The 71,541-nt window shown below is 45.7% G+C and overlaps 2 protein-coding genes across 2 annotated transcripts; one reads left to right on the forward strand and one right to left on the reverse strand.

The window, feature by feature from the left end:
* Positions 1–8,138: 8,138 nt before the first annotated feature.
* Positions 8,139–18,101, reverse strand: LOC140644634 (butyrophilin subfamily 3 member A2-like). Its single transcript, XM_072847655.1, is given in 7 exon segments — positions 8,139–8,692; positions 9,187–9,213; positions 13,941–14,039; positions 14,981–15,094; positions 15,097–15,264; positions 15,988–16,347; positions 18,029–18,101. Coding segments are annotated over 7 exon segments (1,395 nt in total).
* Positions 18,102–25,073: 6,972 nt separating this feature from the next.
* LOC140644635 (butyrophilin subfamily 2 member A1-like) lies at positions 25,074–35,784 on the forward strand. Its single transcript, XM_072847656.1, has 10 exons — positions 25,074–25,146; positions 27,124–27,474; positions 28,701–28,985; positions 30,310–30,408; positions 30,808–30,834; positions 32,000–32,026; positions 33,080–33,106; positions 34,503–34,523; positions 34,710–34,736; positions 35,231–35,784. Exons 1-10 carry the CDS (start codon positions 25,074–25,076, stop codon positions 35,782–35,784), a joined length of 1,491 nt encoding a protein of 496 aa, XP_072703757.1.
* Positions 35,785–71,541: the final 35,757 nt, after the last annotated feature.

Genomic DNA, 71,541 nt, shown 5'->3' on the forward strand with positions numbered 1-71,541 from the left:
CAAGGCAAGCTCTCCTACCTTGCAAAATGCTATTGCTTCCTCTGAATCTTGCTGAGAGCACGACGTTTCACTTCTCTGCTACAGTAAAAGAGAAGCAAGTATGAAGCAGTTGCAGACTTTGCTGAAATCACCGAGTTGTAAGCAGGAAAGAAGGGAAGGAGTATCACGGGCAAAACTCACCCAGACTGCTGTTCCTCCACCTCAGGAAGGCAGAGTCATGGAGGAATGGAAGGAGGAGAAAGGGCTGGCAGTCACAGGGTGAGGGAGCACTGCAGACAGGAGACACGTCCTTGGAGCACAGGTGAAAGCAAGCTCTTTGCTCCCGTAGTCATAATGGTTGATTTTTGAACCCATCTGTTTTTCAATTGGTCCTGAGGCAAGGTAGGTGCAAAGGTGAAAGGACGGTCACTAAAGTGAAGATAGGCAGTGAAGGGAAGGAGAGGGGTTTTTTTGCAGTGAAGCCATGTTTTGCTGGCTGGAATTGCTTTTGGACAGCCATGCAGGTTTCTGGGAAGGAAAGAGGAGTGGTGTAGCTCAGTGTGCTGAGCTGTTTCCTCTTGCAGGATGGTATCACAGGGAATTAGAAGGAGTGGCAGCTACCTCCATTTTTCACCTCCTCTCCTTCACCACCATCGTTAAGCCATGGCTCATTAAAAAAAAAAATATTAAAAAAAGGAAGTGTTGCCATTCAAAGATTAGTTCAACATGTTATATAGCATCAGTGCCCAGCCTTTGGGGAAGTGGGATGTACCTTTCTACCCGGGCTCAAGCATTAGGAAGGAAAGGCAGGTTTAAATCCTAGCTACTGCTTCTGCCTTATGCAATAGCACACGAGTTAAGCCTGGCTGAGGAGCAAGACTGGCTTCAGGATACTGCTGATCGCATGGTATGAACATGCTTCCTCAAAGCACTGTCCTCTCCCTGTTAGATTCTGCACATTACTGCAGTCCATAGCTTTTTTGCACAATAGAATATTGCTCTCTTTTTCAAGGCAATGTCTCTCAAACACTATTTTAAAATCCCTCCCAAAACTTCAGTCCCCCATCTCAGCAAGTTTTCTGCTTCCCCAGCTTTAACTTTATGTCACTTCATGGGACTGAGCCTTTACGTTGGTCATGTCAGGGAGCAGCAAAGGCAGGCTGATGCATAAAGGTAAGTTGGCCAAGAGCTGAAGGTGATGGCAAAGCAGGCATGTGGTTGTGTGCTCGGCAACAAAATCTCAGCCACAGTGGAGGAGGTCCAGTGATGATAACTAGAGTCAGCCAACAGTTACCACTAGGCAGATCTGTAGGGATGAAGCAGGTGGATTGTCAAGCACCAGGGTGAGGGTCAGTGTCTGGATCAGTGGGGTAGATGACCAGGCATGGGCAGGGCTGTAACGTAGCTCAGGTAGGGACTAAGGACAAGAGCCTGAGCTTGAGTAGAACTCCTGAGAGAAGTGGGGGAGTCTCTGCTAAGGCTTCTCAAGCAGCTGTCTCAAGCACCTTCAAGTCACTTCAGTCCATGGAATCTACAGTCAAGAGATTGTACATGGAGGTTTCTGAACATGGGCATCACAGTTTCTGGGCATGCTCGTGCCCATTCCATGCCTGACAGCATCAGCATCTACTCTGTCACTTCCAGGAGTAACATCCAGGGCAGCTCCAGTCCTCTGTGATGTGGCTACCCCACCTTCCCAGGTGCCCTTGCATAACAGGTATGAGGGTCTGCAAGTGGAACTGAACAATAACGAGGACGATGGTTCATCTAGCTTGGAGGTGTCGCCGAGGTTAAGTAGGCCTGTGCCCTGCATCAAAACTGCTTCTATAAAGAAAAAAGATGGGTCATTGTCATAGGAGACTCCCTTCTGAAGGGAACAGAAGGCCCAATATGCAGACCAGACCCACTTCTTAGGGAAGTCTGCTGCCTTCCTGGGACCCGGGTAGAAGATGTGAAGAGAAGACTTCCTACCCTGGTAAGGCCCTCAGACTATTATCCATTATTGATTTTTCAGGTAGGCAGCGATGAAATTGCTATTACCCTCTACTGCTCTTCCACGTGGGGGCGATGAAGCTGCAACACAAAGTCCTAGGGCAATCAAAAGAGACTTCAGGGCCTTGGGACGGCTAGTAAGGGACTCTGGAGCACAGGTTATTTTCTCCTCTCTCCTTCCAGTTGTGGGCAGTGACACTCGAAGGAACAGAGGTACCCAGTTTATTAACTCATGGCTCCATGGCTGGTGTCATCGCCACGGATTTGGTTTTTTTGATAACGGGATGGCCTACACAGCACCAGGTTTACTGGCGTCTGATGGGATTCATCTTTCTCAAAGGGGAAAGAGAATCTTTGCTCAGGAGCTTGCAGGGCTCATCGACAGAGCCTTAAACTAGACTTGAAGCGGGAGGGGAGTAATATCAGGCTTGCCCGAGAAAAGCTGAGGGACGACGTGCCACGGTTAGAGGGAGCGGGTGCTAGAGAGGGCACTCAGCCTGTGTCTCTGAGATGTGCAGGGTACACTGGGGCACAGCTGAAGTCGAACAGAGTTGAGCTAGGGGATAATGAGGCAATAGGAGCCAGGAGGGAAATGCCAGTGAAACCCCTCAAAGCACACAAGGGGTGTTCCTCTGTGAAGGAGACACGGACGACAGCCCAGCTGAAGTGCCTCTACACCAATGCACGCAGCATGGGCAACAAACAGGAGGAGCTGGAAGCCATTGTACACCAGGAAAACTATGATATGGTTGCCATCACAGAAACATGGTGGGATGACTTGCACAACTGGAGTGTGGCGTTGGATGGCTATAAACTCTTCAGGAGGGATAGGCAAGGCAGGAGAGGTGGTTGGGCAGCCCTGTATGTTAGGGAGTGTTTGGATAGTTTAGAGCTTGATGATGGTGACGATAGGGTGGTGTATCTATGGGTAAGAATCAGGGGGAAGGCCAACAAGGCAGATATGGTGGTGGGAGTCTGTTACAGACCACCCAACCAGGATGAGGAGACAGAAGAACTATTCTATAAGCAGCTGGGAGAAGCCTCATGATCGCTAGCCCTTTTTCTTGTGAGGGACTTCAACCTGCCGGATGTCTGCTGGAATTACAATACAGCAGAGAGGAAACAGTCTAGGAGGTTCCTGGAGTGTGTGGCAGATAACTTCCTGACACAGCTGGTGAGGGAGCCAACTCGGGAAGGTGCCCCACGGGACCTCTTGTTCACAAACAGGGAAGGACTTGTGAGCCATGTGATGGCTGGAGGCCGTCTGGGACAGAGTGATCACGAAACGATAGAGTTTTTGATACTTGGAGAAGCAACGAGGGGGGTCAGCAAAACTGCCGCCTTAGACTTCCGGAGGGCAGACTTTGGCCTGTTTAGGAGACTGGTCGACAGAGTCCCCTGGGAGGCAGCCCTGAAGGGCAAAGGAGTCCAGGAAGGCTGGACATTCTTTAAGGAGGAAGTCCTAAAGGCACAAGAGCAGGCTGTCCCTAGGTGCTGAAAGACGAGCCGGCGGGGAAAAAGACCATCCTGGCTGAATAGAGAGCTTTGGCTAGAACTCAGGAAAAAGAGGAGAGTCTACGACCTCTGGAAGAAGGGGCAGGCAAGTCAAGAGGACTACAAAGGTATAGCGAGGTTGTGCAGGGAGAAAATTAGAAGGGCCAAGCTGAGCTAGAGCTCAATTTGGTTACTGCCATAAAAGACAACAAGAAATATTTCTTCAAATACATTAGAAGCAAAAGGAGAGCTAAGGAGAATCTCCAGCCCCTAGTAGACGGGGGAGGGAACACAGTGACAAAGGATGAGGAAAAGGCTGAGTTACTTAACGCCTTCTTTGCCTCCATCTTTTTAATAGTAAGACCAGTTGTTCTCTGGGTACCCAGCCCCCTGAGCTGGAAGACAGGGACGGGGTGCAGAATGAAGCCCCCACAATCCAAGGAGAAATGGTTAGCAACCTCCTACACCACTTAGACACACACAAGTCTATGGGGGTGGATGGGATCCACGCAAGGGTACTGAGGGAGCTGGCAGAAGTGCTCACCAAGCCACTTTCAATCCTTTATCAGCAGTCCTGGCTAACCAGGGAGGTCCCAGTTAACTGGAGGTTAACAAACGTGACACCCATCTACAAGAAGGGCCAGAAGGAGGATTTGGGGAACTACAGGCCTGTCAGCCTGACCTCGGTGCTGAGGAAGGTTATGGAGCAGATCATCTTGAGTGCCATCACACGACATGTACAGGACACCCAGGTGATCAGGCCCAGTCAGCATGGGTTTATGAAAGCAGGTCCTGCTTGACTAACTTGATCTCCTTCTATGACAAGGTGACCTGCTTAGTGGATGAGGGAAAGGCTGTGGATGTTGTCTATCTAGACTTCGGTAAAGCCTTTGACACAGTTTCCCACAGCATTCTCCTGGAGAAACTGGCTGCTCATGGCTTGGACGGGTGTACGCTTCTCTGGGTAAAACACTGGCTGGATGGCCAGGCCCAAAGAGTGGTGGTGAATGGAGTTTACTCCAGTTGGCGGCCGGTCACAAGTGGTGTTCCCCAGGGCTCTGTGTTGGGGCCAGTCCTGTTTAATATCTTTATCAATGATCTGGATGAAGGGATCGAGTGCACCCTCAGTCAGTTTGCAAATGACACCAAGTTGTGCGGGAGTGTTAATCTGCTGGAGGGGAGGAAGGCTCTACAGAGGGACCTGGAACAGGCTGGATCGATGGGCTGGGGCCAACTGTATGAGGTTCAACAAGGCTAAGTGCAAGGTCCTGCACTTGGGCCACATCAACGCCATGCAACACTACAGGCTTGGGGAAGAGTGGCTGGAAAGCTGCCTGGCAGAAAAGGACCTGGGAGGGTTGGTTGACAGCCGCCTGCATATGAGCCAGCAGTGTGCCCAGGTGGCCAAGAAAGCCAATGGCATCCTGGCTTGTATCAAAAATAGTGTGGCCAGCAGGACTAGGGAAGTGATTGTGCCCCTGTACTCGGCACTGGTGAGGCCGCACCTCGAATGCTGTGTTCAGTTTTGGTCTCCTCACTATAAGAGAGACATTGAGGTGCTGGAGCGTGTCCAGAGAAGGGCAACGAAGCTGATGAAGGGTCTAGAGCAGAAGTCTTATGAGGAGCGGCTGAGGGAACTGGGGTTGTTTAGCCTGGAGAAGCGGAGGCTGAGGGGAGACCTTATTGCTCTCTACAATTACCTGAAAGGAGGGTGTAGTGAGGTGGGGGTCGGTGTCTTCTCCCAAGTAACAAATGATAGGACAAGAGGAAATGGCCTCAAGTTGCACCAGGGGAGGTTTAGACTGGATATTAGGAAATTTTACTTCACGGAAAGGGTTGTCAAGCATTGGAACAGGCTGCCCAGGGAAGTGGCTGAGTCGCCATCCCTGGAGGTATTTAGAAGACGTTTGGATGAGGTGCTTAGGGACATGGTGTAGTGGTGGTCTTGGTAGTGTTAGGTTTACGGTTGGACTCGATGATCTTAAAGGTCTTTTCCAACCTATACAATTCTGTGATTCTGTGATTCTATGACAGTAAGCTCAGGGAGAGCGTTGATTCGCTTGAGGGTGGTGTACTTGGCAGTGCTAGATCAGCGGTTGGACTTGATGATCTTAAAGGTCTTTCCCAACCTAAATAATTCTATGATTCTCTGATTCAAGGAGGAGACCCCAAGCTGCCCCTCAGATTGGTCACATTGCACTCCACTCATTGTTTTTTGTGAGCCTGAGCTAAAGGTTGCTCCAGTTCCAGAGAGCTAAACTGAAATTTATGGTTTTCAGAAAGCTAACCAAGAATAACGGCAGAGGATAGGAAGTGGCACAGCTCTAGCCTGCCTGCAAGTAAATCCCATATGTGCTATGATTTGTAAGCAGGAGTACTGCAGCCTACACTGTGCTGCTGACATAACAGACAGACGCAACCATCCGCCACGTTCTCTGCTGTGTTTTCTGGGTTATCAGTTGGCTTCCAGCTGAGAATTGATTCCCAGCCTGCAAATACTGTCCCTGTTGGTCAAGTTCACTAACTCCACATAGGCCGTGAGGATATTTTTAGGAGTGCTGGCCCAAAGTTAGTCACTGGTTCTTGTCAGTCTTCTGCTATGCTCTTTTCTGTTTTGGGAAATTATCTGTATTGTCAGGGCAGCTTGAGCATCCATGGGAAGCAAACCAGATACTTTTCACATTCGGTACTTCTGCCAGAGGACTATGATACATTCCCCGTCCCATCCTTCTGAAGACAGCTGCTTTTCATAGCTCCTGATGGACCAGCTTGACCTTAGAGGTGCTATAGGAACCTCATATGGACTTGGCCAACTGCAGAAAGCTGTTTGGGTGCGGTTGTTTTGGGTGTAGGTTTTGGTAGTGGGTGTTGGGGGCTGCAGGGGTGGGAAGAGGTCCAGGGCTGCCCTGTGCCAGACACAGTTCCAGCCAGCTCCACAATGGACCCACTGCACACCAAAGCTGAGCCAGTCAGAGGAGTTTGTGGCATCTCGATGAAAATGTATTTGTGAAAGGGCAGAAAATGCCAGAAAGAGGAGGGAACAAAAGACTGAGAAAGAACCGAAGGTCAGAGGAGGAGGAGGTGCTCCATGAGCAGGCACCCCCTGAAAGGATTTCAGCCAGTGGCTAAGCCCACACTGGAGCAGGTACACCTCTGAAGGGAGTGCAGCTCATGGAGGACCCACACTGGAGCATAGGAAAAGAGTGAGAAGGAAGGCGTGGCAAAGAGAAAGCACTATGTCCTGACCCCAACCCCCTGCACGGCTTGTTGCCTCACTGGAGAAACGGAGTGTAACCTTTGATGATAGAAAGGTGGGGGGAGAGGTGTCTGGAGTGGAGTTGAGCCTGGGTGTGAAGTTGAGCCTGGGAAAGAGAGAAAGGTGATTGAGATGTTTGTCTTTTTCATTTCCCGATACCCAAACCAGTAACTGAATATTTCTGCCAATTGGCAGTAAATTAAGTTAAATTCCCCAAGTCTAATTTCTTTTGCCCATGACAGCAATTGGTAAGTGATTTCTTGGTCTTTATTTTGACCCATGAGTCTTCTCCCTCCAGTTCCTCATGTTTCCTCCCCCTGTCCCAATGGAGGAGGAGGAGGGAGCGAGCATCTGTGCTGGCACCTGGCTGGCAGTTGGGGTCAACCCACCACAGTGATGCAGAGAAATGAGGTATGCTCAGTATCCTGCCAAATTTTAGCACATTCTTGGAAAACACAGCCCCTCTTTTAACTCTTTCCTACCATAAATTTTCCAACAAGCTTAAAGTTTAAAAGAAAACTTTTCAAAACGACACTCTTTTCCTTCAAAATACATTTATTTCATTTCTTGATACAAGAATGGTAGAATTTGGCTTGTCTAACTTTAAGGATGGCATTCAACCTAACATAAATACAGAACATGGAGTACAAGTCATGTTCCTAGAGAAGGAGGAAAGACAGGCTATATAGCATCGCATAATGACAATTCTATCTTCAAGCAACTGAAACCACCGCTGTACTGATAAGACTTTCATGACCTGTAATGGGAACTCAGACTCCTGCCTAGGGTTTTCTGAATCTGATCCCAAGCTTCTTTCAACTAGCTGATTCTTTTTTCCTTTCTCAATTTTTTTTCCCCCGTTTCAGCCTCAGGTTTCTTCTTCTTTAATTTTGCATTACTGTTGTCTGACATTTAACTTTTCCCTTCTTCTTTCCACTGAACTGTCTTTCCCTCATCCGTTAGATCTCACAGTTCTACTTAAAGAAGCTTTAATGGGACAGGGATTAAGACTGGGCAGATAAGAGGTGTGAAGTTTTCTCTTTGTCCTGGGCCTACTTATAATAGTGCATTTTTTTTGCTGATGGTTTATACACATCTTGGAATTCACACACAGCCTTGATAATATTCTGCACCAGAAAGCAATCATTAGAGGCTTTCTCTGTTCCCTTAGTTGAGAACAAATAATATTGAAAAGTTGTTTTGCTTCAAAGGGCATTTTTTTCCTATTTTGAGACACTGTAATTTTCTCTCATTTTTTTCTCCCCTTTTTTCAGGTTTTCCTGTTTTGTTCCCCAGTCCTACTCTCTTTATTTGATAATTACCGATGTCCTAAGCCGTTCTAGTCTCTCCCTCTCTCAGCCCTGACCTCTTGGCAGAGAACTTTGATTCTACAACCCATTTGCTTCAAAATTTCCTTTTACAGTGCCTCCAAAGGGACAGGGATTAAGACCGGGTGGATAAGAGGTGTGCGTGTCCCTTCCCTTTTGGATAGAAATGGGCAAAACATTTCTGCAGGTTCCTTTCCAAGCCTTAGAGGCATTCTCACCATGAGAGCCATCTGCTCTGCTTCATAAAAGTTCACTTGCCCTTCCTCCAAGTCCAGAAGCACACCAACCACGGAATTACGCATCTGCTGCTTCTCAATCCTGCAGTCTCCTTCGCTAGAGAAAATCTCTCCCTGGGACCTGTGCAGAGCCCAGTAGTCCTCCCCAGGAAGTCCTCCCCAGGAGTCCTCCCCTTCCTCCTCCTGTCTCCCTTTCTCCCTCACCACCCCCAGCACCCAGTCCTGCTGCTGGCCCACCTCCACCTCCCAGTAGTGCTTCCCAGCTGCAAACCCTTCCTTTGCCACCAGGATAGGGACTGTGGAGGGAGTGTTTGGGCCAGCAGGTTCAGACGCGTGGCTCTCCACACCTGGAGCCCCTGGCACCTGCAGCTCCAGGACTCGGCAGTCAGGATTCACAGTAATGGGAACTGGAGGGGAAAACGAGAATCATTTGATGAGCAGAGCGGCTCAGGGACCTCTCTCCGCATGGGGCAATGGGTTGAAGCGTTTGAGGGTCTGAGTGGTCCTGGCATGATTCAACAAAGAACTTAAACATTCCCCAGAACAGGGCACGCAATCACTGATGAACCGAGAGGTACCTTGGAGCTGTCACAGCCATGTCCTTTCTCGGGGCACAAGTCCACACGCTTTACAATAAATCTCTCTTTCTCTTTTCCATACGGCCATCTGTCCTCTCCAGAATTGTGTCCACACCCCACCCCAGACTTTGACATCTTTCAGCAACTCCTTTTCTCAGTCTTCCCGACTGCCACATCCCAGCCTCATTTCCTGTTAACCAAGCCAGGCATATTCCTGTGACTCCAGCTCAGCTGGTATATCTCTAACATCATGGCATTGTCATTTCAGGGTAGCTTGGACAGATGGCTGTTGTATTTTCACACCCTTCCTCCTGCTAGCTTACCTGCATGGCTTCTGGCTTCCCAGAAATCTACAGAAAGGAAACAGAGAGTAGCATTTTATGAATCTATTGGGCAGTTAGACACTTGTCAACCTACAGTATTTCTTTCTATTGATGTGCAATTATTGTCATTACTGTGATTCTGCCCCAGTGTTGACTTTACTCAATGCACCAGTACATATAGCAATAAAATAAAACTTCTAAACCACTTACCCAGCTCAGCTTTGAGTCGCTCTGAAAGGGAAAGATGTTGCAGTTATTAACAGTTATTTTGTGAAGGGTTTTTCAAAGTCAGACAACCTCAAACAATAGAAGGTCAAGCAGTGCCATGAGTCTGCATGAGGACTTTTTTTAATCTGTGTGTTTTAAATTTTTGAGACATCGTTGCAAGGTGAGGGACACAAACTGGGCCTCTAGAGAAGGCCTGTATTTGTTTACATTTAATAAGCATTTTAGAGGACATTAAGTCAGCCAGTTGGGCTGTGTGGAGGAAATTAATTTCTTGGCTGTCATGGTAATGGTTCAGGTGGGTGTGATTTGTAAGGAAAAAACACATGATGCAACATAGGTGTCTGTAGCTTTGGTGTAGTTTTTAGGTAAGAAAAACTTCTGGCAAGGAGGATTTTTCATAGTCCAAAGAGGTCTTATAGCAAGCTGTGTGACAAATCTCTTGAAGGAGAAAATCGAACCTCACTGTGAAGAGATATTTGCATTGGCTTCACCCTCATGGATGACATAGTCAGGCTCATCTGAACACTTGCTTTATTTTTTATGGGGTTTATAAAAATGTAAGATTTATACAAGATGTTTTCTTACCAAGGTGATGTCTCTTTTCAGATGTTACTGTAAAAGAATAACTTTAATAAGGGAAATGAAAACTTGAGGAGATAACGATTAAGAGGTGAGATCTGAAGGAAATAATTCTATCGCTGTGCACATACTGAAATGATTTTTCCTTTAAAATTTGCCATGTGAAAACTTGTCAACTTAAATTCTTAAAAGCATATGTTGTGGATAAAGGTGTAAATTAACACAAATATACTGCACTGTATCTATGCTCTAGAGTGATGGCACTCTTTTTTTCCCTTTTCTTACCCTTCTTCCCTTAGTTGTACACCTCCAGTGCTGTCTGAAATGTGCCCTGGGCAGAAAAACCTCATGACATCTCAGCAGAATCTAGATATGCTAGTATAAACAGCTGAATTACAACCCAAATTAACATAGTCAACATAGTTTGGTATGCAGGCTTAGGTGACCAAATGCAGGTGTCTATTTTTGAGTTCTCAAGGTGCAACTAATAATATTGCTGATCAATATTGATGGCACTGATAGTATCCTCCTTATTGTGGCATAAGTTGTCTAATGTTATTTTTATACTGCGTATTCACAGGCACAAGCTGTCTAATATTATTTGAAATGCCCTAAAGTCTCCTGCCTGGTATTCAGGAGGCCTACTCATCCAAAAGGAGTTGATCTCCAGGAGGGTCTTCACTGTATGGGTTCCCTCCAGGTGGGTATCTCAGTTGAGGGATGAAGCAGGAAGAGAGAGGGAAGCATGACATGGAATTTTCCTTAGTACTTATTTTGTATGTAGCTGAACATCTAAGCCAATATTTCTCAGGATACAGAGTCCGAGCCGTACATTTTTGCCTTTGTGATGCTAGTTACAGCTGTTTGAATAATTTGACCAGAAAGTGAAAAAGAACAGGAGCAGCAGTAGGTCAGAGCTTCAAGAAATCTCAGTACAGTTAGCAAGACTCCAGGCAGAGAGATTACACAGAAGCAGAAAAGTATCACAAGCCTCTTGGACGTAGAGCCACACTAAATAACATTTTTTAGCAGTGACTAAAAATGAAATAGAAGTAACAATCATTTGAATAAAGGCAAGCTGCTATGCTTCTTTATGAAGAAGCTTATTTTAATTCTCTCATATATACCTACTTGTAAGTGTTGATTAACGTTGTCTTAATTGTGGAACTATATTTACCTCCTTTGTTTGTTTTCTTCTCTAATTCTAAGTTGATCAACAAACAAAACAAAAAAGGAAGGAAAAAAAACGCATTACTGGCTGGTCAGTTGGTTTAATTTAGAAGTTAAAAATGATGAGATGAGCTTTTAAATTATTTCATTGTCCTCAATTACTAAAGCTCCAACAAGTTATTGGAAAATGGATCATTTTTGAGTTTATAATCAACTTGAAAACAGGTCATAAAAATGTTTGTTAAAGGGAACAGACACATCCAGAAGTGCTTCATGTAAAAATCTACATCTCATTTGCTCTTTTGGGGAAGCAAATAGTATGCACCCTAGAAGTACTAAAAGGAACAGGAAAACTGTATTCTTACCTAGTTCTATCTCCAAACATTCTTTTTCTGAAAGAAATTATATATGATTATTAATGTCTACATTTCAGTATCAGATTTAAAAAGTTTAATTACAATGTTTTCTTGAATACTTTTACTTTCTTTTTCTTCAGTAATATATTAACAAAGGACCACCCATGATCAACTTAATCTATTTGGTGAGGTAAAGAAGGTTGAATTACATGGAGAATTAGGAAGTCAAATAAACAAACAGGTAAATTAGCACACAAATTTGGAGGAGACTTTAACTGGCTAGAGAGATGAGATGACCTTCATCTGATCTCTGTTAGGTATCTACAAGATGAATGTCTCTTATCTCATCTAGTTGCTTTGTTGGTCTCTCTCAGTCAATGTAGGAAGTCCATCCCCACCTCCCAAGTCTTCTTCCCAATAATTGCTTTCTCAAACAGTTTGAATCTGATCTCTCTCTGAATGTTCCTGTTTCTCTTAGCTGACTACAAAGACAAGACTCTCAGGAAGATCCTGAGACTTCTATTATTTTAGAAACTTAAAGAAATTGAATCTCCTGGTAAGTTGAAAGGCCAAAATGAGATAACCAAGCTCCTCTAGACTATGTCTTGTTTACTGTTATTATTTGGCAAGAAATTTATGCTGACAACACACAGAATTTGCAGAAATTGCAGCAAGAATTGTTACTTGTTTCTTCAGGCTAGACTGTCTGCATGAGAGGATCACAGTCAAAGCCATGGGGTGCAATTTAGCAGTAAACATTTCAAGGCTTGTTATTTAATTTTATTTTTCTCTAATAATCTTGGGAATTATTAGCAGGTTAAAACAGAGGAGACAAAAGATCAGAATACATGGATTACTGTGATCCAGCCATGAAAAAAATGGAGCATAAACCTGACATAGAACAATGGCATTTTCAGAGCAATTACAGCATTGATAAGGTTATACCTAAAGATATTAGTGCAATCATACTAGATCACGGTGTATCAGTATGTTCACCATCTTGCAAGCATCAGAGGATTACCTTGAGTGATTTACTCTGCTTCAGGCTACCTATGGAGGGTTCTATACTTTATAATTATAAAAGACAATGTGACCAATTGTCATCGAATCCTTTATGGCCATAAGGACTGCTACTTTTGAGATTTATGTCCAAGAAATCAAAATGCCCTAGAACAGTGCATTTGATTTTATGCTTTCAAGATATCCTCACAGTTTTCAAGGAGCATTTACCTGTTACCATGTTATTCCTCGATCTTACTGAAAAAAACCAAAAAAATTACAATATTAATTATTCACTATCTCAAAACAATAAAAAATAAATTATACCAGTCAAAGGATCTGGAATGATAGTTGAAAGTTGAACCCATCAGTTCTGTAGAAAAACTAAGTCATTTTAACAGAGGGTTATTTGAATACCAGAAGACCTTAGAAATACATGAAGAAAAAAGAGCTACTGGAACAGAAACCATTTACTGAAGAAGCCCCTCTATAACCTCACATCTGGAGAAATGCTAGAGGCAAGGAGAGCTTCCACATCCAAGTATGTAGGCAGATTAAAAAAGTTTGTATTGGGCTCATCAGCTGATGTTCACATTTCAGTATGGGGTTTTTTATTATTATTTTTGTCTTGAGGAACAGTTGAGTGAGCTCTGGAGCAATACAACCCATTGACTGTATTGTTGTATTGGAGTCTATGCAACAGGAGAGTACCCCAGTTTGTCTGTGCTGACAACAAGATCTGCCTATGAGTGAAAGAAGCAAAGCTCCATGCTTAAGCAGCAGTGACCGTACTCAGAGCTAAGCAGTGTCTAAACACCCCCACTTCACCTTGGTCCTCTGAAAAACTGAAATACTTAAATATTGATCATGCCTGCATTATTATCACACCTATAAAACTGCTTCTGAGACTGTTGCTGGCTCAGGAGCATAAACTTTTCTCCTAAAATATGTTCATGTGGGTTTCGCTGGTTCACTACTCACCTGCTTCACGGGATTGTGTAAAACTACCTGGAAAAACAAAGGAACTTTTAAATTTTTTTTTATTTTTTAAACAAGACGTCTATTGAGAATATTGAAATATAATTTCAAAGTTTCTCATTTTAAAATGAGAAATTTTTCAAAAATCCACTATTCTAAAAGCTAAAGTCATAATCTGTGCCTGTAAATATCTGTGATCATACAAAATGGCATCTCATAGTAGTGACCTTCCTGTAAAAGATTCTCTGTGCATTCACACGCATGCAGCCCCCACCCATACTCTACTTTTAATCATACATCTGTTAATTTTTTCTCTATCCATCCCTCTCATTCTCATGTTTCTTTCTGAATCTGATGTTAAAATGTTAATTAGGTTTTCATTAACTGTATTTTGCATTGTAGATGAAAACTTCCATATCACCTGTTGTAGGTGGAAATACTTACTGTTTAGTTTATAACCTATAGCAGCAATAACAGCTATATTAACAAATAAAATTACAAGGAAGGCCGTCATCCAAGGTGAAGTGGAAGGAAAGAAGACATCTGTAAAATATAAATGGTGTTGCTTTCACTGAATGTTTGTGAAACAGCTATGACAGGCTCCAGTGGCCAAAGCATACGCATCTAGTGCCATTTCATTTGCTGTAATGCATCCTTTACAGTCTCCTCCTGCCACCCCTAAAGGTTGCAGGTCTCCCATGAATCCCAAAACATCCATATGTTGCGCCGCCAGCTATTCTGGGCCATCAGAGATAGTATTAGATGCCTGTGTGCAGGCAATCAAACTGTTCTCTTACACTGCATACACCCATACTCGTTCAGACTCAGACTGCCATGGGTAGAGGCATGTTTGGAGAAGCTACCTCTTTATGAGGGAGATGTGCTGAGCAGTCCATCTCTGAGGCCAGTATTTGCACTGTTGAATTACAAGATTAAGTTTTCAGCAAAGCAGAACTGTCTTCAGTGACATTTCAGATGGAAAAAGAAGGATCCTCCTCTTCCCCTTTTGAAATAAAATTGCCTACTTTCCAGACAAGGAATCCAGACCAGAGGGAGGCACATGCTGAAGCTCAGAGTAATCGTGGTGGTGTTAGTGAGAGAAAAAGAGATGGGAGCAGATATTCAGCATTTCCTATCGGCATACGCCAGCTGTGTCCGGTCATTGTCCTGGGTACCCTGCCAGCATTGTGTAGGGCCTTTGTTCTCCACATGGGCACTTCTAAATCCTTCCCTCTCCAAAGTGGCATAGTGCTCTCAAGTGGCAGCTAATGAGAGCTCTGCATTAGTATTTATAGCTAAGATGTATCTTGACTGTAACAAGTAATCTAAGACATAAAGATGGACTCCTTGTCATGTTATCCATCCAAACACTAGTAATTTGTGCTTGGGCTGGGTGTCCAGAATCACTCCAAGGTCAATGGAGAGACAATAGACAGCAGCCTACCAACCGGTCCAGAGAGCAATTGATCCTGGAGGTCACTCACCTGAAATCAGGACTCGGGATTCACACATTGCATTGAGTAAGTTATTGACTACTCTGCAGGAGACTTCCTTGTCAGATCCTGGTTCGAGATTCATGGAACTTACAACATCAAAAGACCTGAAGAAGTCTTTGTGCTTTGGGTGGTCACTTCCTCCTTCCGTGTCTGTCCTTTGCTGTTCAGCCAAACTACCTTGGGCTCTGGAAACCATCCCTGTGACTTGCAGGTGACGCCAATGCCCTGACCCACATGACCATCCAGGAAAACTGAAGACTCATCACCTTTAGCTATAGAACAGCAAACAAACAAGCTCCAACAAACAGGAGACAAGATATTCTCTCACCAAACAGTGCACAGTGGGAAGGTCTTCCCCAGATTTATCTAGAAACACAGTGTGTAAATTCATCAGATTTGAAATTTTAGTTCTCATTAAATTGCTGGTAAATACCTCTTCCTAAAATGCGACATTTGTACGTAACTTCCCTTTTACAGTCCTGACAGAGACAGATCTTTGGACTGATTTTTGTTATCTCCACGAACAACTGGAATTAAAATAAAGTAGCATTGCACTGACTGGAAATTTGTTGGTAAAGCAAAGTTGGATGACACATGAATAGATGAAAAGTGGAATACCAGACAGAAAATGAGATTATGTGTAGGGCAAGAGCATGAGAAATGGTTTGCAGTACCAAATGCAGTTTCAGTCAGGCTTCATTTGCTTCGTCTCTGCAAAGACAGTTTTGTTTTACCCTAGGATTCATCTCTCTCCTACCTTTTAATGTTTTAAAGCTAACATGTTGCCTACACTCCCTCTGTAAGACATGGCAAAAAGACATCTACGACTATTCAGAGTCTGCTGGCAATAGAGGTAGCCTAAGCTATAGCAGAGGCTGGTCTTTCACATGGCTAAGAGCAAGTGACATGAATCCAACCCATTGGTACCCCATAGACCTTTCTGATGTTATACTATGACTGAGGAAGAAATAGCAAATGCCTGCCATTCCACTCACCTGCCACATTCAGGTCAACCACCACTTCATCATACCAGTTCTCAAAAAAGACACTGCAGATGTATTTCCCTTTGTCTGAGAGCATGACATTTTTCAGGTGAAGAGACACGTTTCCCTTATTAAATTCAGACTGAAAAAAATTTGTCCTGCCCTGGTATGTCTCGTACTCATGAACTGGATTGTGTGTGTTTTTTCCATAATAAGTGGTCACATCACTTATTTTTTCGGAGTTTCCAGTAAATACCCACTGAACGGAAAGTCTCTCAGGGATTATCTTATCTTTCAGCTGACAGGGCAGGATGACTCCTTTTCCAATGACTCCAATGACAGGCTTGTCAGGAGGAATAATTTTATACTGGCCTGCAAGAAGATATAGGTGTAAATCTTACCAGTCATAGAATCATAGAAGTTGGAAGAGACCTTTAAATGTCATCTAGTCCAATCCCACTACAGTAAGCAGAGGCATCTTTAATTAGATCAGGTTGCTCAGAGCCCCCTCCAACCTGACCTTGAATCTATGGGGCATCTACCACTGCTCTGGGCAACCTCTTCCAGTGTTTCACCACCCTCATCGTGAAATATTTCTTCCTTATATCTAGTCTGAACTCCCCTCTTTTAGTTTAAAACCATTACCCCTTGTCCTATCACTACAGGCCCTACTAAAAAGTCTGTCCCCATCTTTCTCATAAGCCCCCTTTAAGTATTGAAAGGCTTCAATAAGGTCTCCCCGGAGCCTTCTCTTCTCCAGGCTGAACAACCCCAACTGTCTCAGCCTGTCCTCATAGGAAAGGTGTTCCATCCCTCTGATCATTTTTGTGGTCCTCCTCCGGACCCGCTACAACAGGCCCATGTCTTTCCTGTACTGAGGACTTCAGAGCTGGATGCAGTAGTGTCACAAATGTTCTCATTAGCACTTCCTGTAGGAAACTGGAATACATACAGGTATCTGAATGCAAGGAAAAGGAGCTATTCTACTCTGGTAAAAATCAATAAATCAGAAAATGCTCTGGACTAGGATGCTATCTCAAGAGCAAGTTCCATAATCTCCCACTGTAAAGGCTAGTTTACCAGGCATAGACTGATGGGACAAGAGGATTGGAGAGGAAGATATCCCGTGACAGTAATCAGATCACATCTCCGTAGGTCCATATGAACATATACAAGCACAGTTTTGTAAGTGAAGGCCCCTGCCATCCTCTGCCATCCTTCACCACTACCACTTATCCTTAGAACATAGTGTAACCTCAAGGAGATGCTGCTGAAAATACTGAGCTCAGTCTATAGACTGTTTCAGATGTAGAAATGGCATGTCTATCATGCAGAAAGCCTAGCTCATTTTGTAAGGCTGGAGCTCACAAAGGCAGGATTTTGCCTACCCAATTTCAGATGTCCATAATCTTCTCACTAGAGTGTCTGCATTCAGTGATGAAACACACCACAGTAAGTACATTTCATTTCAAATGCACGCAACTTGTTGCAAAATGGTTGTTAGTGAAAAAGGACAAGCTTAGTGTTGAGGTTTAACAGCAAAAATACTAATGGCCCTTTACAGAGCTTACCTTTCCCATTCAGTTCACTACTCTAAAGTGGGAGATACAAAAAGGAACCTAGGCTTTCTCAGCATGATAAAGTGACAGGGTCAGCCAAGCTGAAAAATGACTCAAAAAATGAGAAAGGAAGCTCCCTGAAAAACAGTCATGGGGGGCTTGTGAATCTATTTATAATCCCATGTTGAAGGTTTAAGTGAGTCTTTAGTATTGCTTAGGCCTTGTGCCATCTGCATGATTGAAGTGTATTAAGATTTCATATAATGCTACTCTTTGGTTCTGACTTCAGAAAATTAGTGGAGGGAATGGTGAGTGTCTGCTATATATATAAAAAACCAGGTATTGCTACAAATACGTTGCAAATAAAATATGCATTGCCAAAAAACCCCCCACAAATCTACTTTTTTTTTTTTTACTTCTAGATCTACCCATTAGCTCTGGAAATCAGATATCTTTTAAAATCAAATTGTTATTAGAACAAAACCTAGATTTACCTGTGACCAAATGAGTTATCTGTAGGAAAATAATGATGTGAAGAGTTGTTGCCTGCTGATATCGGGAACCCATCACCTTGCAGTTTTGTCGGACATCAATAAGCAAATCTTACCAGATTCCTGTAATCTTTTCAAGGACAGAACAGAAAATGGGAAGAAAGAATCAAACTAGAGCCATACATTTCTCTATATATCACTGTACGTGGAGTGACACAAGGACAAATCCTCGAAGTGTTAGGTACCTTGGACTGAAATTAGGAAAATGACAGAATAAGCTTCTTTTAATGGAAGTCAGTCAATTAAGCTGTGATTCTAAGACTTATGCTTGGCCACCAGAGAAAAGAGAGGTATTTTTGACAGTCTTAGAAGGACACTATATTGGATCTTAAGGGCACTTCACAGGCCTGGTCCTCAAGTGTCCATGAGACACTCAGTGTTCAGAAAACTTCTAGCCAGGATAGCAACATTTTTCTAGATGATGTGAGGCTAAATCTAAACCCAATAGGATGCGTCTAACTTCAGGCAAGTGAGACCATGAAGCAGACAGGAGCCTTTAAAAAGCTAATTCATTTCCAAGTCCTGCTAGAAAGCATCTACTGTGCACTGAAACTCCATATGTTGTTTCTCTTACTCATACTTGCTTGATCAAAACTTCTGCTGACGTTGTTAGTTGGAGGAAGAAGCTAGGATTTCTAGAAAGGATCTTAAAAAATGCCAGAAGACAAAAAATAAATTTCTACATCATTCCTGTTTTGAATAAAATGCTTACGCACTTCTAACATTAGCAGATGCACGTACCATTTGAAACCATGGATTCAACTTGGGAAATTGCTGGCCTAAGTAATACACATTGGCTGTCAAATGATTATTCCAGGCCCATACAGTCAGTAAAAGCAGCAATAGGTGGAATTCACCTGCTGTATAGGAGTTAAGTAAGTAAGATTGGATACTTGGAGAGAAATACATAGGTAAGATGAAGCAACCTACCGATTGCTGTAAAGAAAGTCAGAGAGGATACAGTGGCATGCGATTCTAGTGGTATAAATTTAGGTGCACAGAATCTCACCCAATGTTTCAATAGTTTTTTTAGTATAAAATTTAAGTACTTTCCTCCACCCAGAGCTTTTCATGTGAACTCTGAAAAAAATTAGACCAACCTAGACTACTCGTGTCACCAAACTCAACATCGGAAGGGACTGGTTTCCTTAGACCTCAGAAGCATTTCTGTTCATATGCAAGGTCTGCAGAATATGCTTGGTTCTCACTTCCTTGTGAAGGCTAACGTATGTGTACCTTTACTGTTCTAACAAAGGAGAAGCATGAAGCAGCGAATAGTCAAAAAGGAAGCTAGGGATTGTAACTGCAGAACACCAAGCCCATTGTTGCAATCTGCACTCATTCATTGTTATTTCTGTTGAATAACTATTCACCCAAATGCAAAGCTAGCTTTTCCAAGATCTAGAGTGAATGAAGGAAGAATAAGAAGAAAAAAAATCTGCAGCAAAGGTACAGAGCCTTGTCTGTCTTGCTTCTGATTTATTCCTGTTTTACACTCCTCCAAATAAAGCTAAAGGCTCTCAGACATAGGCCAAAAATTATTTTTCAAAAGGGAAAGACAGAAAATAAATGCCACAGATTTGCACCATTCACCAGCTGGAAAATTTAGCAAAGATCTATTGCCTGCACATACATGAATGTAAAAAACTGATTCCTTTATCTTGATTACCTACAGAATAAATTTGTACCTGAGTTATACTTCATTAATTAAGATTATCTGTGTCATGTCATCTATAATAAGTTATATTGGTATATGTCTACCAGACAAACACATAACAAGTCTATATCTGTGACACAAAAAGAGCAAATAAATTTGCTTTCAGAAGTGGAAATACATTTCAGAATCAGCACGTTGCAGTCCTCAAACCAACTCCATCCACCACAACAGTTTCACCAAACTCTCTTTCGAGCAACCTAGCAAATAACAATTAACATTTCAGTGACTAATCTCTTTCATAAAGGTTGCTAGCAGGTAGCATGTGATTCAAAATAAAAATCATAGGTCATATTTAGGTATTATCCACTCTTAAGCAAGCAGACTGTTTTATTAATTACATTAAGGCAGTAAATAAAAAGAAACTTAAATGATCTTTAACAAGTTCATTAGAATGGCACCCACAAATGACAGTAATGTATTCCTACTGATCCAGGCAAGAAAGAAGTCTTTTTAATTCCAAACTGGAATCATTCCCTGGGGGCTGTAAATAGCAAACCAACAGCTCAATGTTAATGCAAACCCCTTCAAAAACCTCATCATTCGCAATTCTGTTTCAGTCAGATTTTAATTCCTTACCTGAATATCAAGATCCAAAGTATCCATTTTAAATTCAGCATGGATTATGAAAGTGAGGAACCTTGAGGTACCTGAACACTCGTACTTTCTTTTTCCATATCTATAGAGGTGATAGACTTCACTAATTTCCTCACTAAAATGTACAAGTATTAAAACCTGAACTTTCACCACGAGCAATTTTTTGCCCTTGGGTGCAATATTCCAGCCAATACCTGCAGATACCACCAACCTATAGTAGGAGATATACAAAGGCTTGGTTTGCCTACACACCTAGATCCAAAGTACAGCAAGACAATTATGTTTCAAATCCTTTTGTACCTGTGCAGTGCAACTCATTTTCTAGTATGGCTTTCCAGCAATTAAATAAAACTGAGAAAACAGCATGAATGGGAAGCAGAGAAACCAAAATGGAGTGTTGCATGAGCCCACTACCCACTAGGATGATTTGAAGTCAGAAGTATGAATATACAAGACAGAGACTGGGTAGAAAACCATAGAAATTTAGAAATTGCACAATTTAGAACTTTAAAGTGCAAGACCTTATGATTCAATTACACCAGCTTTAGGTGTGTCTATTAGGGAGAGAGAGGAAGTTAAGATCTGTAGTAAGCAGGAAAATAACTTGATTTACAAGACTCAGACCCTTCCCAGAGAAAAAGACTAATGAACATCTAAATGGGGCTCAATTCCCCTTCACTTAAAGGTGGGATGGATTCTGCATACAAAAGTGTTGCAGGTATGGAGCCACACCTAGATTTAAAACTCTAGGGTTTTTATCAACTCCAGGCAGGATCGATCATGTTGTAGGGCTGCCTGTCCCTCTTTTGACTGTAGAGGGAGAATAAACACCCAGCTGAGACCCAAAACCTTATCTTCAAACAGCCAAGGTCACAGCAGCTTAATTGCACTTGTGGAATTCAGGACTGTGATCCCTTTAATCAAATATGGTGGTTTATCATATTGTGAGATGAATCATAACTCAAACTCCACTGTCTTTCACAGTCTCAGGAAAATAAGTGTTTTACATGAAGATTATCTCTGAAAATGCAGACACCTCTCTCCACAGATACGGCATTGAGGACCATCCTGATAAATTAATGGAAAGCAAAATCTTGACACATGGAGATGGGCTCCCATTATCAAACTTTTGACCAAAACCTGCAGTTTTCTGATTATTTGTGCTTGTTCCCTCACACACTATATCCTCAGAAATATGCCAAAAATGGTTTTGAAGTTACTTGTACACTATCTCTATGCAACAGAGGGATGGGAACTTAGAAAGAGGTATTGCTTTCACTGGGTGTACTGTAAAAAAGCTGTAAATAGTAACTTTTTTCCCTAAAGAATAGGAAAAGAAAGTACTGTCTTACTGCCTCGTTAACTGAAGGGATTGGTTATTTGCTAATTATGCCTCTAGTGTGCAGTTGCAGTTCTCTTACAAAACCAGATAGTTCATATTTTCAGAAGCACTGCTAGATTAGGCTCGTATTAGATGATACCAAAATAGCACTTTGTTATCTATGTCGGATAGCTTCTGATGAGTGACATTAAAACCTTCTCAGGAAGTTACATGTTAGTTAGGCAGAAAAGACCTGCTGTCAATGCTTCTCCCTGCTAAGTCCAAACGTGAGTTTGCTTTGGTGATGTCTCCTTTTGTTTGCAAATTTTTAGACTTGTTTTCTAATAATTTGTAATGACAACAGGCAGTGCAGTAGAAGTATTAGAGTTCAAAATAAAACAGTTAATTTTCTCAAAAATCTATAATGACTCATTATATTGAAGCATTTACATTACTGCAGTTTCAACTTGTTCTCTGCTATTCAGCTAAACAAATTCTAGCAGGCAGCCCAGACATTCCCACTTTATGTCTTTATGAAGCATATCGCTTTTTTCTGATCAGCAAACAAAGTGACTAAAAGCTTTCTGTTCAACCAGTTTCCTTTCATATATCACATTTCTCATGATGCAAGTCATGTATATCAGGAGAATTTGTCAGACCTAAAATATTCCTGCCTTAATTTCTTCAAAGCTGAATCAAATTCAGCAGAACCAAGAAGTTCTGCCTAAAAGGTCTATGGACTTTGGTCTGGGTCATTAAAAATCTCCCAGGCAGAACATTGCATTCCTGGGCATTGGTGGCACCATCCATTGCTATGGTGATCTCAGACAACCCTTCCTCCACCTGCATCCCTAAGGAAGTTAATTCATGCTTTCTATGTGCCCATTTTCTAGATGGGGTCATCACTGATGAGGTTGGAAGATGGACCTTTGGAATTCTCCTCATCAGTGATGATTCCATCCAGAAAATGTCAAGATTCACATGAGAAAGCATCACATTTTGCATTCTTGATAACATCGTAGGCTCCATCATTCAGCAGGTTCATTTTCATGCAATCTCCTCCGTGCTTTCTCCAGTTTTGTCTCTGGAAAGATCATCATGCAAAACTATTTCATGCTCTTTCAAAAGTCTCCTTTGCTATGTGATTGTAGGATTTAACACAAATGCACCAGTACCAGATGTCCTGGTGTAAAGAGAAAAAAAAATACAACTTTTTCTTTAGTTATCTTGGAGTGTGTTTGAGAGTAGGTCCAACTGAGAGTTGAGCAAAACCCAGCCTTGAGTGATGGGGAAACTCTTTCTCTTTGTATCAAATGTGCCAGTGGAGGTTCCTAGGAGGTGAGGTTATTTTATTTTATTTTATTTTATTATTTTATTTTATTTTATTTTCCCAGACAGCATTTCAGCTAGCTCAAGAACTCCAGCTATGCAGTTACTGCAGGGAAATAGATTATGACTGTAGCCCTACTACATAGATTAATTCCCTTGGAATGGCACAAATACTTGACATCCCCTAGACAAAAAGCAACTGTTTTCACAGACCTTACAGAAATTTCATAGCTCTGAGAAACCCCACAGCTCAGTCAAATTTGGATAAAATTGATCAAATTAGCCTCAACAATTAGAAGTATGGAAGAGATGAGTACAGTTTGCCTTTGTAGTCTTTGTTTCCACAGTCATGCCTTTGTTTCAAGAAATAAAAAAAATCTGGCAAAACATCTAATCAGTAGGTTTTGAATTTCCATGACAAAAAGAAAGAAAAAGAGGACAAAAGACCACCCCCTCCAAAAAAAAAACCCAACCTCAAACCCCCAAAACCGAAAGAAACCCCAAACCAAAGCATACTATTATACTGCCACACATAAAAGCTCTGGGACATCCCTTTTTCAAGACTCTTCAGTACAATCTGGATATAGAAAGAGAGAGAGCAGTCTCCTGAGAGCACTAAATGCTTTTTCACAGGATGGCCAGGAGTCAGAAAAACTGAAGGATAAAAATGAGAGGAAAGTTGACTGAAATTGTTTTCTGACCATCAACAGGACATAAAAAGAACAATATGGAAAAAAATTGCAACACTACCAAGATCCAGATATATTTCCAAACAGGGGGAAACACTTGAGCATGTGATAGAAATACTCTACTGTGTTCATGATGTACTTGTAAGTCTTACTGCAGTGCTGTCTGGCTAAATGCTGGTTGAACAGAGAACGATTTTGCACAGGAGGATGAGGAGGAACATCCCTACTTTGTTCCAGCTAGGCGTATAGAGTGATGAATTGGAAAACAAGAAGCTATTTTGATCTTGCAATATGAATCCTGACAGCTACCTTTTCCCCAGTCCTACTGCCCAATCCCCTCTAGCCCTATTGGATGTGGAAAATGCAATCACAAGCTTCAGTGGTAATAAAGATATGAGGACAAAGGTTCACCACAACCATATCCCATAGAGAAGTCTTAAGGTTCTTACTATTCAGGTAAGAAATTATACTTTTGCTAAATCCATGAAGAAAACCCATTGCATTTACTATGATACTTGAATTAACTGGTGTGGATTTAATTGGTTGCACTGACAGGAATGAACCGGCCTGCTTTAGATGCATGATTGCCATTTTCAGATGGGAATACCTCTCTCTGACAGCACTTGATTTTATCAGTGATTGGAGATGTGAGAAAAAACACAGAAAAGGAGAGGAAATCAGGAGCTGTTATATATATAATTAAGTTGTGTTGTGCCCTTTCAGCTCACTAGTCAGTTTGAGTTATGTATTTTTACTGTGAGTATGCTGTGAGTATGGATTAGTTCAGCAGTGAGTTGAAAACAAAGATCTTGGGAGGAAGTTGGAGAGAGTCACATTTGTTAAATCACAAGTTTCTCTTTAAAATGCTGATGTAAGACAACATTGCTCCTGCTTACCCATGAGGTTGTTTGGGGTTTTTTTACTATAAGAAAGGAAAAGAAAAAAAAAGAGTAGTCTGCTAACATCAAAAGACAAGATGAAATGCTTTAAACTCCTCACTGAAAGGAAAAAATTGCCAATGAATGTAATAAAGGGTTTCTGGAAGACAAAGGTAAATATGGACAGCTGAATAAAGGAGGCAAAGAGTATATTTCTTTTGCATCATTTATGTAGTTAAATTTGTTAAAATGAGGAAAGGTGTCCTGCAATACTCTCTGTCTTTGACAGCATCAAACCCACTATCTGTAAGTTCATTCATATTTTTCCCTATTATTTTATCTCCACAATTACGCTTGTTATTTTGCATTGAACATGTGAAGAGACCGAAGGAGTCACACAGGAATTTCATCTGGAAGCTTTGCTTTTGGTCCTGTGGATGATTAGGAAGCCTGGATATTGATGGGTTCTCCCTTTTGGTGGCTGACAGCTATTCACATACTGACTTTTCAATGCAGATCATGCCTGATTACAGGTAAAGATAGTTCCATTTTGAATATATTTTAATGAAACAGCTTATTTCTGCCTAGGTTCACAGAAATGTAAAAGTCAAAAGTAATGAGTACACATCTTTCTTCTTTTTAACTGAGATGACATAAACCATCAAATTAAAACACCAAATAAGACCCTCGTGCAGTCTGATATGTGTTAAGGTACCTGAGACATCTGTGTGGGCTGGAAGATATGATAGGGCTGCAGGAGACTTATAACCCTCTAGACTGGTGAATGGAGGCCAGCTGGGAAGCTCTAGGGTAAGATCAGCACTAGACAGCTAGGTGTAGCCAGCTGAATTGTGCCCAAGATTTTGGATTTGGCTCGCAGATTTAGCTGCCTACATTTAGCTTCTGAGAAGCAGGTGTATTCATGCAAGCTCAGCATCTAGGATAAGATTCAGTTGCTCATGCATTGGCATCTACTGGTCTTTTAGATACTGTAGGGTCGTCTTCTTGCTTCTTGATGTTCCAAAATAGAACAGACCTATCATGTAGCCTGTGTCACATTTGCCAGTCCTGTGTCTAGAGTACCTCAGGGCATCAAAGATGGATGTTCAAGGAACTGTATCCTACCCAATGAACAGACTCAGCTGCCTACTGTAGAATGAACTGAACCGACTATTGGCTAGATCTCCATTGACTATAGTAGGAATGTAGTCAAGGCAATGATTGAACTGGAAGTGCCAGGTCAGTGGCAAGTGTGTCTCTCAGTTTATTCGAAGATGGAAGTTTTGCTTTTAGTGCTCTTGATGATTAGGAAGCCTGGACATCTGTTTTTAGGTTCCCAGTTCTGGACCTTAATCCCACTCCCTGTGAGTTATTCAGGTGCCGAACCACAGACACCTAGTGCCATTGTAAATGCTTTAGTGTATCTGAGATTTCCTGTTAAATGGAGCTGGCAGATGTGATAGAAGATCAGCATAGACTGGGGCCCTTTGGGCTTGATCAGATGCAATCCCATACAGCATATGAAGTGACATTATATTTAATATTAAATATTTCCTTGATTTTTCATGGTAGATTTTTAACTTGCCATAGAATAAAGTCAAGTTGCTGTGATATGAATTCTTTGCAAATCCATGTTGGTTGCTATTTATTTTGTTACTTCCAAGAGCCTTTCTTCCATTCTGCTATCTTCCTTAGAACCAAAATGAGAATGACTACTATAAAATGTCCTGGTTTTCCCTTTTTCTCCCTTCCAAAGATGTATGTTGTGGGTGGGATTCATCTCACGTACCTTTAGAAATATGAAAGCTGCACATCTAACTTCAGTATAGCAACCCTAGAGTTCACCATTCAAAGAAAAGATCTGGAAGAGAGCGCTATTGGCCCTTTAACAAAAGCTGATCTCTGAAGCTGCCTGTTTCTCCTCATTCTGAACTGAGGACATCTAGCTCAGATGTAGATGACCAAATCATTGTATATGCAATTCAGGTGCCAATACGTAAATGCCTAGTGTCCTTCTAGGCACTGCTGTATTCTGTTCTGTTCTCCAGCTGCTCCTTCACGTGAGTGCAGATCTGCTGCAGGTCGTATGCTACATCTGCCAGCACCATAGGGACGTCTTGCATACCTTACGACATTTCAAATCATACTAGGTACCAGTATTTGGGCAATTGAATCCCACCTTTACATTTTTGTTAGATAGATCCTACATCCTGTATTTGACCTTTTGCAGACTTCTCAGTGCTCACCCATTTTCCACAATTTCTCAATAACCCTTACTTAATGACCACAAACTTGCTTAAGTTAGTTTTCAAAATGCTGAAGGATAAACTCCATGAACCTCACATAATGTGAACATTACTCATCTAAGTAATCTGCCATGTCATTTTTCAGTGTTCTTCTGAATTCCTCCCCTATTGACAGCGATATTGGTTCTCTTGGTTGCCTGATGTAATGTCACAAAAAATGTGATATGGACAAACAGAAACAACTGCCATTTTATCTTTACATAGGTCAATTTATTAGCTCTTCTCCTAATAGTTCCATCATTGGAGTCATTGGAGAAGGGGTCGTTCTGCCCTGCCACGTGGTAGCAGATAACATTCCTGAGGTATTCTCTGTCCAGTGGATATTTCATGAACAGTCTCAAAAAATAACGGTGAGCAGATATGATGGAAAGAATAAAAAGGAGAAACAAGATGAGAGATATCAAGGCAGAACAGAATTCTTCCACAGTGAATTTAGAGCTGGCAACATGTCTCTGCGCTTGAAGAATGTCAGGAGCTCTGACAAAGGATCATACACTTGTGCGGTCTCTTTCAATGACACATACCATGATGTGTTGATTGAACTGCAAGTGGCAGGTCAGTGGCAATTCTCTCTCTTTTTATTCAAAGATGGAACGGAACAGAAACATGTATATCCATCACTGACTGAGGGAATTATAATATAAATTTAATATAATTTGACACATAAAATGTCCGGGGGGGGGGTGGGGGGTGTGTTTAGTTTGAGTTAGTTTTCTTTAAATAAATGGCTATAACTGATATTTGAGGTAAGTTTTAGTTCTGATTTGAGATACCTTTATTTAGGTACCCAAACACATGCAGCTGTATGTGACTTGAGAGTACAATCTCCCTTCATACTCGATGAAAGCCCAGTCAGAAAGTTCAGGGAACCCTGCAATTATTCAGCTGATCAACATAAAGTTAAATTTAGATTTCTGCTGTGCAATCAACCATTACTGAGCTGATTGTCCAGTTTCTCTATGGTCAGCATAATTAATTGGTTCCATCCCAATACATCACTGCTTACCTTGCTGCTTACCCACAGCAGGAGCACAAAGCAGTAGGTAGGCCTTCATTGCTCCTATATCTATTTTAGTACATTAATAGATACCAACTTCATGGGTAGCTTCTGTTAATGTGGTTGGCTTAGAAGTGGACATGTGTTCCTCCATGCTTTCCCTGCTACACAGGAACCAATTTCCACTATGTAGGTATTGTGGCATCTCATATTGCAGCCAGATCCTTCTGAATATGTTTTCTTAGCTTTAGAACTCCAGATGGAACAACGGTTTAACATCTAAGTAACACTGCAAGTTAGTCTTCTGAGATCCTGGGTATAAACAATACATTTTTTTGAACTGTAGACCATGTCAGTAACAGTTTTACTTGAAATGATTAGCCTGAGACGCTCATTCTGTTTTCATGTACAGATTGCACTAATTGTTCATAGGCTTCCTGTAATCCATTAACCATCATAAGTATATAGAATTTTTTTCTTTTTTTACAAAGTTCTGGGAAATTCCACTGGCAACTTCATTCCAGAATAGCCATCCCCACCTAGCTCTGTTTGCTGTAATGTCCATTAAATTGTTCCTTATTCTCAATCTTATAGACTCTGAATTGATGACCATTAAGAAACTTCAGGGCCCCAGTCTCTGTCACAGTTTAAATTCAGAAAAATCTTTCTATATACTTCCATACAAATATAAATATTAAAAAAAAAGTGTTGAATTCAAGATAAACCAGACAATTTCCTGTTCTCAGTACTGGTTGAAATGGAGAATACATATGTTTTTTCTTAGCTAAAGGTGGTGTGCCTTCCATTTTCCTGAGGAGTCACATGAAGCAGGGCATTGGCCTCACCTGCCATGCAACTGGATGGTTTCCTAAACCTGAAGTGATCTGGCTGGATGGCCAAGGACAGGTCCGGAAGGAACTATCGACCACAAAGATGACAATGATGCCTGCAGGCCTATACAGTGTCGTAACTTCCATGAACCTAAAACCGGGCTCTGACATGGAAGTCTCCTGCAGGATAGTCAACAATCTGCTAAATACAACGAGCGGGTCTCGAGTCCTCATCTCAGGTGGGTGAGCTCTGTAGTCACCTGCTTGTAAAATTAAAAAGAGAGACTGTCTAAATGGCATGGGTCCCATTTTTATGTCATGAGCTGGCCTGAAGATGTATTCCCAGAATCAGTGTTGGAAAAAGTTCATGAGAGCTGCAGTCTTTCTCCATCTTTATTTCTAGTTGACTGCACAGCCTTGAACAGTACCTAGTGAATCAGTTTCTCCTTTTAAAGGGACCAGGTAGTATCAAGATTTTCTGTGTTCCCTTCTTCAAATTTAAGGCAGTCAACTTGTTGGAGCTGAATTAAAATGCATTAAAAATACAACTGCATACACATATAAAAATGACATATTTCCTTAGCGATGGTCAAACACTCTAAAGGCTTTCATTATCCAGAAACAGATTATCAGTCCATTTAATAAGATGTGCACTGGTGGGTTTCACAGAGCATAGCTGAAAACAGTACTTACAGTCACAAGAGTTAAAGTGATAATTTCAACATCTCACAAATGTTTTTAGTCTATGTTTTTATCTTCCCTCTTTTTAATATGTGCATTACTGTGTAATCGTTGCGTGGATAATGTCATGCCTCCCCATACTCTGTAGAACTTTACACATTTCTGTTTGCTGGGTATATAGATGAACATCAGGTAGTCTGAAGCAAGCCTCATAGGGCTGGACCCCAAAAAGAACTTCAGCACCACAAAGCCAATGTCTCGGTCTGGAATGGGAACTAGAGTGCAGTGTAAACCTCTTGAAGAAGTGTGTGAGGGAAGTCCCTTTTGGGATGGCATCAAGAAGTCCCAGAACATTAAGTGTACAGGTACCTGGAAAACCTGTTACTCAAATAGGAAACGGCCAACGTGGGGAATGTCTTAAATCTTATTCTCCTTCTTGGCTTATGTTGTACTATACTTGGCAGGATGAAGCAGATATTCATTGAATCAAATTAAACAAGAGTGAAAGTGTCTCTCTTGTCCAGTGGTGATGGTGTCTTCCTTCATTCCATCACCTGCTCAGTTTAGCATGAAACACAACGCATCCATGAAAAAAAAACTGAGAGCCGGTATTGCTGCCTTTCCCATGACTCATGAACTGTGGAAACCTGTCTACCTGTTTCAGACATCTCTTTCATAATTCTGAATCTGATACCCAGAGAAAGAGTCTCCCTGGATTAGTCCTGTGCCAGAGGGCTAGATCTCTTCTTCAGCAACATCACTAGCAAAATTCAAGTAAAATACAAATTCACCACCTCCTCAGATGTATTGTCTGCATCCTAAGTTATAATTGTCTTTATGTTTAAACATTAATAGAATAACTCCTTTTGGTCATTTTTACAGATATTTTCTTTCCCTCCATTTCCAAATGGCTGATTATCTTCTTGGTAATTTTATGTCTTAGCATGGTCCTAATTTCCACTGTATTTTCTAAGCTGAGAAGTAAGTATTTCTTTATATCTTATCTCAGTCAACATATAGAAATATCACAACAGTTCATATTGAAATCCATGACTGTAACAAAAGCTCACAAGCAAAATCACCAGTGATTGTTTAATGATCAAATTCAGGAAATTGAACAAAAAAGGTGTGGGAAAGTATACGGTCTGAATAAGAAGGAATGCAAATTGCATGTCCTTACCTCAGACAGCTTTACATCTGACAAGAGGAGCTCTGTGAGCTAAACTACATATGTAGTTTCCTCTCTGTAATTATTAGGGAGATAACTCCAGAGTGTTGCTAATGACAGTAGAGTTTAAAGGACAAATCAAAGAACTGATTTCTGTCAGTATTACTCTACAAAAACCTGCAATAAAGGGGTTTTTGCTCTTTTTTTACCAGGTAATCACAAGAAAACAGTTAGCTCGGGTAAGTAATGAGGAAGATTAATATGAAGATTATGACCATTTGTAAGTTGGAAGGTTTGTTTATATTAAATTACAGAACTAATTAGAAGTTCTAGTTGCCTCCAGATGTTTTGCTGTTTTTAATTTTATTTTTGCACTGCACAATGTAATAAGTTCCTATATGAGGTTTTTTCATTTGTGCTTTATAAACAGTCTGTTTCCTTCTTTCCTTAAGCTCTAGTCATTATTGTATGCTGACTGACATACTCTACCATGTCATACATATTCAAGCTTTGTTTGCAATTGTTCAAGAGTTAATTAATTGATCAGAAGCATTCCTCAGATTCTTTAGAAGAGGAAGAACTAAATGAATTAACCAAACAGTCAAGAGCAATTCAAGGATCCAACTCAAGGCCATCTCAAGACTCTGAAACCAACTTACTCTTTGAATACATTTGTTTGGTACTCACCACCTATGTCTGTACTTGAAAATAAAATGGACCAGTTGGCATAGAATCATAGAATGGTTTGGGTTGGAAGGGACCTTTAAAGATCATCTAGGCCAACCCCACTGCCATGGGGTGGGGGGGCATGGGATTGTGCTGAATGTGGATCAGCTCATGTGGATTGTGCTGAACATTCCTGTTCACCAGGACAGAGTAACCACAGTCAAACCATCTATTGGCAATGGCCCTCACCTCATGTTGTCGCCTAGATGATACCTGCTTATTCTCACGGAGAGTACTAATTGACCCATGCTATAACCATAGCAGGGATTATTCTCACAAATGAATTGCATGAATAATTTTATTCCCTGAGGCACATCTGGTTCTGTTCCCTGACCAGATTTGGCAGTTGAGGATACACATGTCCATGGGGCCAGAAGGGATTTATTCCTGGTCTCTGAAGCTCAGTTAGGCTATGTCTGGGACAAGACTTGCCTAGGAAGGACTGGGTGTCTCAGAATGCTACCTCATTTTTGTAAACTCCATTAGAAATGAGACATGTCTTGGTATAAAAAATAAGAATTCTTTGGACTAACAGGAAGCCTTGGGAAATTTATTAGGTTAAATTAGATTGAAGTTTTAACCCCACTTATTTCTGTTTGTATATAAAGTACACTGTTGTATGACAAGGCAAGTTTACAAGAATAATTAACATTATGATTAATTTTCTTTATTTTTCAGTAAAAGCGAAGATGGAAATGGAAGAAGGTAAAAGTGCTTTGTATTTGAAATGATGCTAAGATGTTCAGAGATCTCAAAGACATAAATTCAGGGAAACAATATTCAAATGTTGATTATCAATATAGCAATTGCAGGAGTGGCAGCCCTTTTCAATATGTGACAGTGTTTCAATATATGAAACAGTGACAACCACACATCATATCCCACATGAGGTCTATTCTCTAGTGAAGACTGCAAATGTTTACAAGGAAGTAACATGGGCCAGCAGTGACCTTTTTGAAAACTTAACCAAAATCTCTGCTGTTGGATGGAAAGCTCTTAGCAAGCTTCTAGCACTCCTTCTCCTCCTGATGACCACTCTTCTGCCTTTTTCAAGATTATTCAGAACTACCTTTAGTCAGCTGAGTAGCCCTGTAAACCCTGTGAATTTTATTTATGGATCTCCACTGGGAGCTTGAATGCCTATGGCTCAATTCTCTTGTGTACAAACAGGTGCCTTGGATGATTAGTGATGTCCTTGGTCATCCCACTCATCTCCTAGCTGCCATCCTGGAAGGAAGCAGATACCTCATTGATCTTTGATCATATCTGACAGATACAATGTGAACTAACAGAGCTTCTATAGGAGACCAGAGATCCTTTAGAGAGACACATACATGCCACTTTGGGAACCCCAGGGCATCTCAAATGCACTAGGTGCCTATGCATCTGAATATCCCTCTTAAATGTGGTCAGTTAAGGCATGATCTAAATAGGCTTTGAAAGAAGACCTCTACCAGCAATACAAATAAGTCTTGTTCCCACCCTGCTTAATGAGTTATCTAATAATAATAAAGTTGAAATAATAATAAAAATTAATAACTTGAGTTATCTAAATAAAATAAAGTTGAAATAATGTGATACATTCATGGATTAAATTGTTGAATTGGATTTACATGTACTTAACTCAGAGCTGTTGACCGTATAATCCAAAGATGCACTTGCTATATGGTTACGTGGTTCATATATTGGTATTGTTGAGTGCATTAAGCTGATCTATCAAAGAGCTTACATTTCTTATCTGTGTACTGTCTTTTCTAGAAAAAAAACAACTGAAGTCCATGTTAGGTAAGATGCTTTTGTTGTTCATTGTGTTTAATTGTCTTTGTGCTAAAGTTATGTCCACTTTGGGTTTTTTTCTGAGTTGGTTGGTTTGTTTGTTTATTCTGCTCTGATTACTGGGTTTGATGGCACTGTTTAATGTTGTTAAGCATTTAAAAGGAAATGCAAGGCTCAGCTGAATCGAATAATTTTCACATGAAAAACTCCAGGCACATTCTGAGATATTTACTTTTCTGGTTTTTGTTTTTTTTCATAAAAGAAAGTCTTTAAGTATTGTAGAATTTGTGTGTGTGTGCTTAGCTGTAAAACAATCTAGTAGAAAGTGTGTTGGAAGGATGTGTTTCCCACAGAAATGACACAAGTTTAAGGCTTTATGAAATGCAGTACGAAAGTCCACTAAGTAAATTTTAACTTCCAATTTATACCCAATAAGTACTCTGTTAATATTATTTCTCTTATTCTATGTGCTGAACTTTTCAGAAGGAGAGAAAACCAAAAATCGAGCAGGTAAATCTCATTTTCCTAAAATATTTATTGAGAATGGATGCTGTCCAGCCTCAGTGAAAATAAGCTACTCTGTTTAATTAGCTTACTTTTATTTTAAGTGACTTATCAGAAATGTTATTAGAGGTGATTACAGGGCAGAGGCCAATGGTAATTACTTCTCTACCTACACGTGCAGGATGCATTGTACCTTAGACCCTGATGCCGGTCCACTTACATCTCTCAGGGCTCTGCATTAGGTTTTTTCTCTCCCTTGTGGTTTCATAGAATCATTTAGATTGGAAAAGACCCTTAAGATCATCGAGTCCAACCGTTAACCTAACACTACCAAACCCACCACTAAACCATGTCCCTAAGCACCACGTTTCACCTGGACACAACTGCAAATTTCACAGAACCCAAACTCTCAGCTTAGCTTTCTCATTCTCTCCTTCCCCTCTTCTCATGTTACTAAGAAAAAACTATAACTGCTTTTATCCTGCAAGTTTAATGACAGAAATCTCCCACATAAGTGAACACACTGTTCCCAAAAGGAACAAATGGGGATGTAATTCTAATGTCTTTCTCACAAATGTTTTTTCATTTTTGCCTTGAGTTTTTACATCACTCATTTATGCTATTCCTTTTCAGTGAAGTCCAAACTCAAAAAACACTTTGGTAAGAAAACATATTTTATGCAAATCTGACATTCTTGTCAATTTAAGAAACAATAACACAAGTCTTCAGGTTAGTACGTCTATGTTGTCCCTGGATTTGAAGCCAAGTAATATAGTGAAATATCAACCCATGGAGAGGAATAGTCTCCTATTCACGCGTGGGGGTTGGCCTATTTTGACAAACTGGAACAAAAAAGAAAAAGCAAACAAATGTTAGTGACTGGAATATCTTTCCCTTTCAGGTCGACTAAAAGCTGAGCTGGGTAAGTGGTTTAAAAATGCTAGTAATTAGAAGTATTGGTGCGTTAAGAGGAGGAAGGTCATCACTGATGCAGAATCACAGTGATGCCAGGAATTGCACACTAGTAGACTTCTCAGTATTTCAGTCTGAGAAGTATCTAACTGCCCTATAAAAACATAATACAATAATGTCAATTTTCTTTCTGTAGATTTCTGGGAAGCCAGAAGCCATGCAGGTAAGCTGACAGGAGGAAGGGTGTGAAAATACAACGGCCATCTGTCCAAGCTACCCTGAAATGACAATGCCATGATGTTAGAGATATACCAGCTGAGCTGGAGTCACAGGAATATGCCTGGCTTGGTTAACAGGAAATGAGGCTGGGATGTGGCAGTCGGGAAGACTGAGAAAAGGAGTTGCTGAAAGATGTCAAAGTCTGGGGTGGGGTGTGGACACAATTCTGGAGAGGACAGATGGCCGTATGGAAAAGAGAAAGAGAGATTTATTGTAAAGCGTGTGGACTTGTGCCCCGAGAAAGGACATGGCTGTGACAGCTCCAAGGTACCTCTCGGTTCATCAGTGATTGCGTGCCCTGTTCTGGGGAATGTTTAAGTTCTTTGTTGAATCATGCCAGGACCACTCAGACCCTCAAACGCTTCAACCCATTGCCCCATGCGGAGAGAGGTCCCTGAGCCGCTCTGCTCATCAAATGATTCTCGTTTTCCCCTCCAGTTCCCATTACTGTGAATCCTGACTGCCGAGTCCTGGAGCTGCAGGTGCCAGGGGCTCCAGGTGTGGAGAGCCACGCGTCTGAACCTGCTGGCCCAAACACTCCCTCCACAGTCCCTATCCTGGTGGCAAAGGAAGGGTTTGCAGCTGGGAAGCACTACTGGGAGGTGGAGGTGGGCCAGCAGCAGGACTGGGTGCTGGGGGTGGTGAGGGAGAAAGGGAGACAGGAGGAGGAAGGGGAGGACTCCTGGGGAGGACTTCCTGGGGAGGACTACTGGGCTCTGCACAGGTCCCAGGGAGAGATTTTCTCTAGCGAAGGAGACTGCAGGATTGAGAAGCAGCAGATGCGTAATTCCGTGGTTGGTGTGCTTCTGGACTTGGAGGAAGGGCAAGTGAACTTTTATGAAGCAGAGCAGATGGCTCTCATGGTGAGAATGCCTCTAAGGCTTGGAAAGGAACCTGCAGAAATGTTTTGCCCATTTCTATCCAAAAGGGAAGGGACACGCACACCTCTTATCCACCCGGTCTTAATCCCTGTCCCTTTGGAGGCACTGTAAAAGGAAATTTTGAAGCAAATGGGTTGTAGAATCAAAGTTCTCTGCCAAGAGGTCAGGGCTGAGAGAGGGAGAGACTAGAACGGCTTAGGACATCGGTAATTATCAAATAAAGAGAGTAGGACTGGGGAACAAAACAGGAAAACCTGAAAAAAGGGGAGAAAAAAATGAGAGAAAATTACAGTGTCTCAAAATAGGAAAAAAATGCCCTTTGAAGCAAAACAACTTTTCAATATTATTTGTTCTCAACTAAGGGAACAGAGAAAGCCTCTAATGATTGCTTTCTGGTGCAGAATATTATCAAGGCTGTGTGTGAATTCCAAGATGTGTATAAACCATCAGCAAAAAAAATGCACTATTATAAGTAGGCCCAGGACAAAGAGAAAACTTCACACCTCTTATCTGCCCAGTCTTAATCCCTGTCCCATTAAAGCTTCTTTAAGTAGAACTGTGAGATCTAACGGATGAGGGAAAGACAGTTCAGTGGAAAGAAGAAGGGAAAAGTTAAATGTCAGACAACAGTAATGCAAAATTAAAGAAGAAGAAACCTGAGGCTGAAACGGGGGAAAAAAAATTGAGAAAGGAAAAAAGAATCAGCTAGTTGAAAGAAGCTTGGGATCAGATTCAGAAAACCCTAGGCAGGAGTCTGAGTTCCCATTACAGGTCATGAAAGTCTTATCAGTACAGCGGTGGTTTCAGTTGCTTGAAGATAGAATTGTCATTATACGATGCTATATAGCCTGTCTTTCCTCCTTCTCTAGGAACATGACTTGTACTCCATGTTCTGTATTTATGTTAGGTTGAATGCCATCCTTAAAGTTAGACAAGCCAAATTCTACCATTCTTGTATCAAGAAATGAAATAAATGTATTTTGAAGAGTGTCGTTTTGAAAAGTTTTCTTTTAAACTTTAAGCTTGTTGGAAAATTTATGGTAGGAAAGAGTTAAAAGAGGGGCTGTGTTTTCCAAGAATGTGCTAAAATTTGGCAGGATACTGAGCATACCTCATTTCTCTGCATCACTGTGGTGGGTTGACCCCAACTGCCAGCCAGGTGCCAGCACAGATGCTCGCTCCCTCCTCCTCCTCCATTGGGACAGGGGGAGGAAACATGAGGAACTGGAGGGAGAAGACTCATGGGTCAAAATAAAGACCAAGAAATCACTTACCAATTGCTGTCATGGGCAAAAGAAATTAGACTTGGGGAATTTAACTTAATTTACTGCCAATTGGCAGAAATATTCAGTTACTGGTTTGGGTATCGGGAAATGAAAAAAGACAAACATCTCAATCACCTTTCTCTCTTTCCCAGGCTCAACTTCACACCCAGGCTCAACTCCACTCCAGACACCTCTCCCCCCACCTTTCTATCATCAAAGGTTACACTCCGTTTCTCCAGTGAGGCAACAAGCCGTGCAGGGGGTTGGGGTCAGGACATAGTGCTTTCTCTTTGCCACGCCTTCCTTCTCACTCTTTTCCTATGCTCCAGTGTGGGTCCTCCATGAGCTGCACTCCCTTCAGAGGTGTACCTGCTCCAGTGTGGGCTTAGCCACTGGCTGAAATCCTTTCAGGGGGGTGCCTGCTCATGGAGCACCTCCTCCTCCTCTGACCTTCGGTTCTTTCTCAGTCTTTTGTTCCCTCCTCTTTCTGGCATTTTCTGCCCTTTCACAAATACATTTTCATCGAGATGCCACAAACTCCTCTGACTGGCTCAGCTTTGGTGTGCAGTGGGTCCATTGTGGAGCTGGCTGGAACTGTGTCTGGCACAGGGCAGCCCTGGACCTCTTCCCACCCCTGCAGCCCCCAACACCCACTACCAAAACCTACACCCAAAACAACCGCACCCAAACAGCTTTCTGCAGTTGGCCAAGTCCATATGAGGTTCCTATAGCACCTCTAAGGTCAAGCTGGTCCATCAGGAGCTATGAAAAGCAGCTGTCTTCAGAAGGATGGGCTGGGGAATGTAGCATAGTCCTCTGGCAGAAGTACCGAATGTGAAAAGTATCTGGTTTGCTTCCCATGGATGCTCAAGCTGCCCTGACAATACAGATAATTTCCCAAAACAGAAAAGAGCATAGCAGAAGACTGACAAGAACCAGTGACTAACTTTGGGCCAGCACTCCTAAAAATATTCTCACGGCCTATGTGGAGTTAGTGAACTTGACCAACAGGGACAGTATTTGCAGGCTGGGAATCAATTCTCAGCTGGAAGCCAACTGATAACCCAGAAAACACAGCAGAGAACGTGGCGGATGGTTGCGTCTGTCTGTTATGTCAGCAGCACAGTGTAGGCTGCAGTACTCCTGCTTACGAATCATAGCACATATGGGATTTACTTGCAGGCAGGCTAGAGCTGTGCCACTTCCTATCCTCTGCCGTTATTCTTGGTTAGCTTTCTGAAAACCATAAATTTCAGTTTAGCTCTCTGGAACTGGAGCAACCTTTAGCTCAGGCTCACAAAAAACAATGAGTGGAGTGCAATGTGACCAATCTGAGGGGCAGCTTGGGGTCTCCTCCTTGAATCAGAGAATCATAGAATTATTTAGGTTGGGAAAGACCTTTAAGATCATCAAGTCCAACCGCTGATCTAGCACTGCCAAGTACACCACCCTCAAGCGAATCAACGCTCTCCCCCAGCTTACTGTCATAGAATCACAGAATCACAGAATTGTATAGGTTGGAAAAGACCTTTAAGATCATCGAGTCCAACCGTAAACCTAACACTACCAAGACCACCACTACACCATGTCCCTAAGCACCTCATCCAAACGTCTTCTAAATACCTCCAGGGATGGCGACTCAGCCACTTCCCTGGGCAGCCTGTTCCAATGCTTGACAACCCTTTCCGTGAAGTAAAATTTCCTAATATCCAGTCTAAACCTCCCCTGGTGCAACTTGAGGCCATTTCCTCTTGTCCTATCATTTGTTACTTGGGAGAAGACACCGACCCCCACCTCACTACACCCTCCTTTCAGGTAATTGTAGAGAGCAATAAGGTCTCCCCTCAGCCTCCGCTTCTCCAGGCTAAACAACCCCAGTTCCCTCAGCCGCTCCTCATAAGACTTCTGCTCTAGACCCTTCACCAGCTTCGTTGCCCTTCTCTGGACACGCTCCAGCACCTCAATGTCTCTCTTATAGTGAGGAGACCAAAACTGAACACAGCATTCGAGGTGCGGCCTCACTAGTGCCAAGTACAGGGGCACAATCACTTCCCTAGTCCTGCTGGCCACACTATTTTTGATACAAGCCAGGATGCCATTGGCTTTCTTGGCCACCTGGGCACACTGCTGGCTCATATGCAGGCGGCTGTCAACCAACCCTCCCAGGTCCTTTTCTGCCAGGCAGCTTTCCAGCCACTCTTCCCCAAGCCTGTAGTGTTGCATGGCGTTGATGTGGCCCAAGTGCAGGACCTTGCACTTAGCCTTGTTGAACCTCATACAGTTGGCCCCAGCCCATCGATCCAGCCTGTTCCAGGTCCCTCTGTAGAGCCTTCCTCCCCTCCAGCAGATTAACACTCCCGCACAACTTGGTGTCATCTGCAAACTTACTGAGGGTGCACTCGATCCCTTCATCCAGATCATTGATAAAGATATTAAACAGGACTGGCCCCAACACAGAGCCCTGGGGAACACCACTTGTGACCGGCCGCCAACTGGATTTAACTCCATTCACCATCACTCTTTGGGCCCGGCCATCCAGCCAGTGTTTTACCCAGAGAAGCGTACACCCGTCCAAGCCATGAGCAGCCAGTTTCTCCAGGGGAATGCTGTGGGAAACTGTGTCAAAGGCTTTACCGAAGTCTAGATAGACAACATCCACAGCCTTTCCCTCATCCACTAAGCAGGTCACCTTGTCATAGAAGGAGATCAAGTTAGTCAAGCAGGACCTGCTTTCATAAACCCATGCTGACTGGGCCTGATCACCTGGGTGTCCTGTACATGTCGTGTGATGGCACTCAAGACGATCTGCTCCATAACCTTCCTCAGCACCGAGGTCAGGCTGACAGGCCTGTAGTTCCCCAAATCCTCCTTCTGGCCCTTCTTGTAGATGGGTGTCACGTTTGTTAACCTCCAGTTAACTGGGACCTCCCTGGTTAGCCAGGACAGCTGATAAAGGATTGAAAGTGGCTTGGTGAGCACTTCTGCCAGCTCCCTCAGTACCCTTGCGTGGATCCCATCCACCCCCATAGACTTGTGTGTGTCTAAGTGGTGTAGGAGGTTGCTAACCATTTCTCCTTGGATTGTGGGGGCTTCATTCTGCACCCCGTCCCTGTCTTCCAGCTCAGGGGGCTGGGTACCCAGAGAACAACTGGTCTTACTATTAAAAAGACGGAGGCAAAGAAGGCGTTAAGTAACTCAGCCTTTTCCTCATCCTTTGTCACTGTGTTCCCTCCCCCGTCTACTAGGGGCTGGAGATTCTCCTTAGCTCTCCTTTTGCTTCTAATGTATTTGAAGAAGTATTTCTTGTTGTCTTTTATGGCAGTAACCAAATTGAGCTCTAGCTCAGCTTGGCCCTTCTAATTTTCTCCCTGCACAACCTCGCTATACCTTTGTAGTCCTCTTGACTTGTCTGCCCCTTCTTCCAGAGGTCGTAGACTCTCCTCTTTTTCCTGAGTTCTAGCCAAAGCTCTCTATTCAGCCAGGACGGTCTTTTTCCCCGCCGGCTCGTCTTTCAGCACCTAGGGACAGCCTGCTCTTGTGCCTTTAGGACTTCCTCCTTAAAGAATGTCCAGCCTTCCTGGACTCCTTTGCCCTTCAGGGCTGCCTCCCAGGGGACTCTGTCGACCAGTCTCCTAAACAGGCCAAAGTCTGCCCTCCAGAAGTCTAAGGCGGCAGTTTTGCTGACCCCCCTCGTTGCTTCTCCAAGTATCAAAAACTCTATCGTTTCGTGATCACTCTGTCCCAGACGGCCTCCAGCCATCACATGGCTCACAAGTCCTTCCCTGTTTGTGAACAAGAGGTCCCGTGGGGCACCTTCCCGAGTTGGCTCCCTCACCAGCTGTGTCAGGAAGTTATCTGCCACACACTCCAGGAACCTCCTAGACTGTTTCCTCTCTGCTGTATTGTAATTCCAGCAGACATCCGGCAGGTTGAAGTCCCTCACAAGAAAAAGGGCTAGCGATCATGAGGCTTCTCCCAGCTGCTTATAGAATAGTTCTTCTGTCTCCTCATCCTGGTTGGGTGGTCTGTAACAGACTCCCACCACCATATCTGCCTTGTTGGCCTTCCCCCTGATTCTTACCCATAGATACACCACCCTATCGTCACCATCATCAAGCTCTAAACTATCCAAACACTCCCTAACATACAGGGCTGCCCAACCACCTCTCCTGCCTTGCCTATCCCTCCTGAAGAGTTTATAGCCATCCAACGCCACACTCCAGTTGTGCAAGTCATCCCACCATGTTTCTGTGATGGCAACCGTATCATAGTTTTCCTGGTGTACAATGGCTTCCAGCTCCTCCTGTTTGTTGCCCATGCTGCGTGCATTGGTGTAGAGGCACTTCAGCTGGGCTGTCGTCCGTGTCTCCTTCACAGAGGAACACCCCTTGTGTGCTTTGAGGGGTTTCACTGGCATTTCCCTCCTGGCTCCTATTGCCTCATTATCCCCTAGCTCAACTCTGTTCGACTTCAGCTGTGCCCCAGTGTACCCTGCACATCTCAGAGACACAGGCTGAGTGCCCTCTCTAGCACCCACTCCCTCTAACCGTGGCACGTTGTCCCTCAGCTTCTCTCGGGCAAGCCTGATATTACTCCCCTCCCGCTTCAAGTCTAGTTTAAGGCTCTGTCGATGAGCCCTGCAAGCTCCTGAGCAAAGATTCTCTTTCCCCTTTGAGAAAGATGAATCCCATCAGACGCCAGTAAACCTGGTGCTGTGTAGGCCATCCCGTTATCAAAAAAACCAAATCCGTGGCGATGACACCAGCCATGGAGCCATGAGTTAATAAACTGGGTACCTCTGTTCCTTCGAGTGTCACTGCCCACAACTGGAAGGAGAGAGGAGAAAATAACCTGTGCTCCAGAGTCCCTTACTAGCCGTCCCAAGGCCCTGAAGTCTCTTTTGATTGCCCTAGGACTTTGTGTTGCAGCTTCATCGCCCCCACGTGGAAGAGCAGTAGAGGGTAATAGCAATTTCATTGCTGCCTACCTGAAAAATCAATAATGGATAATAGTCTGAGGGCCTTACCAGGGTAGGAAGTCTTCTCTTCACATCTTCTACCCGGGTCCCAGGAAGGCAGCAGACTTCCCTAAGAAGTGGGTCTGGTCTGCATATTGGGCCTTCTGTTCCCTTCAGAAGGGAGTCTCCTATGACAATGACCCATCTTTTTTCTTTATAGAAGCAGTTTTGATGCAGGGCACAGGCCTACTTAACCTCGGCGACACCTCCAAGCTAGATGAACCATCGTCCTCGTTATTGTTCAGTTCCACTTGCAGACCCTCATACCTGTTATGCAAGGGCACCTGGGAAGGTGGGGTAGCCACATCACAGAGGACTGGAGCTGCCCTGGATGTTACTCCTGGAAGTGACAGAGTAGATGCTGATGCTGTCAGGCATGGAATGGGCACGAGCATGCCCAGAAACTGTGATGCCCATGTTCAGAAACCTCCATGTACAATCTCTTGACTGTAGATTCCATGGACTGAAGTGACTTGAAGGTGCTTGAGACAGCTGCTTGAGAAGCCTTAGCAGAGACTCCCCCACTTCTCTCAGGAGTTCTACTCAAGCTCAGGCTCTTGTCCTTAGTCCCTACCTGAGCTACGTTACAGCCCTGCCCATGCCTGGTCATCTACCCCACTGATCCAGACACTGACTGTCCTGGTTTCAGCTGAGATAGAGTTAATTTTCTTTATAGTGGCTGGTATGGGGCTATGTTTTGGATTTGTGCTGAAAACAGTGTTGATAATACAGAGATGTTTTAGTTGTTGCTGCACTAGTCAAGGACTTTTCAGCTTCCCATGCTCTGCCAGGTGCAGAAGAAGCTGGGAGGGGACACAGCCAGGATAGTTGATCCAAACTGACCAAAGGGCTATTCCATACCACATGACGTCATGCTCAGTATATAAAGCTGGGGAAGAAGAAGGAAGGGGGGGACATTTGGAGTGATGGCGTTTGTCTTCCAAAGTAACCATTACGCGTGATGGAGCCCTGCTTTCCTGGAGATGGCTGAACACCTGCCTGCCCATGGGAAATGGTGAAGGAATTCCTTGCTTTGCTTTGCTTGTGTGCGTGGCTTTTGCTTTACCTATTAAATTGTCTTTATCTTAACCCTCGAGTTTTCTTACTTTTGCTCTTCCAATTCTCTCCCCCATCCCACCGGGGGGGAGTGAGCGAGCGGCTGCGTGGTGCTTAGTTCCTGGCTGGAGCTAAACCACGACACTGACCCTCACCCTGGTGCTTGACAATCCACCTGCTTCATCCCTACAGATCTGCCTAGTGGTAACTGTTGGCTGACTCTAGTTATCATCACTGGACCTCCTCCACTGTGGCTGAGATTTTGTTGCCGAGCACACAACCACATGCCTGCTTTGCCATCACCTTCAGCTCTTGGCCAACTTACCTTTATGCATCAGCCTGCCCTTGCTGCTCCCTGACATGACCAACGTAAAGGCTCAGTCCCATGAAGTGACATAAAGTTAAAGCTGGGGAAGCAGAAAACTTGCTGAGATGGGGGACTGAAGTTTTGGGAGGGATTTTAAAATAGTGTTTGAGAGACATTGCCTTGAAAAAGAGAGCAATATTCTATTGTGCAAAAAAGCTATGGACTGCAGTAATGTGCAGAATCTAACAGGGAGAGGACAGTGCTTTGAGGAAGCATGTTCATACCATACGATCAGCAGTATCCTGAAGCCAGTCTTGCTCCTCAGCCAGGCTTAACTCGTGTGCTATTGCATAAGGCAGAAGCAGTAGCTAGGATTTAAACCTGCCTTTCCTTCCTAATGCTTGAGCCCGGGTAGAAAGGTACATCCCACTTCCCCAAAGGCTGGGCACTGATGCTATATAACATGTTGAACTAATCTTTGAATGGCAACACTTCCTTTTTTTAATATTTTTTTTTAATGAGCCATGGCTTAACGATGGTGGTGAAGGAGAGGAGGTGAAAAATGGAGGTAGCTGCCACTCCTTCTAATTCCCTGTGATACCATCCTGCAAGAGGAAACAGCTCAGCACACTGAGCTACACCACTCCTCTTTCCTTCCCAGAAACCTGCATGGCTGTCCAAAAGCAATTCCAGCCAGCAAAACATGGCTTCACTGCACAAACCCCCCTCTCCTTCCCTTCACTGCCTATCTTCACTTTAGTGACCGTCCTTTCACCTTTGCACCTACCTTGCCTCAGGACCAATTGAAAAACAGATGGGTTCAAAAATCAACCATTATGACTACGGGAGCAAAGAGCTTGCTTTCACCTGTGCTCCAAGGACGTGTCTCCTGTCTGCAGTGCTCCCTCACCCTGTGACTGCCAGCCCTTTCTCCTCCTTCCATTCCTCCATGACTCTGCCTTCCTGAGGTGGAGGAACAGCAGTCTGGGTGAGTTTTGCCCGTGATACTCCTTCCCTTCTTTCCTGCTTACAACTCGGTGATTTCAGCAAAGTCTGCAACTGCTTCATACTTGCTTCTCTTTTACTGTAGCAGAGAAGTGAAACGTCGTGCTCTCAGCAAGATTCAGAGGAAGCAATAGCATTTTGCAAGGTAGGAGAGCTTGCCTTGTTATATTGTAGCCCACTTATTCGTTATCGTATCCAACTCTGTGCAGCTGTGAAGTTTTCCTGTAGTTTTGGTTAGTGTACCTGCACAAAGTCGCTTGTGAGCCATGTGCTCGCTGTGGCTATGGGCTAGTGGGGAAGTGTCCAGGTTGAGAAAGCAGCCACATGAAGCTTGCTGACTCGAAACTATCTATTCGAATATTAGACAAATGGTGGGCCCATGTTATCCACCTGGAGTAGAGACAGTACAATACAAAAATGCATTGAGAAAAAGTTTATAGGGAGCAGGAGAAAAACCAAAGAGCTTCAGAATCTGCCTGGCATTCCCTGTTTCATTTCACTGTCCCAGTTATCAGTGGAAGCATTTATAGTGCCTTCCACTTTGCTCTGAGATCCTGTGATGTTAGTGTCAAATAAACCTTTGTGACAAGTTTGCAGGGAATGATGCTTGCTCTACCCAAGTTCCAAGAGAGTAAAACAATAGGAAAAAATCATTCCTCACAAGGCCATTTTGAGTTCTGTTTGGCCACTCAGTAAATGCTGGCAGCAATAATGATGTGATGCTGAGGATGGCCACATCACACAGGCCCTTCATACCAGCTTTCATCCCAACCCTTCCTGCAGCTTCAATGGACCAATCCAACCCCCAGCAGGAGGTAGCAAGCACCAGCAACCATTAATGCATTCATGCTGTAAGCTAGTTTAGGAAGCTGATGGGGTACAGATGAAACTGTTTAGGGCTGGGTCCAGCTGCCTGAAATGGCTGCCTGCAATGTCCTTGACCACCTGTGGTGGGGCAAAGGAGAGGACTGGAGACAGGAGGCTGTCCCATTGGACCTGCTGTGTTGCTCTGAAATGGCACTCCAGGTCCCTCTCGTGGATGCAGCCGTAATGGCTTGAAAGAACTGTGGCCAATACCAAGCACTTAGCCTTTTACTTGCCTCTGTATTAATTATGAGGAAGCACTGGAAAGGACAGTTATTTTGGTAGTCAGTGAACCTGCTGGGAAAGGAGAGTCTCTCTTCCAGTCCAATTTTTCCATTCACTCTTGCCAAAAGCATGTTTATTCTGCCTGGTTTATTCTGACAGTTTGCAGCGACTGCAAATCAGAAATCCATGGACCTTTCCTTACATGGATTACTTTTTTTTTACTGCCTTGTTCCACAGCAAATAAAAATGCAGCATGAGGGCATCCTTGTGCTGGTGACAAAACAAGCCTATCAAGAGGAGAAATGAATGACAAAGGGAAGGGTGGGCAGACTATAGAAGCCTGCAGAAACCTCAAACCAAATACTGCCTCAACAGCGCCGTTTTGCTAAAAATCAGAACTGCTGTTGAGAGCAGTGCAGGTGAACCTGTAGGAAGTAGTGTCAAAGGTATCTCTGCCAGCAGCAGCTAGCCAAATGTTAGCTTAACATTGGCCAGTTTATGAACCTGTCGTGTTTGGTGTGAAAGTTACATCTACCAGCAGCTGCGTATCATCCTTTGGCAGGTAATACTCTTAAGTACTGAAGGACCCGTTCACACAGTCTGCATCTTTATTAGTACCAAGATTATTTTTACAAATGCTACTAGGGATAATACCATTGGAGATGTCAGGAACAGTCTTGTTATGAATATTTAGGGGCAGCAACTAAGAAGAATTGTATTATTAGCAACTTGATTCCTCAGAGTACACTTTATGTCAAGGCCTAAGTTACACAGAAGAAGATACGAGAAGCCTCCTGTGCTGCACAGGTGATCAGCTGGGCACAGCTTCCCTTTAATGTGACATGGGATGACAGGGAACACAATGTTTAAAGGAGAGAGGAGAGATGTGGTACTTGGCTTCATTGAGGATTTTGTTCTACCACCTTTCTCTGTCTCTTACATTGCAGCACATTAGAGATGATGACTGCCTGGCTCCAGAGAAGAAGAATGGGAATATTTTGTTCCATCCTTTTCCAATTTTGTATGTTCCTTTTTTCATCAGGTAAGAAATCCTCTTTCAAGTGGTCCCCTGACATTTTCCAGGCAAAAGAGACACAATACCTTTATGTCACCCAAAGGAGTAGCAGATGGTCCAACAGAACAATCTGATCAGTGCTTGGCCACTTGTACAACAAACCTAATGGGAATCCACAAAGCCCTGTGGGAGTAAGTGAGCAATGTGACATAGAGGCAGTCAGGTCACTGCTGGCTGGACCTCAGTACAGGCTATCTTGCCTTTCTTTGCTGTGAGCGTGCCTGCTGAGGAAGGAGAGGAACACATTTTAGCAGACAGGCATTCTTGGGGAGGCAGGATAAATGCTGTCCACACCATATGGAAGAGAAAGAAGACCTGGGATTTGCCGCTTCCCTTGTTGCTCAAACCAGCAAGGGTCTGCCTGCGTCCTTCCTCGTGTACTTCCCTAGGTGAGGTGGTGGGATGTGGAGGGATGGGAAAGGCAAATGTTGGGCTTGCAAGCAGGTCCTCTTGCTAGCTGTCATCTTTCCTACTCCTCAACTTTCCATGGGGATGTGAGTGTCAGCAGGAGGGTCAGCAGGAGCAATCCTGGCTCTGATCCAGGCACGCAGCTCAACTTCCAGGTGCTCAGGGAGCTCATTTTTCCTATCTGCAAGTAAAGAAGGAGAATTGTCTAACAAACAATGCTTTTGTTAAAGGGGTAACAGGACAGTTGAGCAACGTGGATAAACAAGGTAAGAGACCACACCTACTTTGAAGAGTAACTGGCACAGTTTTCCAGGCCCCCTACACCTGATGAGGTGCCTTCTATCACCTGGTTACTTCTCCCCCCCACCGTGGTGAAACTCCCCACTCAGAAGAGTTGTGGACATGGCGCAGACCCAAGGGAAGGGTCTGGTGGGATGAGGATGGTTTTCCATCGGAAGCCAGGGTTGGTGGTTTCTGTCAATTTTCTTAGGATGTCCCCTGCTCATGCTTGGGCCCCCATCCTGGTGTCTTATCAGCTCCGTATGAGTTCAGGATGGGCTGTAGGCTTGGGATCCCCTTGGTCAGTACCAGGACTTAACCGTTTCCTCTCCTCCCTGATGAAGTCTGAGGGGAAGGCAGTGGCAGAGCATAAGTGATGTCAGGCCCTAATGACCAAGCGGCACATCCATGAATACTGTTTCCCCTCACTCATCTTCCTCCTCTTTTATAGCTTCAGAAGCTATCTGCAACTGTTCTGAAGGTAAATCCATGCTTAATGTTTATTTGTCATGGCTGGCTCACCATCCTAGCAGTCCGGGTCCTGCTTGGGGAGGGAGATAAAGGGTGAGCTCTTGCTTGATCCACCCATTGTGGAGGTCCCTCCAGTACCTTGGGCAGACCATTGTCTCTTAGCATGGCATTGCCGGATGCTGCATAAAGTCTAGACAGGCTGAGAGGAGGCTCCCAGGGCACCTAAGAAATGTTAGGCATGGGATTCTCTGGTGGAGGGTTGGGTCAACCTTTGGGTGAGCACTGTGCTGTGACTTGGCCTTTGTCGTGCTTTCCTTTCTCCCACTCTGTCCTGCCTCCCTTGAAGTGAGCGACTCTGCTGGGGAAGCTAGGGGATGTAGGGTGGGGGGTAAACTCCTCAATGCGGGGTCAAGCAGCCAACTTTGTCCCAGTTTCCAGGGAACTCTGCAGTTGCTCAGCTGGGTGAAATGTTCTCCCTGGTACTGTGAGCCTAGAGCCCACCTCTACAACAACCTCCCCTTTCCAGCACATTGCCATACTGCTCCACTGCACTCAAGCATATATATATATATGTGTGTGTGTGTGTGTGTGTGTGTGTGTGTGTGTGTGTGTGTGTGTGTATTTAAATATATACTTTAAATGTTACCCTAGATCACTGGGCAGAGAAGCTTACCAACCCAAGTCTACTTTTCGCACTCTCAAAGTACCTCTGGTTCCCCACTGAAGAGGCTGATCACAAATCGTTCATCTCTTTCACTTCTAAGTCCTTTTTCTTCTTTAGAAAACTTCACATGAAATATGCTTTCCACTGCTATGTTTTCCCCATTCATCTTAGAAGCTAAAACAAAGCTCGTAAGATTGTCCTTCCTTTGATCTGTGTCATTTTCTGAATCAGAAATGCTGTATATGCCTGTAGTCTCCTGATACGTGGGGTCCTTTGGGACAAAGATAGCAATTCATTAGCACATTCCCAAAAAGAAGTTCTGTTAAGCCACCTAAGAGACTGGATGATCCACTTAATTTTACTTCCATGAAATACTAAATACAGTTCTTTTTAAAAAAATGCAGGTTGGTCTCTGCCATTGATTTTACTAACAGTTCTGGCAGTCTCAAACATCATCTTGAACTCTGTGGTACCCTGGCGTGTCTATAAACTGACACAGAAAGGTAGGAAATTAGTGGAATCCTCTTGTATTTCTTAGTTGCTTTGTATCAAACAAGAATTCAGTGATTAACCGTAGTCAGCTAGGCCCACGCCCTCAAGCCATCCATGGCAGACATGACAAAGGGCTGACAGGAACCTCGTGCCCTTCTGGAATATGAGCTGGAGGCAAAGACCTGAGGATCTATATAAGTAAGAGGAACCCATGGTAGGAGCCAGACGATGGGCTCTGACTCCTCTGCTGTGTAATGCATCCGCCACTACACTGTTGCATACATTGCTTCCTCTTGCCTTTGACATGTCTCATTTTTCACAAGTATCCTCACCAATGTTTGGGAAAACACCAGTTTTGTTTGATTGGCTACATTACAAAACACCTCCACTTTTGATTTTGTCCCAAAGAAGACACAAGCTGGCATAAATTCCTTCCAGCACCCAGCCCCAGGTCTATGCTGTGAACAGCAAAATTTTTTTCTGAATTTAAAGGATTTCCGCACTTTGACATGCATAATCCTTTTCAGTCAGTTAGCCCATAACCTACAGCAGCAACTAGACAATCCTCAATTTACTAACACTTAGGCTTTTGCGGGTACAGCCTAAGAAAAGGAAGTCATCCTTTCTGATCTGTTCTGCTTTGTTCTCCCTTCCAGATGACTCCAGACTTAAGGAAGAAGGTAATAAATGCTAAACAAATATTCAAAACATTTGTTAAAGAAATAAAAGGCAAAGGTGGACATGTAAAAATTACTTCTTTTGCAGGTCAAACTTCTGCTGAAGGTAGAAAGGAAAAAACTATTTGAAATATTTAAACTTTGATGGCACTGAGCTTTAGATGGGAAAGATGACACTCTGTTGTTCCCAGCTACACTGTTGGACATTTTTGCATGGCCAGAGTCAGTGTGAAACTACTTGGCTCTCACAGTTCTTCCTCAAGGATGGTGCTTCTCATGAAGCAGAATCACTCTAGCTGAACCATATTAGTTCCCAGCTTACGTGTATGTCATGTCTTCGTCCACCATCCTGCCACTGACTTTGGCCCTCTCAGCAGGAGAACCACGAGGGATGAGGGGGGTCAGGCCACATAGTGCACACAGGCAGAAATCTGTAGGCATCAGGAAGTAATGGCCACATGGACACTGCAATAGCAGGTGTGGGGGAGGGAGCCGTATGGGTGCCCAGAGCCCATCTAGGTGCAGGCTGGAATTGAGAAGACTCTGCTGCACCACATAGGTTGGCCGAGTTCTTCCTAGGTGGTAGCTAAATCTACTTATTTTTCCGTTTAAGGTCACAACAATCAATATTGTAAATTAGCTTTTATTTTGCAGGTTACCACTTGATAGGTGAAGGTAAGTGCTCGTTTCTCCTTGCAAATCACCCTCCATAAGTGTCTTTCTTTGTGGGGGATATCTGGGGGATATCTGGGGGATACCTGTAAGGAGCTATAACCCTGCTCTAACTCAGAGTGGCTTGTTTCCCATCTTTTTTTTGTGGGAGCACAGGGCATTTGCTTATGCAAATGAGATACTTTAAGGTTAATGCTAGGAGTTACTGAAACTGGGATAAATAGGTCACGTGTGATAGCTAGAAGACATGGTAAATGAGAATTTTGGGCAGCAGGGCCCAAATTTCCTCTAATCTCCTTAAGACTCCCCGAGACCTCATTCAGAGATGCTGTGAGTACTTTTAGAACATGGAAAGTATTATACTGTGAGTCACCCAAACTGAAGGCTAACCTTAACCCTCCCAAGCTGCATTTCCTGGCAATTCCTCCCTGATAAAGACCCTGCCACATGAGTTTCCACACCTCCATTCCTCTCCATCCAACTCCCCAGACCATTTCACTCAAGTGAGGCAAAGACATAAAAAGAGAGACATGAAGGCAAAACGTAGCTCTTCTGGGTTGACCCACTTCTGTGAGATCTCTTTAGCACAGGTGACAATCCAGGGCAGCTACCATTGAATTACTGCTGGGCACAGGCAGCAAGAAAGTTTCCCAAGGAAGGACACAGTTCCATCAACAGTAACACAAGCAGGGAAGAATTACAATTTGCTAGGGGGTCCCGTCCATCAAAGTGGCATTGTATCCTAGCAGAGCACCGGCCCATTCAGGACACAAGCGCAGTGTCCTTGATGTCCCTGCAGCAGGTGCCCATGTTCAGGCAAGGCAACTGAGGCCTTCAGGTGTGGCTGGAAGCTGCATAAAGGGCTTGCCCCTGACAAAAGATCATGTGGGAAGGAGGGAAGTGGGAAGGAATGACAATGAGTGGGAGGAAAGGAGAGAAGGCAGGAAATTGGGGTGGGGTGGAGGAATATGACTTGCAGTGTAGGGAGAAGTCACCTTGTGTGAGGTCATTAAAGTGCAGCTGGGTGGCCTTGTCAAGTGGCCTTTGTTTTGCTGCAAGGCACCAGCACCCTCAGGGTTGCCAGGGGCAGGGCTTGGCCTCAGCATGCTCTTGCACTAGTCCATGAGTGCATGCGATTTATCGGGATGTCCCCAACTCCAGCAAACACCTTCCGCGGGGCTTGATGCCATGCATCCTCCACCGGCTGTAACTGCCTGTCTCCTTTCCTTTGCAGGACAACTTCAAGAGCAGATAGGTGAGTGCTGCCTGGCATGTGGGAGGCTGCTCGTCCCTAGAGTGCAGGGTGGGAATGGGGAGCACTCTGTGTCCCTGGGGCCAGCCCTCCTGCCTGCCAGACAGACGCAGAGCCTGCTGCTTGCCTCCCTCTCTGCCCCTTGCCCTCCTTCCCCCACCGGGCACCACTGCTCTGGCACGGCAGCTTCAACAGGAACGCACGGGGGAAAGTCATGGGCTTTGTTAAGGGGTCCCGTCCTTCAAAGTGGGACTCCAGCCTTGCCGAGGGAAGCGTTCCCCACATGTCTAGCCTCACCGTCCCTAGCTCCGTTTCATGGCAATGTCTCCAATATATCCAATCTCAAGATCATGTGGGAAGGAGGGAAGTGGGAAGGAATGACAATGAGTGGGAGGAAAGGAGGGAAGACAGGAAATTGGGGTGGGGTAGAGGAATATGACTTGCAGTGTAGGCAGAAGTCACCTTGTGTGAGGTCATTAAAGTGCAGCTGGGTGGCCTTGTCAAGTGGCCTTTGTTTTGCTGCAAGGCACCAGCACCCTCAGGGTTGCCAGGGGCAGGGCTTGGCCTCAGCATGCTCTTGCACTAGTCCATGAGTGCATGCGATTTCTCGGGATGTCCCCAACTCCAGCAAACACCTTCCCCGGGGCTTCATGCCATGCATCCTCCACCGGCTGTAACTGCCTGTCTCCATTCCTTTGCAGGACAACTTCAAGCGCAGATAGGTGAGTGCTGCCTGGCATGTGGGAGGCTGCTTGTCCCTAGAGTGCAGGGTGGGAATGGGGAGCGCTCTGTGTCCCTGGGGCCAGCCCTCCTGCCTGCCAGACAGACACAGAGCCTGCTGCTTGCCTCCCTCTCTGCCCCTTGCCCTCCTTCCCCCACCGGGCACCACTGCTCTGGCACGGCAGCTTCAACAGGAACGCACGGGGGAAAGTCATGGGCTTTGTTAAGGGGTCCCGTCGTTCAAAGTGGGACTCCAGCCTTGCCGAGGGGAGCGTTCCCGATATGTCTAGCCTCACCGTCCCTAGCTCCGTTTCATGGCAATGTCTCCAATATATCCAATCTCAAGATCATGTGGGTAGGAGGGAAGTGGGAAGGAATGACAATGAGTGGGAGGAAAGGAGGGAAGACAGGAAATTGGGGTGGGGTAGAGGAATATCACTTGCAGTGTAGGCAGAAGTCACCTTGTGTGAGGTCATTAAAGTGCAGCTGGGTGGCCTTGTCAAGTGGCCTTTGTTTTGCTGCAAGGCACCAGCACCCTCAGGGTTGCCAGGGGCAGGGCTTGGCCTCAGCATACTCTTGCACTAGTCCAAGAGTGCATGCGATTTCTCGGGATGTCCCCAACTCCAGCAAACACCTTCCGCGGGGCTTCATGCCATGCATCCTCCACCGGCTGTAACTGCCTGTCTCCTTTCCTTTGCAGGACAACTTCAAGCGCAGATAGGTGAGTGCTGCCTGGCATGTGGGAGGCTGCTCGTCCCTAGAGTGCAGGGTCGGAATGGGGAGCACTCTGTGTCCCTGGGGCCAGCCCTCCTGCCTGCCAGACAGACACAGAGCCTGCTGCTTGCCTCCCTCTCTGCCCCTTGCCCTCCTTCCCCCACCGGGCACCACTGCTCTGGCACGGCAGCTTCAACAGGAACGCACGGGGGAAAGTCATGGGCCTTGTTAAGGGGTCCCGTCCTTCAAAGTGGGACTCCAGCCTTGCCGAGGGGAGCGTTCCCCATATGTCTAGCCTCACCGTCCCTAGCTCCGTTTCATGGCAATGTCTCCAATATATCCAATCTCAAGATCATGTGGGAAGGAGGGAAGTGGGAAGGAATGACAATGAGTGGGAGGAAAGGAGGGAAGACAGGAAATTGGGGTGGGGTAGAGGAATATGACTTGCAGTGTAGGCAGAAGTCACCTTGTGTGAGGTCATTAAAGTGCAGCTGGGTGGCCTTGTCAAGTGGCCTTTGTTTTGTTGCAAGGCACCAGCACCCTCAGGGTTGCCAGGGGCAGGGCTTGGCCTCAGCATACTCTTGCACTAGTCCATGAGTGCATGCGATTTCTCGGGATGTCCCCAACTCCAGCAAACACCTTCCGCAGGGCTTCATGCCATGCATCCTTCACCGGCTGTAACTGCCTGTCTCCTTTCCTTTGCAGGACAAATTCCAGCGCGGATAGGTGAGTGCTGCCTGGCATGTGGGAGGCTGCTCGTCCCTAGAGTGCAGGGTGGGAATGGGGAGCGCTCTGTGTCCCTGGGGCCAGCCCTCCTGCCTGCCAGACAGACGCAGAGCCTGCTGCTTGCCTCCCTCTCTGCCCCTTGCCCTCCTTCCCCCACCGGGCACCAGTGCTCTGGCACGGCAGCTTCAACAGGAACGCACGGGGGAAAGTCATGGGCATTGTTAAGGGGTCCCGTCCTTCAAAGTGGGACTCCAGCCTTGCCGAGGGGAGCGTTCCCCATGTGTCTAGCCTCAGCCTCCCCAGCTCCATTGCATGGCAATGTCTCCCTGCTAAAGAGCCCGCCCCCACCTCCCCATGCTTCTCACCATCCTCTTGGGCAATGCCCTTCCTGCAGCTACAGGCTCCTTGGAGATGGTTCCCTTCATCTCTTCTTGGCCACATGGAAGGTGCCCTTGGCCTCCCCTGCCAGGCCAGGCACAGCAGGACCTCCACCCTCCCGCCCAGCTGGGGAGATCTCTGCTAAAGCCTCTGCAGCTTCTCCCTGTCTCTTGTGACCTTGGCAGCCCACAGCTGATGAGTACTCGATGCCAGCAGTGGCCTTCCCAGCCTCTCTCCATGCATCACTTGGCCATGTTTCTAGAAGCTCATGCAGTGCGTTGCCTTGCAGCTCCTGAGAGCCCGTGGTTGACTCTTCTCCTGCAGAGCCTCTAGGCTGCATGCTTGGTGATGCCACCGGGTCCCCATTCCTGCAGATCCCTTTCCCCCCACTAACCATGACCTCAGGCAAAGGAAAGGCAGACCCAGGCAAATGCCCATGTCTAAAGCCCAGGTGGGGTCTGAGCCTGGCGATTTCTCTTTGTTAACTGCCTTTCTTCTTCCTTCTGTAGCCCAAGAGCAAGAGGACAAGCGTAAGTTGCCTGTGGTCTCTGGGGTGTTGCTGTTCCAGAGGGAGAGGTTCCTTCCAAGAGGGACATGCTGGTGTCTGTGGGACAAGGGTCTTTTCATTGGGGCCACAAGCGTGGTGTCCTTGGGGTCCCTGCAGCAGGTGCCCATGTTCAGGCAAGGCAGCTGAGGCCTTCAGGTGTGGCTGGAAGCTGCATAAAGGGCTTGCCCCTGACAAAAGATCATGTGGGAAGGAGGGAAGAGGGAAGGAATGAGAATGAGTGGGAGGAAAGGAGGGAAGGCAGGAAATTGGGGTGGGGTGGAGGAATATGACTTGCAGTGTAGGCAGAAGTCACCTTGTGTGAGGTCATTAAAGTGCAGCTGGGTGGCCTTGTCAAGTGGCCTTTGTTTTGCTGCAAGGCACCAGCACCCTCAGGGTTGCCAGGGGCAGGGCTTGGCCTCAGCATACTCTTGCACTAGTCCATGAGTGCATGCGATTTCTCGGGATGACCCCAACTCCAGCAAACACCTTCCGCGGGGCTTCATGCCATGCATCCTCCACCGGCTGTAACTGCCTGTCTCCTTTCCTTTGCAGGACAACTTCAAGCGCAGATAGGTGAGTGCTGCCTGGCATGTGGGAGGCTGCTCGTCCCTAGAGTGCAGGGTGGGAATGGGGAGCGCTCTGTGTCCCTGGGGCCAGCCCTCCTGCCTGCCAGAACAGACACAGAGCCTGCTGCTTGCCTCCCTCTCTGCCCCTTGCCCTCCTTCCCCCACCGGGCACCACTGCTCTGGCACGGCAGCTTCAACAGGAACGCACGGGGGAAAGTCATGGGCTTTGTTAAGGGGTCCCGTCGTTCAAAGGGGGACTCCAGCCTTGCCGAGGGGAGCGTTCCCCATATGTCTAGCCTCACCGTCCCTAGCTCCGTTTCATGGCAATGTCTCCAATATATCCAATCTCAAGATCATGTGGGAAGGAGGGAAGTGGGAAGGAATGACAATGAGTGGGAGGAAAGGAGGGAAGACAGGAAATTGGGGTGGGGTAGAGGAATATGACTTGCAGTGTAGGCAGAAGTCACCTTGTGTGAGGTCATTAAAGTGCAGCTGGGTGGCCTTGTCAAGTGGCCTTTGTTTTGCTGCAAGGCACCAGCACCCTCAGGGTTGCCAGGGGCAGGGCTTGGCCTCAGCATGCTCTTGCACTAGTCCATGAGTGCATGCGATTTCTCGGGATGTCCCCAACTCCAGCAAACACCTTCCCCGGGGCTTCATGCCATGCATCCTCCACCGGCTGTAACTGCCTGTCTCCTTTCCTTTGCAGGACAACTTCAAGCGCAGATAGGTGAGTGCTGCCTGGCATGTGCGAGGCTGCTCGTCCCTAGAGTGCAGGGTGGGAATGGGGAGCGCTCTGTGTCCCTGGGGCCAGCCCTCCTGCCTGCCAGACAGACACAGAGCCTGCTGCTTGCCTCCCTCTCTGCCCCTTGCCCTCCTTCCCCCACCGGGCACCACTGCTCTGGCACGGCAGCTTCAACAGGAACGCACGGGGGAAAGTCATGGGCTTTGTTAAGGGGTCCCGTCCTTCAAAGTGGGACTCCAGCCTTGCCGAGGGGAGCGTTCCCCATGTGTCTGCTCGCACCCTCCCCAGCTCCATTGCATGGCAATGTCTCCCTGCTAAAGAGCCCGCCCCCACCTCCCCATGCTTCTCACCATCCTCTTGGGCAATGCCCTTCCTGCAGCTACAGGCTCCTTGGAGATGGTTCCCTTCATCTCTTCTTGGCCACATGGAAGGCGCCCTTGGCCTCCCCTGCCAGGCCAGGCACAGCAGGACCTCCACCCTCCCGCCCAGCTGGGGAGATCTCTGCTAAAGCCTCTCCAGCTTCTCCCTGTCTCTTGTGACCTTGGCAGCCCACAGCTGATGAGTACTCGATGCCAGGAGTGGCCTTCCCAGCCTCTCTCCATGCATCACTTGGCCATGTTTCTAGAAGCTCATGCAGTGCGTTGCCTTGCAGCTGCTGAGAGCCCATGGTTGACTCTTCTCCTGCAGAGCCTCTAGGCTGCATGCTTGGTGATGCCACCGGGTCCCCATTCCTGCAGATCCCTTTCCCCCCACTAACCATGACCTCAGGCAAAGGAAAGGCAGACCCAGGCAAATGCCCATGTCTAAAGCCCAGGTGGGGTCTGAGCCTGGCGATTTCCCTTTGTTAACTGCCTTTCTCCTTCCTTTTGTAGCCCAGGTGATAGAGGAGATGGGTAACTTGCCTGTGGTGTCTGGGGTGTTGCTGTTCCAGAGGGAGAGGTTCCTTCCAAGAGGGACATGCTGGTGTCTGTGGGACAAGGGTCTTTTCATTGGGGCCACAAGCGTGGTGTCCTTGGGGTCCCTGCAGCAGGTGCCCATGTTCAGGCAAGGCAGCTGAGGCCTTCAGGTGTGGCTGGAAGCTGCATAAAGGGCTTGCCCCTGACAAAAGATCATGTGGGAAGGAGGGAAGAGGGAAGGAATGAGAATGAGTGGGAGGGAAGGAGAGAAGGCAGGAAATTGGGGTGGGGTGGAGGAATATGACTTGCAGTGTAGGCAGAAGTCACCTTGTGTGAGGTCATTAAAGTGCAGCTGGGTGGCCTTGTCAAGTGGCCTTTGTTTTGCTGCAAGGCACCAGCACCCTCAGGGTTGCCAGGGGCAGGGCTTGGCCTCAGCATGCTCTTGCACTAGTCCATGAGTGCATGCGATTTCTCGGGATGAGCCCAACTCCAGCAAACACCTTCCGCGGGGCTTCATGCCATGCGTCCTCCACCGGCTGTAACTGCCTGTCTCCTTTCCTTTGCAGGACAAATTCCAGCGCAGATAGGTGAGTGCTGCCTGGCATGTGGGAGGCTGCTCGTCCCTAGAGTGCAGGGTGGGAATGGGGAGCGCTCTGTGTCCCTGGGGCCAGCCCTCCTGCCTGCCAGAACCGACACAGAGCCTGCTGCTTGCCTCCCTCTCTGCCCCTTGCCCTCCTTCCCCCACCGGGCACCACTGCTCTGGCACGGCAGCTTCAACAGCAACGCACGGGGAAAGTCATGGGCTTTGTTAAGGGGTCCCGTCGTTCAAAGTGGGACTCCAGCCTTGCCGAGGGGAGCGTTCCCGATATGTCTAGCCTCACCGTCCCTAGCTCCGTTTCATGGCAATGTCTCCAATATATCCAATCTCAAGATCATGTGGGAAGGAGGGAAGTGGGAAGGAATGACAATGAGTGGGAGGAAAGGAGGGAAGACAGGAAATTGGGGTGGGGTAGAGGAATATGACTTGCAGTGTAGGCAGAAGTCACCTTGTGTGAGGTCATTAAAGTGCAGCTGGGTGGCCTTGTCAAGTGGCCTTTGTTTTGCTGCAAGGCACCAGCACCCTCAGGGTTGCCAGGGGCAGGGCTTGGCCTCAGCATGCTCTTGCACTAGTCCATGAGTGCATGCGACTTCTCGGGATGACCCCAACTCCAGCAAACACCTTCCGCGGGGCTTCATGCCATGCGTCCTCCACCGGCTGTAACTGCCTGTCTCCTTTCCTTTACAGGACAACTTCAAGCGCAGATAGGTGAGTGCTGCCTGGCATGTGGCAGACTGCTCGTCCCTAGAGTGCAGGGTGGGAATGGGGAGCGCTCTGTGTCCCTGGGGCCAGCCCTCCTGCCTGCCAGAACAGACACAGAGCCTGCTGCTTGCCTCCCTCTCTGCCCCTTGCCCTCCTTCCCCCACCGGGCACCAGTGCTCTGGCACGGCAGCTTCAACAGGAACGCACGGGGGAAAGTCATGGGCTTTGTTAAGGGGTCCCGTCCTTCAAAGTGGGACTCCAGCCTTGCCGAGGGGAGCGTTCCCCATGTGTCTAGCCTCAGCCTCCCCAGCTCCATTGCATGGCAATGTCTCCCTGCTAAAGAGCCCGCCCCCACCTCCCCATGCTTCTCACCATCCTCTTGGGCAATGCCCTTCCTGCAGCTACAGGCTCCTTGGAGATGGTTCCCTTCATCTCTTCTTGGCCACATGGAAGGCGCCCTTGGCCACCCCTGCCAGGCCAGGCACAGCAGGACCTCCACCCTCCCGCCCAGCTGGGGATCTGTCCACTAAATTGTGCAATAGGTTCCCATTTTTTTTCAGCCACCTGAGGCCTTTAAGTGTGTCTGAAATCTGCATAAGGATCTTGTCCTTGAGAAAGGATGCTGTGGGATTGAGTGAAGAGGGGAGGAATGACAGAGATTGGGAGGGAAGGAGGGAAGGTAGGAAGGAAGTTCTGGTGGGCTGGTGGAATATGATTTTAGCTGTGGACAGATGTTATCTTGTGTGTTGTCATTAAAGACTAGCTTGGTGGCTTTGGCAATTGCTTTTCTTCTGATGCAAGGTACCAGCACCCACAAGGCTTGCTCTGCGGTAGCTGGTATGGAGGGGCCTTTCGTGTCTGTGTCTATTATTTTGAGAGGTTGAAAGAGCATCCTTGATTTTCAAGGGCTTCTTGTAAAATTGCTTATGCTTCTATCTTTGATTACTCTTCTCTTTTTCATTACAGACCAGCTGGTGAGAGAAAAGAGTAAGTGACATGTCGTCTCTGGTGCTCCTTACGAAACTCACAACGGCCGAGATGTCCTTCAAAAACCTGCTCAGCTCACCAAAGTTCTCTTGCCTCACGCAGTTTTGTTGGGAAACATCGTGTAAGGCTAAGGAATACCTTTGTGTAGGAGAGGGAATTAGGCCAAAGAATCTCATGGGATAAATCCTGGACTCCGAGACATACAGGAGTGGGATTATGAAGCAGTTTTGCCATGAGGTATTGTCAAGTGTCTGGAAGGCACTGGGATTTCCCTTTCATGACAGCTGTGAGATACCTCCAGACGCGAGGTCTTTGGCCTTTTTCCGGTCCGCTCTCTTTCCTACCAGGGACCATGTCCCTTTCCTCTCTGTATTCATGGTGTGTTTAAAACACTTCTGTGAGACCAGTGACTTGAGTGGCCCACTGGCTTTTCCTCTTTGGAGGATGAGATGGGCTTGTGATGTGCTTTCTGTCCCGTAGAAAAGACATGCTACTGCAGAAGAGCATGCTCGTCTGCCAGCATCATAACCTGTGTGTGAGCTTGCTGGACCCATGGTCTCCTTGTTAAATCCACTCAATGTCTCCTTTATTCATTTTCCTACAGAATTTCTGCAGACACGACGACACAAAGGTAAGAAAAGAACGCATGCTGAATCCCACCTCTTGGAGCCTCAATGCAGCTCTGGAAAACGCATCCCTCCTTCACAAGGAGTGGTTCAGATGACTTCTTAAGAGCAAGAATTGTTTCTTAATCTTTCTCTTATTCCTATGCTGCCCAAGAAACTTCACAAGTCAGTGTTAGAGTTTCTGGGATTTAAGGCAGCATTATTGATTCTCAGTAGAAAAGGGTAAGTTTTAGCAAGGGGAGGCTCATTTCAGGGTGTTTTTGGAGCATTTCTACTGCTGAGTATGCACACACCTGGCTTATTTGTGTCATACAGTCGTGGTCAATGGAACTTCACCCCACACTCTCATGCAAGCGGATTCTGTGATTCTGGTTTTGCCCAAAGAGGAGGTGTGCAGCAAGGCATGGTTCTTATCCTCTGGCCACCTCTACAGAGTTGCCACGATGAAGGCAGAGGCTTGTAATCTCCTTACATTCCTCCCTGAAGCTACATGACATCTTCAAGGGAGTGTCTTTGAGTCGCTTTGCATTTGGTGCATGCCAACCACTCTCTCAGCATGCCATAGATGAGAGACAAGGGCCATGGGAGATTTGGGACAGCAGAAGCTAGAGGTATCCTGGGAAAGGGGCTGCCTAGAATGCATCAGAGCGGAGAACAAGGGATGGCAAGGGAACCAATGGGAGGGGACACATAATAGAAATTTTCACAGCAGCAGCCTTTATGCTTTTACTACTTAAGTGACTTGATCTTTGCAGTTGATGTCACCCTGGATGCTGACACGGCTCACCCCAGATTGGAAATCTCTGACGATGGGAAGAGTGTAAAGGATACTGGCATCATCAGAAAGGTGCCCAGCAAGGAGAAGAGATTTGATTCCCACACTTTTGTGCTGGCAAAGGAAGGATACATATCTGGGAGACACTACTGGGAAGTGGATGTTGGCAAGAGAAGCAGCTGGGCCTTGGGTATTGCCCGGGAATCTGTGACTCGCAAAGGGACGGTGACTCCGTCGCCTAAGAATGGCTTCTGGGTCATAGGGTTTGCAGATGGGCAAGAGTATTGGGCCCACTCAGATCCTTGGACCCGTTTGAGTGTGAGTGGGAAGCTGCAAAAGACTGGGGTCTTCCTGGACATGTCAGCCAAGAAGCTGTCATTTTACAATGTCCATAAGAAAACAGCTCTGTACACTTTCACCTTGGGAGGTGACAGCAGCCAGGAAGAGAAGTTTTTTCCTTTCTTCTCAACAGGTCCTGCTGCTGCAAAGCCTGACGCTGAGCCTCTAAGAATAGCGCAGGAGTTTGATGATGATGATGATGAGTGAATGGATGAATTGAGAAGGCATGGTTAATGTCTGACTGAACCACAGAGCCTGAGATCACACTGCACTCTTGTCAGACCCCTGGTTTGTGCCACCAAATCAAAGTTGAACAGTTCTTTCATATAAGAAGCTTCCACCATTGCTTACTAATCCTTCCGTGAGCCAGTCAAGAAGCAGAAGACCTAGACTTCGGGCCACTAGTCACTGGGTAGAGGGGACCTTCAGTTCTTCTGAGCACTCACAGAAAGGAATGGATCCTCAACCCAGGAAGTGAAAACAATCGTGGGATTTGCGTACAGAAGCTTACATCAGGTGTCAACGTGAGCATGAAAAGATTTTCCGTACCAGTCACTGAAGATCCCAGTAAACATTCATGATGTGTTTGTGCAAAAGTGGATCGCTATTCGAGGATGGGAAAGCTTTCTGATGAGCTTAAACCACACTTCCCAAGGATACCTCCCACTTCTGTTTCTAGATGTTCACCACTCATCACAGGTCCTTCTACGTCAGTTGGAAGAAGCAGGTGCTTCCTGGATGCAACGTGCCTGACTCATCACCAGTGCTGCTCGTGGAGCTGCAGCAAACCTTTTTCGTTTGGAAAGGGTGTGGAATCTGGTCCTATCCTCCTGCTTTTGGTAGGCAGTCTGAACAACGTTCGGGGGGACGTTCAAAGCATGAGTACCTTCCCCTTTCTCGAGAGTAGGGACAGAACTGACACCTGAAAATCAAAGGTAGCTGAGCTTTCCATGTCAATTAGTTCACTGTCAGACTCTCCTGTCTGTCCTGCCATTTCTGGATTCATGTAGTGAGGCAAATGCCTTTTCTCTCCTTATTGAGTCACCACTGGGCACTGAACCAAGATCCTGGCAATACAAGGTGAACCACGTCGTGGACTGTGAGAGGGAAACCAAGCAAGACAGCAGGACCTGTGGATACACCCTCAAGAACACTGTCACTTTACAATGCCCGCACAAAGTCTCTCTTGTATGGTTTTCAGAGTAGGCCCTGGCAGAATGAGAATGTCTTTCCCTTCATCTCTGCTGGGGTCTACTCCTGCTAGTACACGAGATCCCAAAGTGCTGGCAATATCATAATCAGCCCAGCAGGCACCAGACACACAGCCAGATGCCAGGATGCTGGAGAATCCTTGTGCTCACCCCCAGCTCCTGGCAGGTAGCGATGGCAAAGTGGCCAGAAACCACCACTCTCACTAAGCGTTTCAAATCCCACTATTTTCATGACATGGAAGAACCATGCTTGGAATAAATGCTTACTGTTATAAAAGTTAATCTTCCAGTCAGGATCAAATAAAAGAAGACATGCACGGGTATGATGGCAAGCAAGGAACCAAAGATGTCTGCAATGAGGGCGTTGGGAAGCATTGGATTACGAGTTCTGGTAAACCTCGTAAATACGACATACTGTCCAGGAAAGCTAATTTGATGGGAAAGGCTTTAGCAAGTAGTAACAAACACTTTAATTTTTGATTCAAGGTAATTGCAGCCTGAGGTATTCTCTGGCTAGCTAAGGATGGCATTACGGTTGGACTTGATGATCTACGCTTGGACTCAATGATCTTAAGGGTCTTTTCCAACCTAACAGATTCTGATTCTGTGTTTCCATGAGCAGATGGGAAGTTACAGTGCAGAGACATGAGACCAAGTATCATGTCTTGCTCTTCTTTCAGATTTTGCTGTTGTACAAATATAACTAAAATCGTTTTGGTATGTAATGCATGTAATCAGGATTTTAAGTAGAAATAAATATGGCTTTTTTTCCTTGTTTGATGGATTTCTCTACTTTTTTTTCTTTTTTTTAAAGTGGATTAAGGACTCAGGTTTATTGTAACTCTTGTGCAGATGAGAAAGAGGAGCAGTGGCCAGCTCCACTGACCTCAGTGGACCTCCCCAGAGTGCAGGTTCTGGTGGGTCAGAGTTTCCATCCCCTTAGCCCATCCACTCAGGGACAGCTGTACCAGGAATATGTGGGAGCCACCAGGATGAGTGCAGTCCACAGGGTGTCTTGGCAGGGCCAGTTTGAAGACAGTCCGTCTAAAATGGTACTGGAGACCATTGTGTAAGTCAACGCATTCATATTATCTCACTTAAACATGAAGGTGATTAGTGGCTCTATAGATTCCCACCAATAGCTGAGACATCTGTATGAGGTTGGCAGTTGTGGCATACAAACTGTTTTAAATTGATTACAAGCCTTGTGCAATGGACCCCTACTCTAAAATCGAGTTGCCTCGGTCTGTGCGCTGAATCCTACCCTGAGATTTAAAGGGTAGGTTCTTCTGAACTCAGGAGAGAAGTGACCTTCTTGAAACCCAGTGACACAAACAAACAAAGGCATTTGTGTGCAGAGCAGTTTTACCTTCTCTGTAAGAGTGTAAGGTTTCTTCCCAGTTTTTACAGAAATACTTACTGCACACATTTCACAAAACTCCATTGTGAATAGGATTTGACTCTTTCTATGCATGGTAAAAATGCAACTGATTTCTAAACAAGGATATCAAAGGAATCTTTCAGTATCTTTCAAAAGCAAACAATGGAGCTCCTTTTCTTCATAGAAGCCCATATGGTGCTGTGCTTTGCGTTTGTGGCTGGAACTGTACAGATAACACACCAGTGCCTTGGTTAGTGCTGAGCACTGGTTGCGCAGCACTGAGGTTTCTTCCACCCTCTCCCTCCCCGCCCCCCCAGCAAATAGGAACAGGCAAGGGCAAGAAGTTGGGAGGGCACACAACCTAGACAGCTGACCTGAATTGACCCAAGGGCTATTCCATCCCATATGAAGTCATTGCTCAGCAATAAAAGCTCAGGGAAAGGAGGAAGGGGGAACTTTGAGGGTTATTACATTTGCCTTCCCAAGTAACCATTAATGCGTGCCGAGAACCTGCTTGCCAGGAAGTGGCTGAACATCTGCCTGCTGATGAGAAGTAGTGAATGAATTCCTTACTTTGCTTTACTCACGCATAAAGCTTTGCTTTGCTTTGCTTATTAAGCTGGTTTTATCTCGATCCACATGTTTCCTTTCACTTGTTCCCTCCTGATTCTCTCCCGCATCCTGCTGGGTGAGGGGATGAATGAGTGACTGTGTGGGGATTAGCTGCTGGCCGGGGCCAACCCAACACACCATGCAAGTATCTGTGCATTGATTCAGTTACATGACAGGCAGACTTAAATGGTCCATGTTATTCTAGCGATAAACAACTTCTGTGAATTTTATAACATCTCTAAGAAAAAGAAATAAAAGAAACCCTTTTATTTCAGCAGCCATTCATGACTTAAAGGTAAAGCCCAGTTTTAGATACTGAATTAACTGATACTCAGGGAAATACTAGTAAAAAAATACTAGTGAAAAAAAAGCCTAGTATAGGGTGGATGAGCAGACAGTGTCCTCGACTGAAACGCTCTTGAATGGCCAGTCCCAGAAGATCCCGATTAGTGACACAAAGTCTGCTTGGAGGCCAGTAACCAGCAGTGCAGCCCAGGGGTCAATACCGCGTCCAGTCCTGTTTGACATCTTCACTAGTGATCTCAATGATGGGACAGAGTGCCCCCTCAGCAAGTTTGCTGATGACACCAAACTGGGAGGTGTGGCTGATACACCATGGTCATGGATGGTCATGCTACTATCTAGAGGGCTTTATATACTGAGCATAGAATCACAGAATCACAGAATCGTATAGGTTGGAAAAGACCTTTAAGATCATTGTGTCCAACCGTAAACCTAACACTACCAAGACCACCGCTATACCATGTCCCTAAGCACCTCATCCAAACATCTTCTAAATACCTCCAGGGATGGCGACTCAACCACTTCCCTGGGCAGCCTGTTCCAATGCTTGATAACCCTTTCCATGAAGTAAAATTTCCTAATATCCAGTCTAAACCTCCCCTGGTGCAACTTGAGGCCATTTCCTCTTGTCCTATCACTTGTTACCTGGGAGAAGAGACTGACCCCCACCTCTCTACAACCTCCTTTCAGGTAGTTGTAGAGAGCAATAAGGTCTCCCCTCAGCCTCCTTTTCTGCAGACTAAAGAACCCCAGTTCTCTCAGCCGCTCCTCATAAGACTTCTGCTCTAGACCCTTCACCAGCTTCGTTGCCCTTCTCTGGACACGCTCCAGCACCTCAATGTCTCTCTTATACTGAGGGGACCAAAACTGAACACAGCATTCGAGGTGCAGCCTCACCAGTGCCGAGTACAGGGGCACAATCACTTCCCTAGTCCTGCTGGCCACACTATTTTTGATACAAGCCAGGATGCCATTGGCTTTCTTGGCCACCTGGGCACACTGCTGGCTCATATGCAGGCGGCTGTCAACCAACCCTCCCAGGTCCTTTTCTGCCAGGCAGCTTTCCAGCCACTCTTCCCCAAGCCTGTAGTGTTGCATGGCGTTGATGTGGCCCAAGTGCAGGACCTTGCACTTAGCCTTGTTGAACCTCATACAGTTGGCCCCAGCCCATCGATCCAGCCTGTTCCAGGTCCCTCTGTAGAGCCTTCCTCCCCTCCAGCAGATTAACACTCCCGCACAACTTGGTGTCATTTGCAAACTGACTGAGGGTGCACTCGATCCCTTCATCCAGATCATTGATAAAGATATTAAACAGGACTGGCCCCAACACAGAGCCCTGGGGAACACCACTTGTGACCGGCCGCCAACTGGATTTAACTCCATTCACCACCACTCTTTGGGCCTGGCCATCCAGCCAGTGTTTTACCCAGAGAAGCGTACACCCGTCCAAGCCATGAGCAGCCAGTTTCTCCAGGAGAATGCTGTGGGAAACTGTGTCAAAGGCTTTACCGAAGTCTAGATAGACAACATCCACAGCCTTTCCCTCATCCACTAAGCAGGTCACCTTGTCATAGAAGGAGATCAAGTTAGTCAAGCAGGACCTGCTTTCATAAACCCATGCTGACTGGGCCTGATCACCTGGGTGTCCTGTACATGTCGTGTGATGGCACTCAAGATGATCTGCTCCATAACCTTCCTAAGCACCGAGGTCAGGCTGACAGGCCTGTAGTTCCCCAAATCCTCCTTCTGGCCCTTCTTGTAGATGGGTGTCACGTTTGTTAACCTCCAGTTAACTGGGACCTCCCTGGTTAGCCAGGACAGCTGATAAAGGATTGAAAGTGGCTTGGTGAGCACTTCTGCCAGCTCCCTCAGTACCCTTGCGTGGATCCCATCCACCCCCATAGACTTGTGTGTGTCTAAGTGGTGTAGGAGGTTGCTAACCATTTCTCCTTGGATTGTGGGGGCTTCATTCTGCACCCCGTCCCTGTCTTCCAGCTCAGGGGGCTGGGTACCCAGAGAACAACTGGTCTTACAATTAAAAAGACGGAGGCAAAGAAGGCGTTAAGTAACTCAGCCTTTTCCTCATCCTTTGTCACTGTGTTCCCTCCCCCGTCTACTAGGGGCTGGAGATTCTCCTTAGCTCTCCTTTTGCTTCTAATGTATTTGAAGAAGTATTTCTTGTTGTCTTTTATGGCAGTAACCAAATTGAGCTCTAGCTCAGCTTGGCCCTTCTAATTTTCTCCCTGCACAACCTTGCTATACCTTTGTAGTCCTCTTGACTTGCCTGCCCCTTCTTCCAGAGGTTGTAGACTCTCCTCTTTTTCCTGAGTTCTAGCCAAAGCTCTCTATTCAGCCAGGACGGTCTTTTTCCCCGCCGGCTCGTCTTTCAGCACCTAGGGACAGCCTGCTCTTGTGCCTTTAGGACTTCCTCCTTAAAGAATGTCCAGCCTTCCTGGACTCCTTTGCCCTTCAGGGCTGCCTCCCAGGGGACTCTGTCGACCAGTCTCCTAAACAGGCCAAAGTCTGCCCTCCGGAAGTCTAAGGCGGCAGTTTTGCTGACCCCCCTCGTTGCTTCTTGTCGTGGTTTAGCCCCAGCTGGCAACTAAGCACCACGCAGCTGCTTGCTCACTCCCCCCTGGTGGGATGGGGGAGAGAATCGGAAGAGCAAAAGTAAGAAAACTCATGGGTTGAGATAAGAACAGTTTAATAATTGGAACAAAATAATAATGATAATAATAATAATAATGGATTATAATGAGAAGGAATACAATGAGAGAGAGAGAGAGGAACAAAACCCAAGGGAGGGGAAAAAAAGGGGGGGAAAAAAAAAAATAATAAATTATACAACCGCTCACGACCCGCCAACCGACGCCCAGCCAGTCCCCGAGCAGCGATCGCTACCCCCCGGCCAACTCCCCCAGTTTATATACTGGGCATGACATCATATGGTATGGAATAGCCCTTTGGTGAGTTTGGATCAACTATCCTGGCTGTGCCCCCTCCCATTTCTTGGGCACCTGGCAGGGCATGGGGAGCTGAGGGAAAAAAAAAAGTCCTTGACCAATGTAAATACCGCTTAGCGACAGCCAAAACATCAGCATGTTATCAATATTATTCTCATACTAAAATCCAAAGCACCACACTCTACCAGCTACTAGGAAGAAAATTAACTCTATCCCAGCCGAAACCAGGACACTTCTCCAAGTATCAAAAACTCTATCTTTTCGTGATCACTCTGTCCCAGACGGCCTCTAACCATCACATGGCTCACAAGTACTGAGGGGACCAAAACTGAACACAGCATTCGAGGTGCAGCCTCACCAGTGCCGAGTACAGGGGCACAATCACTTCCCTAGTCCTGCTGGCCACACTATTTTTGATACAAGCCAGGATGCCATTGGCTTTCTTGGCCACCTGGGCACACTGCTGGCTCATATGCAGGCGGCTGTCAACCAACACCCCCAGGTCCTTTTCTGCCAGGCAGCTTTCCAGCCACTCTTCCCCAAGCCTGTAGCATTGCATGGCGTTGCTGTGGCCCAAGTGCAGGACCTGGCACTTGGCCTTGTTAAACCTCATACAATTGACCTCGGCCCATCGATCCAGCCTGTCCAGGTCCCTCTGCAGAGCTTTCCTCCCCTCCAGCAAATCAACCCTCCCGCACAACTTGGTGTCATCTGCAAACTTACTGAGGGTGCACTCGATCCCTTCATCCAGATCATTGATAAAGATATTAAACAGGACTGGCCCCAACACAGAGCCCTGGGGAACACCACTTTTGACCGGCCGCCAACTGGAGTAAACTCCATTCACCACCACTCTTTGGGCCCGGCCATCCAGCCAGTTCTTTACCCAGCGAAGAGTACACACGTCCAAGCCATGAGCAGCCAGTTTCTCCAGGATAATGCTGTAGGAAACCGTGTCAACGGCTTTACTGAAGTCTAGATAGACAACATCCACAGCCTTTCCCTCATCTACTAGGCGAGTCACCTTGTCGTAGAAGGAGATCAGGTTGGTCAAGCAGGACCTGCCTTTCCTAAACCCATGCTGGCTGGGCTTGATCCCTTGGTTATTCTCTACATGATGTGTGATAGCACTCAGGATGATCTGCTCCATCAGCTTCCCTGGTACTGAGGTCAGGCTGACAGGCCTGTAGTTCCCCGGGTCCTCCTTCCGGCCCTTCTTGAAGATGGGCATCACATTAGCTAATCTCCAGTCAGCAGGGACCTCCCCAGTTAGCCAGGACTGCTGGTAAATGATGGAAAGGGGCTTGGTGAGCACATCTGCCAGTTCCTTCAGTACTCTCGGGTGGATCTCATCAGGCCCCATAGACTTGTGTGTGTCTAAGTGGTGCAGCAGGTTGCTAACCATTTCCCCCTGGATTATGGGAGCTCCATTCTGGTCCCCCTCCCTATCTTCCAACTCCAGGGGCTGGGTACCCAGGGAACAATTGGCCCTGCTATTAAAGACTGAGGCAAAGAAGGCATTAAGTACCTCAGCCTTTTCCTCATCCTTGATCACTGTGTTCCCTCCCCCGTCTACTAGGGGCTGGAGATTCTCCTTAGCTCTCCTTTTGCTTCTAATGTATTTGAAGAAGTGTTTTTTGTTGTCTTTTACAGCAGCAGCCAGATTGAGCTCTAGCTCAGCTTTGGCCCTTCTAATTTTCTCCCTGCACAGCCTTGCTACACCTTTGTAGTCCTCCTGAGTTGCCTGCCCCTTCTTCCAGAGGTCATAGACTCTCCTCTTTTCCTGAGTTCTAGCAAAAGCTCTCTAGTCAGCCAGGCCAGTCTTCTTCCCCACCGGCTTGTCTTTCGGCACCTGGGGACAGCCTGCTCTTGTGCCTTTAGGAATTCCTCCTTAAAGAATGCCCAGCCTTCCTGGACTCCTTTGCCCATTAGGGCTGCCTCCCAGGGGACTCTCTCAACCAGTCTCCTAAACAGGCTGAAGTCTGCCCTCCGGAAGTCTAAGGTGGCAGTTTTGCTGACCCCCCCTCGCCGCTTCTCCACGTATCAAAAACTCTATCATTTTGTGATCACTCTGCCCAAGACGGCCTCCAACCATCACATGGCTCACAAGTCCTTCTGTGTTTGTGAACAAGAGGTCCAGCATGACGTCGTATGGTATGGAATAGCTCTTCGGTCAGTTTGGATCAATTATCTTGGCTGTGTCCCATCCCAACTTCTTCTGCACCTGGTAGAGCACGGGAAGATGAAAAGTCCTTGACTAGTGCAAGCATTACTTGGCAACAACTAAAACATCAGTGTGTTATCACCACTGTTTTCAGCACAAATCCAAAACATAGCCCCATACTAGCTACTATAAAGAAAATTAACCCAGCCAAAACCAGCACATTGATATACGTCGATAAGATCCCCTTCAAGCCATGTCTTTTCTAGGCTGAACAGATCCAGGTCTGGTTAGAGTCTTTGCTGCTAGAAGACCAAGCATCCGCGTGGCCTCAGGCTTTGCTCTCTTTCAAGGGTGGCACAAGGGCTTTTCATGTGTTTTCCAACTTATAGAACAAGCAAGTTACTACAGGAGAACATAGTCTTTTTGGTCAGCAGCACGGGCTGTGTCTTAGCACACTGGAGACCAGCATGCTTTGAGAAATCCACTTATTGCCTGCTTTTTTCCTTTTTCCCATAGAGCTTTTCAGAAGACAGCACTGCAAAGGTAAGCATAAGCGAGATGATGGATGTGAGTACTCAGAGTCTGAATGTAGCTCTGGAAAACACATCCAACCTGCTGAGAGAGCTGTTTGGAGAACAAGACGCTCAGAGGAAGTATTGTTTGATAACTTTTTCTTTGTCGTGTGCTGCCAAAGACCCTGCGTATGCTTGACAGGAGCCATTTCAGCTGTGGGGAGCAGGGATGGCCAACTTGCATTGGGCACTTCAGCCCTCCTCTCCCACTCCTGGTTTTGGCCTCGTTGGCATTTCAGGAAAAGTGTCTTGAGCTGATCTTGCTCCACTAGAGGAGCAACTTCTTATTCTTTAAATCTGAGTTGAGCTAGAGGACCTTAGTTCAGGACATTGCACCTTGCTACAGTCCTGTCAGGTGTTCATCACGTACACTGATGAGCTGGGTAAACTGAGGAAAGAAACATTTCCTTATGATTGTGGCAGTGAAGATGACTCTTGCATTCTAATCCATGTGGAAGAAGTACCCTGGACTGGTGCTCTCCTATTTGTTGAGGAGAAACTACTTAAAGTTTGAAAATCACCTACAGGCTTTGCTAAGGAGTTAATCATGACACCCAAACCTAATTCCAGCTGATGTACCTACATGTCCATAAATGTTATACTTGTATCCACCACGGGCAACACTTGCACTTCCTCCAGCGTCATTCCAATAGGCTCTCTTCCCACACATGAGTGTTTAAGCACAATTACAGAAAACTTTGGATCTATATTTTAGCATTTATTGCTGACCCGTAAGTGCATTGATTTTGAGGTGGATTTCAGCTGCCTGCAGGGTTGATCAATTATCTCACCAGCTTCCTCTTCTGCTTCTGTCATACAGAACTTTCTTTGGCCATTATGATTTCAATCTCAATAGTCTTGTAAAAGTCAATTGTGACTCTTGTGTTGCCCAAAGAGGAGCTGTACGGTCAAGTCCTGGTCCTTTTCCTCAGGCCATCCCAACAGCAATTCAAAGATGGAGGGAGAGGGTATAAGACATGGATATATGAGAGATGGATGAGGACACATAAGAGAAAGCCTCAGAAAAGCAGACCTTGTGTTTTCTGCTCCTTATGGCATGACTCAATCATTGCAGTTGATATCACACAGAATGCTGACATGGCTCACCCCAGATTGGAAATCTCTGACGATAGGAAGAGTGTAAAGGATACTGGCATCATCAGAAAGGTGCCCAGCAAGGAGAAGAAATTTGATTCCCACACTTTTGTGCTGGCAAAGGAAGGATACACATCTGGGAGACACTACTGGGAAGTGGATGTTGGCAAGAGAAGCAGCTGGGCCTTGGGTATTGCCCGGGAATCTGTGACTCGCAAAGGGACGGTGACTCCGTCGCCTAAGAATGGCTTCTGGGTCATAGGGTTTGCAGATGGGCAAGAGTATTGGGCCCACTCAGATCCCTGGACCCGTTTGAGTGTGAGTGGGAGGCTGCAAAAGACTGGGGTCTTCCTGGACATGTCAGCCAAGAAGCTGTCATTTTACTATGTCTGTAAGAAAGCAGCTGTGTATACTTTTAGCATTGGTGATGGCAGCAGCCAGGAAGGGAAATTCATTCCCTTCTTCTCAACAGGCCGTGCTGCTGCAAAGCCTGACACTGTGCCTCTGAAAATAGTGCAGGGG

This window comes from Ciconia boyciana, chromosome 28 (assembly GCF_034638445.1).
Source record: "Ciconia boyciana chromosome 28, ASM3463844v1, whole genome shotgun sequence".
Taxonomy (NCBI): Eukaryota; Metazoa; Chordata; class Aves; order Ciconiiformes; family Ciconiidae; genus Ciconia; species Ciconia boyciana.

Bases quoted from the DNA above. Each gene is read 5' to 3' on its own strand.
- LOC140644635 (XM_072847656.1), top strand. From the start codon at position 25,074: ATGGGTTCTCCCTTTTGGTGGCTGACAGCTATTCACATACTGACTTTT. The intron at 32,027-33,079 runs GTAAAAGTGCTT...TGTCTTTTCTAG, and splicing joins GAAGATGGAAATGGAAGAAG to AAAAAAAACAACTGAAGTCC. The intron at 34,737-35,230 runs GTAAGCTGACAG...TTTCCCCTCCAG, and splicing joins GGAAGCCAGAAGCCATGCAG to TTCCCATTACTGTGAATCCT.